This window comes from Pinus tabuliformis, chromosome 4_2 (genome assembly GCF_031772625.1).
Source record: "Pinus tabuliformis cultivar Carrire ecotype Pingquan chromosome 4_2, CPIR1, whole genome shotgun sequence".
In the NCBI taxonomy this organism is placed as follows: domain Eukaryota; kingdom Viridiplantae; phylum Streptophyta; class Pinopsida; order Pinales; family Pinaceae; genus Pinus; species Pinus tabuliformis.
In genome coordinates this window covers 1158553926-1158626014 of record NC_142304.1, presented here as the reverse complement: position 1 = coordinate 1158626014, position 72089 = coordinate 1158553926, and positions in this window count along the sequence as shown.

Sequence of the window (72089 nt, the reverse complement as noted above, 5' to 3'; positions counted from 1 at the left end):
GTGGCTTTAGCTTCAAGGAGGAGATTCATTTCAGTAGAAATCAAGGAGGGGACCACGTCCATCATATCTGAATTTTGATCTAGATTTATATCTTCACTATACAGGCTTTTAAAATGAAGGGAGGCTACTTTTTTGATGTTTGCATTATCCTTGTGAATGATAGAACCATCTTTGATTTCGGAAATGGAATTGATACATTTCCTGGCCTGAGCTTGTTTGTGAAAGAAAGAAGAACTCCTATCCCCTACTCTAAGCCAAAGACTACGAGACTTAAGTCTCCAGTATTCTTCCTCAGCTAAACAAGCCTTGTGATAGTTTTGCTGAAACAGGGCTTCTTTATCTAGAATCTCTTTTGTTATATCAGCTGTTTCAGCTTGTAGATGGTGAATTTCCAGAGTGCGTTGAATATTTTTTCTTTCAATGGCTGGATTGGGCAGAGATTTGGCCCAACTTTTCAACGCCCTTTTCACTCCTTTGAGCTTCTCTTCCCAGATGAAAAGGGGGAGCCTTTGACTGGCTGTAGCCAAATGCCCTTAAATAATTGCATGAAGTTCGGTTCCTTAGTCCAGAGCGGGCTAAATCTGAAGGGAATAGGTCCAAGATCAAGCTGAAACATGAGTTCCAGCTTGATGGGTTTATGATCGGAAGTACTGCAAGGGAGAATATGGACTCTAGCCTCTAATCCAAGAAGAAGAAAATAACTTTGAAGAAAGAATTTGTCCAACCTGGTAGTTATGTGGCCAGGACCAATTCTTTTATTAGTCCAAGTGAACTTGCCTGAGGTTGGCTTGATGTCTAGCAGGTCCCAATCCTGCATAAGGTCCTCTACCCATTCCCTAGCCGGATCACGAACAATGCTGCCTCCTCTCTTGTCTGCTGACAGGAGAGTGAGGTTGAGGTCTCCGACAATGATGATATTCTCGAGATTAATTAGATCTGCTTGGTTTCTTAAGGAGTCCCAACAGGCCTTTTTTCCTCGGCGTTCACAGGAACGTACACGTTGAAGAGACTAAAAATCTGATTTGTATCTACATGCTGCAATTTTAAGAATAACTAATGAGAGTTGAGGGTCTCAGAAATGACTGAGAATTTGTTAGTGTTCCAAAGGGTTCCCACCCCACCGGAAGCCCCTTAGGCTGAGATTGCTTTCGCCTCACATTTATTCCAGAGTTTCTCACTTACCTGAAGGAAGGTGGATTCCTCCAGTTTGGCCTCCTGGATGAGAAGTAGGTCTGGAGCTTCTGTCCTGATTAAACTTCTGATAGCTTTTTCTTTGATTCTGCTCCCCATACCTCTACAGTTCTAGGAGACAATCTTCATCATTTGTATTTCTGGTTGGCTCCCTTGGAGCCTTGGGGCTGATTTCTCGCCATCTTAGGTTTTGTCGCTAATAGCTTCTCAAGAGTTGGCTAGCTGCCTTGGAGATTGTCTTTGAAAGTTTCCAGCTCTCTTTTTTCCCGATCTGTTTTGCGGCCTCTTGTGGATCTCCTTGTCGAGGCTCAGGATTCTCCTATTTCGCCTTCTTCCTCCAAGCCTTCAGATTCTTTCTCAACTTCCTTGACTTCTATAGTGTTTCCTTTAGAACTCTCAGCAAGGCTTGCCCCCTTGGGAGAAGAGGGGGCACCTTTTGTGAGGGGGTTTGATTTTTGGATATCTGCTTCCTGTGTTTCCTCTATTTGTGGGCTTAGAGGGGTGAATTTATTTTCTTGCTCCATTCTGGCAGGGGGTTGCTGAGAAGGGGCTTGCTGAGGACCTCTTTCGGTTGTACCAACATGTTTTTGGGTTTTCTTGGCCCGCTTGACCTGATTCCAGCCTTCTTCTTTACCCTTATCTGGATCAACATTGGTTGGGCATCCTCTGGCGAAGTGGCCGTAAACATGGCATTTTCGGCACTTGAAGGGCAACTATTCATAGTCAAGCTTCTGTAAATGAGTCCAACTTCCTACTTTGATTTTGATGGCTTCCGGAAGTCCCACCTCTAGATCTACTTCTACGCAGATTCGAGCACAATCATATTGATCTTTGTTGTTTGCCCGGTCTATGAATTTCCCAAGGGGGTTGTCGATGTGCTTGAACAAGTCCCAGTTCCAGCAATGCACTGGGAGATTTGGAAGCCTAACCCACACCGGAACAGCTGTAGGAACGTCAACTGTAGGGTCGAAATCCGACGTCCATTTGTTGAGATAGAGGCCCTAGGGGCCCATGAAATAGGGGCCATTCTGGAAGATCAGATCCTTGTCTTCCTTAGAGGTGAATTCGAAGAGAAAAAACCCTCATCCTAAGAAATAAGATGTGACGTTATTCTTGATCAAAGGAGCCCAGTTCTTGTTGACCCAGTTCTCAGTGGACTTAGGAGAAGGCCATAGTCTGGTGAACTGACCGACAAGTGCTCGCTCAGCCAAGGACAGGGCGACTTGGATCGGAGTCTCTGGCGACAAGGAGATTTCAGGAATATCTTCAAGCCTCTTGACAAATTTGGCAGCTTCATTCTTTTTCTTTTGCGGAAAACCGGCCAAGAGCCGGGAGAAGGCTTTGGCAGAAGAAGAAGGCAGAGGAGGGGGGAGGGGGGCTGCCTGGGGCGAGCCCAGGACCTCCATGAATGTGAACTCCTCCCAACGGAAAACGAGCCACACAGGAGGCTCTCAATTGAAGAGCGCAGGAAAGCAAGCCTAGGGCCTCGGGGCCGCAGGGCAGGGGGACCTAGGGCATAGGCGCCGAAGCGCAGGCAACGAACTAGGGTTTCGCTACCAGGTCGCTTCACGTCCAAAAATCATTGACCTTCAATATTTTTTGTGAGTTATAATAAGTGTTATAACAATTATCTTATTGCAAGGCAAATAAGAAAAATCAAGGGAACGATTTTTTATCATGAGAATATGAGAGGAGGCATAAGGCAAAACTGATAGAAGGAGTCAAAAATTGATTGGAGTCAAATTGACGAAAACATACTTCTCATCAATGATGTACCACAGATATTGAACTTGGGTCATACCAAAAGTAAATTTCTCCAAATTAGCACACAACTTGCATTGTCGCGGGGTTTGGAAATCTTGCCGAATATGGTGTAGCCGCTCTTCCTAACTCTCGCTAAAGATCAAGATGTCGTTCAAATACACTAACACGAATGAGTTGGTGAAGTGCTACAAGATGTTGTCCATCAACCTCATGAAGGTTGCGGGGACATTCGTCAACCTGAAAGGCATGACTAACCATTCAAAAAGGCCCTCCTTGGATTTGAAGGCGGTCTTCCACACATCGGGGGGTTCGATTCGCACCTGGTGATAACGGACTTCAAATTAATCTTGCTGAAATATTTGGCCCCTTGAGCTAGTCCACATGTTATGAGGATTAATTGCAAGTGTGAACACAAGAAATCTCCCTAGGTTTTCAACAAAACCTAGTAACAAGCAAACAATCAAGCTAATTCCTTCCCTAAATCTATATTTTCTTGAATCATAAATTAACAAGGTGAGAAAAGGAAATTCATATATTATTACGACTTGCTTGATGAAGGTCCCCCTTTGTGCTTCAGTGCAGCTCCTCCGTGCTTGAATCCAGACATCCACAGATGGAAACAACAAAGGATGAAAGGCATATGCAACATAAATGATTCAATAATTCAAACTAGTGATCAAGGAGACTAGTAACAAACATCATTCCAATGGACAAATAGAAATAACATAAACCATCCATGAAATTCATCAATTAATCCATTAAACAATGCAGTGAGAAGAAACACTTGTTTGTATTAATTTCAGAAACATAAAAGAGTTACAAAACCTGTGCCTTGATGTTGTGAAGCTCCTCCCATTGATCTCAATCCTCTCCAAGAATGATAAACTCTCCAACCTAATTTCTCGAGCATAAATTTATTCTCAGCAACCTCCCTCAACTCCCCCACCTATGGCTTGATTAATAGGCTAAAAGTAAGTAGTTTGAGATCCTTAGTCCAAGGATGATATCCACTAAAAGAGGGATGAGGGCAACTTGAAGAATGGGGATTAGCTCTGTCGAAAATAAGGTTAGGCTTGAATGAACATGATTTCGAGGCTTTCTGTTGGGAATGATTCAACCAACAATGATTCTAGATCTCACTTTTTATTTTTACTTTTTATTGAGTCATGTGCGCACTTTTTAGTGGCAGACAGAGCACACATCTCCGTGGGGATCAATGTTAATAACCACATATGCGCAAAAACTGACTAGGAAACTGCATAGGAGACTGAAAGTGGGTTTATGAACCATGTTTCCCAGAATTTATAGTTTATTCAAGGTATATAAGTTATTGACTTGCAAGGGAGTGCTTCATGACACTTGGATGAATGGCGAGAGCTCTAATTTGATGATCATTTGTCATGGTGACAAAATGAAGTGTAACATATTGTCCCCTAAAGTGAAAAGTCAGAAAAGTTTGAGGACTAAAGTACTTTATCATATCAAGGATTGGACCAAAGATCATGGTTGGAAACCTGCAACAATCAATCAAGGATTACAATGCAATATAATAATCATCATTGAGGTAGGAATTCCCATACTCATATTAAAGATAACTTGATGAATCAGTAGGGAAATGCATCATGTCAAAGTAGATATAGGATGGATGCAACCAACACAAAACTCTTTGTATAATCACAAATTAAAAAGTCCTCACAACCTGGATAGATGAAACTAGATCCAGGGCCTTGATCTCCATCTCTTGATCCATTGTATGAATCTAACAATGTGAGTAGATGTATTGAAGTCGAACATGGAAAAAACCACTTGATTACCAGCCAATGATGTGAACCATTAACAAGTGTGAGAGAAACCACCATGAATGACAATGGTACTCAAGGTACTATGAGTACAATCTATAGAGTGTGAAAAGATTATCTGAAGTCTAACGCTCATAGAATCATTCGATTGAAAGTTAATGATGAGAACTGTTATCACTCCAGGAAACTCTCTAAGGTTGTAAATCAGAGATGCCTGGTAACATATAATCTTCAATATTGTTCTCTGAACTATTGGAATGAAAGATGGTTTGGATGAAGTCGGATAACCATTCCAGCTCTATTCACACTTAAGACATGCATGAACACCCCCAACAACACAAGGCTTTAGACTGCTAATGCTCAATAGTTTGTAGATTAATGGATAGATGGAGAACACTGACTATGCCGGCAGATAGCATACATGGACCTATATGAATGGCTAGCTACAGGCAGTAAAAGAACTCACTGACTATATTGGCAGATGCACATATAATCACACATATAAATGGCTATCCATAGGCAGCAAAGAAGCTTGCAAATCTAGTATATCAAAGCAAAGATAAGATGAAAGTTATCTGGCCTTAAACACACAGAAAACCTGAACAAACTGTTCAAGTGCAAGCATAGAATAGAAGAGAAATGGACATTAAACATGTAGCAGTAAAAGAAGCTTGTATTACTAAAGACTACAGATGAGAAGCTTGAGAAAACAGGGGAGGAATAATCTCCAAAAGTTGAACCCTTGTTACATTTAGTTTTCTGCCCTTTATAGGCCCTTTACAATGCTCCTGAGCTCTCTAGAAGGCTCGGAGTCTTGGACTTGTTTGATTTGTCCCATAACCGTTTGATTCCCTCAATAGGCAGGTATGGCTCGGAGGTTTTTCCTTTTCTAACAGAGGAATAACCATACTCAGATGTTTTGGGTGGCTTCCTGTGATGCATGAGAGCTCCCTCGTGCCAAAGATACCCCATTATGTTTGTTAGGATGACCGCTGCACTGGCAGGGCCGTTAACACTCCATGATTTCGTTCGGTTTCGGTTGAGGTGTGTAGTGGCCCTTCTCCTTCCCTTTCCGGGCGCTGTTTGCCAGCCACCGCTTCTCCGCCAAATCCTTCTTCTGGTGTGTATCATGACTACAAGACTCAGCTACGGATGGCTTGGCGCCTGAACCTGCAATGGAGTGGCTGTCGTTCTTATGAAATCCCTGCACCGGTCCCTTTCAGACAATAGCTGTGAATGTTTCTTTTCTGTTATTGTGTCTATTTGGGTCATAAACGGCGAAAATGCTGCAACACTACTAAATCCCGCCCATTTCCGCTTCATTTGGACTTTAAAAGTCCTCAAGCCTGGTTCAATCATCTATCGGGTCCGGGATTCAGCGCAATCGGCACTTGCCCAGGCTTCCTTCGTATTTTCTTTATACAAAGAGAATACATAAAAACAATGAAAATGCGACGGGCGCGGATTTGAAATATTATAGGATGGAGCATTGTATGGTTTTCGGGTCTGGCCCATCGCCGATCACTCATCGGCGAAGTATTGTGCCCCAGTCACTGCGGACCCGATATTTTATGCAAAGGAATTAACACCACCGTCGGGTCCGGCCCATCGGCAATTGCTCGTTGGCGAATAATAAAGCCCCTTCGGTAAGTCGTCCATTGCGATACGCCGATAGCGATATCGGCGATCGCTCATCGGTGAAGTATCATGTCGCTGCCACTGCCTCCCCGATTTGTGATATGCCTACGCGATTTGGACCGTTGATCGGCCAGATCCAGCGGCTGAGATTAATTCGGTCCTTTATGCCTGCAACTTTGATTTTTACATGGTTTTTGGGGTATTTTCGCCTCTCGATAGTGTATTTTCGCCTTCCCAAGGGCTTTCCTCTTGTGATGGTTTTGATCGGTGGAAGGCCTTTAACCCAAACTTGGAGATTTCAACAGCATGCATGGATCCTTTTTTATCCCCTCGTACAACAGTGCTAACATTGGCTCCTTATGGGGATGAGATCCTCCCTCTGAGGTCTCAAGAACTTTCAGAGCAATGCCTTTCCTGTAGAAAACAAATTAGCCAAAATTTCCTAGTGTTCCATTGGGCATGGAGTCTACTTTGCTTATACTAAAACTGATAAAATAAAATATTTGCAGTTTTAAGACCTAAAGACCTTAAATCACATAGATTTTCAGAAAACGCCCATTGACTGGGCCATCAAAAACTGCTTCCCCTTCCATGCTCTTCAGCATGAAGGTATTGTTCCCTTGGACCTGAGAAATGATAAAAAGCCCTGTCCAGAAAGCATCAAACTTCCCATGGTTTCCTTTCTTCTCTTTTAGTGCATCCCATTTAAGGACCATGTCTCCAACTTGAAAATTATCTGTTTTTGTCCCTTTATCAAAGGCTTCCTTGATCTTTTTCTGATGTGCTACAACTTTTTCAACCAACTGTTCTCTAATCTGATACAACTTTGTTAAATCAGTGATTCTACTTTCCATATCATCTTCTTCATCCTGCTATGTTTGGAGAAACTTTGCCACAGGGAGGGTGAGTTGGATAAGAAAAACAGCCTCAGTACCATACACCAGCTTGAATGGAGAACTTCCTGTAGATCTCTTTATGGTCACTCTGTCTGCCCAAAGTCCATACTTGAGCTTGGCATCCCAATTCTTTTTGTTATCCTCTAATAGCTTCTTAATTATCCTGACCAGACTTTTATTAGAGGATTCCGCTAGACCATTCCCTTGAGGGTAATAAGAGGTGGAATGAACAAGCTTAATGCCCATTGAATCACACATTTCCACCAATTCTTTAGCCCTAAATGCTGCTGCATTATCTGTTATAAGCTTATGTGGGCAACCAAATCTGCTGAAAATGTTTTGCAATAAAAATTTCATTACCACATTATGATCAACCTTCCTTTTTGGGATTGCTTCAATCCATTTTGTAAAATAATCAGTGGCAACTAATATCCACCTGTGCTGGCCACTGGAGTGTGGGTTGATTTCACCAATGAAATCCAAGCCCCACTGCTGAAAAGGTCCTTTTGCAATTATTTGCTTTAGGGGCATGGATTTTAACTATTGCTTACTTTCAAATCTTTGGCACCTGTCACAAGATTTAACAAAAGCAAATGCATCAGAAAATAAAGAGGGCCAATAGTACCCAGCTCTGAGAATCTTTTGGGCTGTAGTACTCCAATAATGATGTCCTCCACACATGTTGTTATGGAACTGCTGCATAACTTCTATTGACTGTTCTTTGTCCAGACATCTTAAAAGCACTCCAGATGGGTCCCTCCAATAAAGCAAGCTATCATTGATGCAATATTTCATTGCCTTGAGCTTTAACGTTCTTGCTTGACTTTGAGAAAATTCTGAAGGAACTTCTAGCTTTAAAAGGAAATTAATTATTGCAGCATACCAGCTACATGAAGCTAGGTTCTCGGCCACTGACTGTCCTCTCTGCGATTCAGCTGTTTCATGCTCTTCCATTAGACCATTTTCTTCTACATTGAACAAGAAATCGACGTCCAAAGACTTGCAATTTTCTTCAGCCAACAGTTTAGCAAGCCCCTGACCTCTTACCAGCTTGGTGGGCTTCAGCTCTATGTTGAATTCTATCATTTTTGCAATCCATTTCGCTCTTTTTCCATCAGCATCAGGCTGCGTTAAGACATCCTTTATTGCAGCAGAAGGCACATATGCAACTATTTTGGAATGCAAGATGTATACTCTGAAAGCTTTCAAAGATTTGATAAGAGCGTATGCTTGTTTCTCAATAATATCATACCTCAGCTCAGAATCCCTTAAAGTTTTACTAAAAAATGCCACCGGATGCTCTGAGCCTTCTTCATCTGCTTGCAATAAGACTGCTGCAAGGGTGTCGTCAGAGGCAAAAGTAAATATGCGTAACTCCTTGCTATAATCTGGACTGATTAAAGTGGGAGCCTACATAATTGCCCTTTTAATGGACTCAAATGACTTTCTCGCTACACCATTCCACTTGATCTCTGACCCCTTCTTCAACATAGAGGTAATATGCTTCACAAGTTCTGCAAAATGTGGGATAAACCTCCTTACAAAATTAATCTTGCCTACAAAAGACTGGATGTCCTTCTTCGATCTCAGGACAGACAAGGTCTGTATCGCTTTTACTCTTTCTGGGTCAATTCGGACACCTGCAGCAGAAACAATATGTCCCAACAACTTGCCTTCTTCTAACGCAAACTGTGACTTCTTAGGATTTACTGAAATCCCAAACCTTCTGCACTTCAAAAACACTTTCTTCAAATGTTGCACATGGTCTTGCTGGCTGCTGGAGTATACTGTTATATCATCCGGGTAGATAAGGAAAAATTTATCCTTTTCTCCCACAAATGCTATATCCATAGCTCTCTGAAAGGTGGCTCCAACATTCATCAACCCAAAAGGCATCTTGGAATACATAAAGGTGCCCCAAGGAGTGGTGAATGTAGTCTTCTCCTGATCATCCGGATGCACATCAACCTGATTATACCCTGAAATCCATCCAAGAAAGACATCACTTTGGCCTCTGAGACCTTCTGCAGCAAGTGCTCCATCTTGGGTAGAGGATAATTTTCTTTCTTGGAGCATTTATTTAAATTTCTGAAATCAACGCAAAGTCTGATTTCTCCATTTTTATTTCTCACCACTACTAGGTTGGCTACCCACTTGGAATATCTGAGAGGGACTATGATTTTGGCAGCCAACAACTTTTTTATTTCTTTTTCGATCAGAGGGATAAGCATAGGATTTATTGGCCTCAGCTTCTGTTTGAAAGGTGTGGTGCCCTTCTCTAACGGGATTTTATGCTGGATGATATTCTTATCATAGGTTTTCAGGTCACTATATTCCCAGGCGAAGACATCAACAAATTGCTTCATTAATTTGCAGTATTCAGAACTTTGGTCAGCAGATAGATGAGAAGACAACTTTATATATCTAGGCTGACCTGGGCTCCCTATATCATGCTGACAGACTGTAGATGGATCTTCTTTTTGGGTAGCCTTGTAGGGTACATTGTTTTGGTCAAACAGTCTTTCTAGAGGAATTAGACCCTTGGGAATATGATTGCTGGGAAGCTGAACAATGCTATCTTTGCCAATTTTTTTTTTAAGCTGGGATTGGGGGGTCTCTTGCAAGGCTTCGTTTTCTTGGTCAATTTTCATTTCGGAAAATTCATTAATGACTTGCAGAAACCTATTTATCTCATCATCATCATCAAAAACTTTCCAATGCTGGACATTATCAGGCAAGGATGGCCTAAATTTCATTTGGACTTCGTAGACTAGCCTGGGCAGCATGGGAGGGATAAATAGACTAGCAGACACAGCAAGGGAATCAACAAGCTGATTCTGGACTCTAGGAATATATGAAATACAGAAATAATCAAAAGAGTCTCTGATCCTCCATACCTCATCTCTGTATGCTTTGCTTGAAACATTTTATTTACTTGCTGAATGATCAAATCAACATCTCCAAATACTTTCAGATTCTGGATTCCTCTGTCTTTTGCTGCATTAAGGCCCAGTATCAGAGCCTCATATTCTGCTATATTATTGGTGACTTGGAAGGTCAACTTAAAAGACAGTTGTGTGCTTTCTTGTTTTGGAGATATCAGCACCACCCCTGCTCCTGCAGTCTCCTTGGAACATGCTCCATCGAAGAACATCTCCCAAACTTGATTTGCTTGCTTCCCCTCAGCCTGAACAATTGGTTTCTTGAGCTGCAACGAGGCCTTCTAAGATTCTTCAATTTGGAGGATACATGCTCTGAAATCAATGTCCACCGCATAAATGGGATGATTAGAAGGATTCTTTTCGTCACTGATGATGTACGCCAACTGTGCTTCTCTATACAATCTCATGCTTTCTCCTCCAAAAACTGGGACAGTGGCATAAGATAGGTCATTCTGCAATGTCCCACCTAATCTCTTAATCCACCCTCTGGACAACAACATGCCAAACTTAGGAGGGACATCTGCCACCACAATATCCATCATTATGCTCTTCATGGGCAGCTGGGTTAGGGAAATGGCTAAATCTTTAATCAATCCCATACATTTCACCTTCCTTGAATCAAATGAGAATAGGTCATGATATGGTCTGGTGATGTCAAGGCCTAACTCTTCCATGACAGTTTTAGGCATCAGATTGTGACTGGCACCCGTATCTAGGAGGCAGTTGTGGAGAATTTTGTCATGAATGGTTAAGGAGACATAAAAAGATGGGGAATTATCATTGACAGGTTCATTCATTGGGCTTAGCACAACTGCAGGCCTATCGTCTTGCAAATTGACAAGGTCAGTGGAGGTTCGTGTGGTCTTCAGCTCGAGAGCCTCAAGGATAGGCTTTCTAAACATTTCACTCTTTACCAGTTCTGTCAGAGGCACAATTATTTTTAACTTATGAACTTCTGAATTGAAGCTGAAAGAGGGAGGTAGCTTGTCAGAACCTTTTACCTCTTGAATTGGTGCTTTGAGGGTGACTAGATCAGCTACTGGTCTTCCCTGTCTGCTATTCTGGGTCTCTGTTTGGACGACAACTTTTTGGGCAGGATTCTCCTTGATATTATTTGCATTTGACCTTAGATTATATCTTTGCTACTCCCCAGTTTGTAGAATAGCCTCTCTGTCCCACCTTTGACTGTCTTGCTCCTGCAGCAAAGACTCTTCGTATGCAGCCAATGTCAAAAAGGCATCACTGCCTTTATCTTCCATACAGAGAATTTCATCCTCATCTTCAATCTGTTCCTCCTCCATGACCACATTTTGGAAAGGAGCCTTAACTTTTTGATCTTCGTTAGTTTCTTTACCCCTCTGAATGTTTTGCAATTGTTCGTTGGTTCTTCTAACTGGATTCAGATTTCTTGGTGCAAAGGTGCCTGGGAGCCTTGTCTTCCCAGAGTTCTGCTCAAACTCCAGCTTAGAAATTTTAGCAGACAGTGACTCGATCATTCTAGTCATTTTATCAAGTTTGGTATCTGAGGATGGAGCAGAGGAAGAAGAAGCCTCGCCTCTCTGCCTCCTCCTATCAGTGTGGCTTTTGAGCTTTTCTGCAGCCATAATGTTAGATTCGACCTCTAGTGCCGCATCCTGCATTTCAGCTAGGGTAGCACATCTTCTTTCTCTTAACAACAAACATAAATTAGAGTCAAAGGCATTGGCGTAGGCAAGTTTGGTGGAGGTGGGGGTAGGCTTTACCTCAGCTGGTATCTTACTATACATACGGTTGAATCTCTTATTAAAATCCGACAAGGATTCCCCATTTTCACTCTTCAGGTTTCCAAACTCCGTATGATAGTATAGCAGGTCCTTTTTATCTCCCCAATGTTTTAGGAATGCATCATCTAGAGCTTAGATATCTGCTATAGATCTTGGGGCTTGTTCTCTAAACCATTTCCTAGCCTCCCCATCTAGACTTTGGACAAAGACTCTCATCTACACATCATCCTCACTAGTATCCAGATTATCAGCATAGCTATAAAATGACTCAAGGTTTTCTTCAATAGTGACACCTCCAGTCCCAGTGAACTTAGGCATATACTTCTGATATTCTCCATTGGGCATAGCATTCAAAGGAGTGGGCAGTATTAGAGGTCCATACCTAGCGGCTATGATTCTTTCCATTTTGGTGGGTGCTTGCGATCCTACCATGTTTGGAATTTGTGGAAGAACACTAGCAGATGGGGCAGTAGGAAATAATGTAATGGATGGCAGAGATATTGGGATGTTTTGGACAATATGGGAAGCTTTCTTTGGATTTAGATTCAAAGGGGAACTAAATGGACAAGGAGCTTTATGAATCTCTGCAGGTATTTATTCCTTAGCAATATTGGGCTTTAAATCTTCAAACTGTGTATCCTCAAATAAAAACTTCTCATGCAGAGACAAATAAGATTTCCTGGGCTTACCTGATCCTGATGCTCCTTTCTGTGATGTTTTCTTCGGGTTAACAATCTTCTCAGGGTCAGGCACAGGGACAACTGGAGACTTTTGTGGATTTCTTCTAGTATGCCTCACAAACTGAGCTGGAACTTCAATGTGGAGTCGCCGAAGGATGGCCTTCCTCCAGTGGAGTCGCCAGACAGATGATTACAACCAAAATATGTGTTCAAACCTTGTCTGTCATCAAAGGTTGAAGCTGTGTCGTCTCCCAGGGAAGCTGAGCTTCGATTCTCCTCTCCCCGGCAATGGCGCCAATTATGTTATCACTCCAGGAAACTCTCCGAGGTTGTAAATCAAAGATGCCTGGTAACATATAATCTTCAATATTGTTCTCTGAACTATTGAAATGAAAGATGGTTTGGATCAAGTCGGATAACCATTCCAGCTCTATTCACACTCAAGACATGCATGAACACCCCCAACAACACAAGGCTTTAGACTGCTAATGCTCAATAGTTTGTAGATTAATGGATAGATGGAGAACACTGACTATGCCGGCAGATAGCATACATGGACCTATATGAATGGCTAGCTACAGGCAGTAAAAGAACTCACTGACTATACTGGCAGATGCACATATAATCACACATATAAATGGCTAGCCATAGGCAACAAAGAAGCTTGCAAATCTAGTATATCAAAGCAGAGATAAGATGACAGTTATCTGGCCTTAAACACACAGAAAACCTGAACAAACTGTTCAAGTGCAAGCATAGAATAGAAGAGAAATGGACATTAAACATGTAGCAACAAAAGAAGCTTGTATTACTAAAGACTGCAGATGAGAAGCTTGAGAAAACAGGGGAGGAATAATCTCCAAAAGTTGAACCCTTGTTACATTTAGTTTTCTGCCCTTTATAGGCCCTTTACAATGCTCCTGAGCTCTCTAGAAGGCTCGGAGTCTTAGACTTGTTTGATCTGTCCCATAACCGTTTGATTCCCTCAATAGGCAGGTATGGCTCGGAGGTTTTTCCTTTTCTAACAGAGGAATAACCATACTCAGATGTTTTGGGCGGCCTGCTGTGATGCATGAGAGCTCCCTCGTGCCAAAGATGCCCCATTATGTTTGTTAGGATGACCGCTACACTGGCAGGGCCGTTAACGCTCCATGATTTCGTTCGGTTTCGGTTGAGGTGTGTAGTGGCCCTTCTCCTTCCCTTTCCGGGCGCTGTTTGCCGACCGCCGCTTCTCCGCTGAATCCTTCTTCTGGTGTGTATCATGACTGCAAGACTCAGCTACGGATGGCTTGGCGCCTGAACCTGCAATGGAGTGGCTGTCATTCTTATGAAATCCCTGCACCGGTCCCTTTCAGATAATAGCTGTGAATGTTTCTTTTCTGTTATTGTGTCTGTTTGGGTCATAAACGGCAAAAATGCTGCAACACTGCTAAATCCCACCCATTTCCGCTTCATTTGGACTTTAAAATTCCTCAAGCCTGGTTCAATCATCTATTGGGTCCAGGATTCAGCGCAATCGGCACTTGCCCAGGCTTCCTTCGTATTTTCTTTATACAAAGAGAATACATAAAAAAAATGAAAATGCGACGGGCGCGGATTTGAAATATTATAGGATGGAGCATTGTATGGTTGTCGGGTATGGCCCATCGGCGATCGCTCATCGACGAAGTCTTGTGCCCCAGTCACTCCGGACCCGATATTTTATGCAAAGGAATTAACACCACCGTCGGGTCCGGCCCATCGGCGATCGCTCGTCGGCGAATAATAAGGCCCCTTTGGTAAGTCCTCCATTGCGATACGCTGATAGCAATATCGGCGATCGCTCATCGATGAAGTATCATGTCGTTGCCACTGCCTCCCCGACTTGCGATATGCCTATGCGATCTGGACCGTTGATCGGCCAAATCCACTGGCTAAGATTAATTCAGTCCTTTATGCCTGCAACTCTGATTTTTACATGGTTTTTGGGGTATTTCCGCCTCCCGATAGTGTATTTCCGCCTTCCCAAGGGCTTTCCTCTTGTGATGGTTTTGATCGGTGGAAGGCCTTTAACCCAAACTTGGAGATTTCAACAGCATGCATGGATCCTTTTTTATCCCCTCTTATAGCAGTGCTAACAAGAACCTGTCATCAAAGGTGGGAAACCTACCATTAAGGCATGCAGGCTCCAAGGTACTAAAGGTTTCTAGATCAACTTTCTAGATAGCAGGCTGAAGTCAATAGGAGGCGATCTGTCGCAGGAGGGCCTACGACATGAAACTCATGTCAAGTTTTGAATAACAACAGTTTAGATTAATTCAGGGCTGACTCAGGGATGGTCGATGCAACTGAAGGCGACTAGGGGTAAATTAATTTGAATGAGGTTAAACTTCTCTTGAACATATCAAAGACACGACATGATGATTTAGAAGATTTTGACTCAAAAATAAGATCCAAACCAATTGAAGACTTTCAAAGAGGTATGGTTAACTGATAGGAAAATGGATTTCCCAACTCGGACACAAAAGTGACGGAGTGTCATGTTCAAGAGCGACATACTGCCTTTTACTAAACAAAAACAAAGATTCTCGATCACTTTTGCCCCACCATTACTAGCAAGTACCTCTTTATTTTTTTTAAGCTTGAGGAGGATAACATATGCTTGTCCTATAAGCTCATCCTTCAAATGAGTCCTTTGAAGTATTTTTAACAAACCCTAAGAAGGAGTGGTTTGGTCTCGTCATGATTAACGAGTCCAGTACTTTTAGATTTTACAAGTCCAATAAAGGGGTAACTCGACATCTTTTTCATGTTTAGAGAGTTTGAAAAAGAGGTGAAAATGAAAACTCTAGATATCCTTTTTCGTAGGCCGTCTCTTGAGCCTGAAAAGGTAGAAAATGATACTTAAGAGAATCTCTTAGCCATGGTTGACTAAGGTATTCCTTTTTCGTATTTATTCTAGTTCAGTTCATAAAAGGGTTAAAATTATATTGAATAAATGACTGTTCATTTACTTTTACGAATTACAATAGTCAAGTACTCAACGATATTTTTCATGTTTAGGGAATCTGAAAAGGGAATAAAGAGAACTCCTTGTTTCGCTTTTTTTGTAAGTTTTAACGAGTTTGAAAAAAGTGATAAAAATATACTCATGTCATCGACTTTCAATTTAATTAACAAGCAGGAAAAGACAAAAATAACTCGGCATTTTCATGTGTGTTTTACAAGCATGAAAAGAGAGCGAAACAAGCTCGAGATTTTCATGAGTTTTACGAGTCTTGAAAATAATAACCGAAATGGACTCAAGGTAGGTTTCATTTTTATACAAGCTTGAAACAAAGAAAAATTATGCTTGAAAGTGGTTTCATTTTTACACAAGCTTGAAACAAAGAGGAAACTGTGCTTGAAAGTGGTTTCATTTTTACACAAGCTTGAAACAAAGAGGAAATTGTGCTTGAGAGTGGTTTAATTTTTACACAAGATTGAAACAAAAGGGAAATTGTGCTTGAGAGTGGTTTCATTTTTACACAATCTTGAAACAAAGTGAAAATTGTGCTTGAGATTAGTTTTCATGCCCCCAGCATACTGACATAGGCAGATGCCCCCCAAACTTCGTTCATTCACCTGAGTAGACTATTGGTTACTAATAGGCAGATGAAATGAAGGTTCATTTACGAGATTAGATGAAAAACTTGACTTAATTATGAGATTTGTTTCATTTTTAATGAGCTTGACACATGAAAAGAATTATGCTCATGGGTACTGTTTCATTTTTTAACGAGGTTGACACAGTGAAAGAACTATCCTCAGGGACTTGTTTCATTTTTTAACGAGATTGACACGGTAAAAGAACCATCCTCATAGGTTATGTTTCATGGCTTTCAAATGGAAGAAACACATGTCAAGGGACACCCCTTGATCATGCCTTTGAAAAGGTCTTCATCAGATGGGAGAATAGTTCTCTGGAATGAACACATGTCAAGGGGACCAATAGGGATAAGAAAATTGTATTCAAATGCCCCCATTGAAGTTTTTACCATGTTAGTTACCGAATATAAGTCAAAAGAGTTCGAGTAGACAATGAGAAGTTCGCTTGCATCAGTAACTGAAAACATGGGACAGGTTGCCACATAATTAACCCGTGGCGGGGTAGGTACCACTTCCATATAAGGAAAATTCAGGGGTGTCAGATGACTAGTAGTCGAAGCAAGATCAATGTATGAAAGTTGATCAACCATAACAATGTTTCCATTGTGAGAGAAGGACATCACATGAATACGACAACTTTTATGGCATAGACATAGTCTCGCCCAAGGAGAAAATTGAAATCCAAGGGGCCTTGGAATACCATAAGATCAATGCAAATAGTCTTACCTTCCAAGTAACTTAGAAAGGTTCCCTAAAGGTTCACTATTGGTTATGTTAAAAGCTAATAGATTTTGTGTAATAGGCACAAGCTGAGGGGAACCCAAAGGTTGCCAAGCGATCGAGGATAAAATACTGACAGAAGAACCTTCATCTACATTTGTGTGTCACACATTCTTACCATAAGCCTTCACATTAATTTGGAAAGGGGTGGAAGAAGGAAGAAGAGGTTTTTCCAATCTACTCCAATCAAAAGAAATAGCCTCATTACTTGGATAGGGTTCAAAAGAAACAATTGAAATTCCCCCATGCATAGAAGAATATGAGGTAACATTAAGAACCTGAGAGGTATGAAGTTCACTCTCTAAAGGGAGAGTGGGATCGACCAAATATAGAATCGATTTGACCACTTGATCAACAAATGGTCCATCAACACGAGTGATACATGTTTCACTCTCTAATGGAAGAGTGGGATTGACTGTAATTAGATCTAGATCAATCACTTCGTCAACTAACAAAAGGTGGGGAGAAAGTTTGCAGTAATTAGTTGGAAGTTGTTGTTGTGAAACAATAAGTTTTTCCAACAATTTTGAGGCTTCATTCATGTGAGGTAAAAGGTGACTATGATGAGTCCCTTCGCATAACCTATAAGGAAACCTAACTTAAACCCTTTTCCCTGGAACCTGAAAATCACTAGTTGATGGATCAACAGTAAGTTGATGATAATTTTTTTACCATTCTTCCAAGACCTTAGGAATACTAGGACAATTGATAAGGAAGTGCTCACCCTTGCAAAGCTTGCAAGGGTATCTAGGTTTGTGATGTATTTTAGAAGTTTCCTCAACATTACGAATATTTACAACCATGGTTGGTTGGTTGACTAGTTTCTTATTTTGCTTCTTCTTCTTCCTCCCTTTCTTCTTAGTCACTTGGATACTAGAATCAAGGCTTTTACCAAGCGAAGAGGAAGAAATGGAAGAGGACATCTTGGATGAAGAAGGTAAAGGGTCAATAGTAGGTTGGTGATGATGAGATGGTGAAATTGGTTGAGGTGAAAAACTCAGTTGAGCTATTATAATTGGAGTATTTGGAATTAAATAAGTTGAGAACAACCATACACGTAAACCTATTGTGAATCCAGGAAGTGACAATGTGGCTATATAAGGAGGACCGACATTTCCAAGATTGGGAAAAAGACTAGGATTCTTGTTAATGGGGATTCCTTGGTCCGTAACTTCTGGAATGGTAGCTATTATATTCAATCCAAATAATTTTTTATTATTAAAATTAAATAATATTCACAATCCACATCTAATGTCTTGTAAAAAAAAAAAAAAACAAACATATAACACACGCTAGTAAATCTAAAGATTCAAACCATGCAAACAAAATTTTCACAGTGAAATCACTAGTTGGTAATGAAATCCAACATTGCATAGATCAAGGTGAAAAGTGAATAATGATATATCAGATGGAACCAGTTACATTGACAACCTGCTTAATGAAACAATATGGTGCAAGTAACTTCACTTATGCCATCTCGAGTGAAGATTACCTCCAAAAAGTCCAAGTGAGTCTAGTCAACATTTGTTCGAGGTACAACCGGACCTTCCCTCTGTCATCACCTCGGGTAATAGACCTAAGATTATGATCTGTAAGGTTACCAACTACAACAATTCAAACTGGGGGAATAAGTGCAGATCAGACATACATGTAAGGGCATAGTAGCAGTGCTTAATCCCCTTGAAAGCTCCTCAACATGGTTAATTGGAGGTTTACTTTCAAGTGACCCCAAGTACATTTTGACACCATTTGTAATACGTGTAAATCAATGTACCATTACCAATGAAGTGGGTACGATCACTTCACCAAGTCTAATATGATCTTGTACTTGACTCCTTTGTAAGGCGAGCTTCCCAAAGAAAAAATGTAATAACTGGATTTATCTCCCTATCAAAAGATTCTAATGTTTGTCTATAGATTTGTAAAGTTTACTCACTTCCCTATTCCAAATCCCTAAAACCTAATCTAATGTAGGTGGAAAGAGCCCTAAAAATAATAAAAATTCTAGATGAATTTTATTAACGCTGTGTTATTAAGCTGTTATTTACTCAAAGGGTAAATGACGTGAAACTGATGGTATTACGGCTTGACTCAAAACTATAATGCATCAAATATGAAATTTGTAATCTCTACATTTCGATGAATTCTAGCTAGAGTCAGTAAAGAGGTTCTTCTTTAAAATATTAACTCTAGAATTTACCACTTCTAATTTTTCAATGCAATTCAAAGCTCCAAATTGCAAACCATGAAATGTAATCTGTGCACAATTTGCTTTGAAAACTATGCAAATGTAATCTATGCATAATTTCCATGAACACTATGCAAATGTAATCTATGCACAATTTTTGTTCATGAAAAGAGAATTATAATCATACAAATGTAATCTATGCAAGATAATTCTTAAAAACAAACACAAGATGATTCCAAATCAGCGAAAGAACACCAAGACTATTTATCTTCACTAATACAAATAAAGAACCAATCAAGTGTAAGTAAATGAAATCGGGTGAAAATTCCAAAGATAAAAAATAATGAAACTCAAAGGTGATTAACATTCAAACACAATTTTCAACAATGACCAAACGAAATCAAATTCAAAACACCCAATGAAATCCTTAAAATGAAAATGCTTGAATGAATGTTATGAAATCAACACTTAAAGTGTAATTCTGATTAAACTTCAGTACTGGAATAAAAATAACTTTTGTTTTCAATGCAGCACAAGAAGCACATCTCATCAAAACACTAATTCTTGAGAAACCCTACCTTTAAATCCTTGAAAACGAAAAAATCTCAAGAAATCTCCTTCACAACACCCGATCAAACACACAGAGACTGATTGGAGGCATAGAAGCTCGAGATTTTCATGATTTTAACAAGTATTTAAAATAATAACCGAAATGGACTCGAGGTAGGTTTCATTTTTATACAAGCTTTAAATAAATAAAAACTATGCTTGAAAGTGTTTCATTTTTACACAAGCTTGAAACAAAGAGGAAACTATGCTTGAAAGTTGTTTCATTTTTACACAAGCTTGAAACAAAGAGGAAATTGTGCTTGAGAGTGGTTTCATTTTTACACAAGATTGAAACAAAAAGGGAATTGTGCTTGAGAGTAGTTTCATTTTTACACAAGCTTGAAACAAAGTGTAATGAAACCTTAAAAAACAAAAATTCAGACTTTAATGAGAGGAAAAGCTATTTTTTCAAAAATCCCCAGAGTATGCGCACGCAGACAGTATAGTACAGTGCGTATACGCACTGGTGCTAAAGGTAACCTACGCAAATCTGCACTCTGTTTCTGAACAGAAACCGCACAAATCGAGAAACTTAAAGAAAAAATAAAAAAAATTATCCAAACAAATCACAAAATCTAAAAGGTCATTAACTTGTCAAGACTCAGATAAAGCTATCAAAAAGGTTTGAGAATCAAAAACAAGGAGATGGAAGAGAATAGGAAATTCCCCAGTATGGTCGCCAATTTGTGAGGACTAATCACAAGTGTGGACACAAGAAATCTCCCTAGGTTTTCAACAAAACATAGTTACAAGCAAAGAATCAAGCTAATTCCTTCCCTAAATCTATCTTTTCTTGAACCATAAACTAAGAAGGTGAGAAAAGGAAGTCCATACCTTATTACGACATGCTTGATGAATATCCCCCTTTGTGCTTTAGTGCAGCTCCTCCATGCTTGAACCGGACCTGCACATATGGAATCAACAAAGGATCAAAGGCATATGCAGCATAAATGATTCAATAATTCAAACTAGTGATGAAGGAGACTAGTAACAAACATAATTCCAATGGACAAATAGAAACAACATAAACCATCCAGGAAATTCATCAATTAATCCATTAAACAATGTAGTGAGAAGAAACGCTTGTTTGTATTAATTTTAGAAACATAAAAGAGCTACAAAACCTATGCCTTGATGTTGTGAAGCTCCTCCCATTGATTTCAATCCTCTCCAAGAATGATAAACTCTCCAACCTAATTTCTTTAGCAAAAACCTATTCTCAACAACATCCCTCAACTCCTCCGCCTATGGCTTGATTAATAGGCCAAAAGGAAGTAGTTTGAGATCCTTAGTCCAAGGATGAGTTCCACTAAAACATGGACGAGGGCTCCTTGAAGAATGGGGATTAGCTTTGTTGTACCTTAAGAAACCAATTTCCTGGCTATGGAGAAATTGTGCTTAAGACATTAATGATTATTATTTACTGTCACTTGTTTTTCACTTAGATATATGTTGTTTTCTCAAAGGAAGGACCTAGAGACTTGGTTTTTTACTCTTAATACATGTATGACCAGAACATCTCAAAATGCCATTTGTTGCTAGATACAAATGATGAATAAAGAAATCTTGAAGGGGAAGTTAAAGATAATATGCTGGTCTTTCACAGAAACTACTATCTGTAGCTTAGAAGAATTATGAAAATGCGAACTGAATCATAGACAATATGCTGCTCAACACAAAAACTACTATCAATGACCCTTGGAGAAGTTAAAGATAATATGCTGGTCTTGCACAGAAACTATTATCTATAACTTAGAAAGGAAGGTGATAGGAGTGCTCTTTAAGGAATTTTAAATTTATCTACATAAGCAAATAAAGACCTGCAACTTCATTACTATACTTGAAACAAGAAAACATAAGATGGCACATAATAGAGAGGGTTACAAAATTATACCCGACTATTCATGGAAACTTCTGATTCTTTCATTAATCAACAATTATATCAGGAATACAGTGGCCTAGTCTCTGGGTTCTCCAAAGTTCAAACAACCCTTTCTCTGTAAATTTTCCTCCTTTTATACATTTGTGAAATAGTTGTTGATATCTGAAATTGTCAAACTACTAACATGTTTCCCTAACTATCTGAATTAAAAACTATTACAGAATTTATAGAGGTTAAAAGACACCTCAAAGAACATGAAATAACAGGAAAATAACTGAAGTTCGAAGATGACATTAACTGTTGGCTTGCTCTGTTAATCAGCCGCTGGGTTCTTCTGTATATGCTTAAATAATGATTAATCCATTTTAGTCGTGATAAACTGTGTTAGCCATGCTTAAATCTGGACTTATGTATGTATTAGGCATTTTGATTGGCCAAAACACCAAGAAATTTGACCAACTGCCTTTTTCTTCAAATTTGGCTTTAACACTATTTTTTTCGTTTACACAACAAAATCAACGCAAAACACGCAAAGCGGAACTGAAAGGAATTAACCCAATTTAATAAATCTATCGGATCCACCTATTTAGCGCTCCGTTGACTTCCCATTATAAATCACAATCGACGCTATCAAACGTTGTATTGACCCAATCCTTAACAAAACCGCGATATAACGGACGCGCCGGAGTTATAAAACATAATGTATAGACTATCGGGTCTGGAAAATTTATCGCAAATCGCAATCGGCGATTGAAATAACACCCATTGATCCGCGGACCCATCAGGCTTTTAAATATAATATATATATTTTGGGTCTGGCCCGCAATTGCAAATCGCGATCGGCATAGCCATATACATATATATTAAGTGTTATGCGATGATCGCAGACCCGCCAGGGTTTATAAATCATAATATGTATACGTTTCAAGTCCGGCTTTTCTATTATAATCCTTTATAATAGAAATACATATAAAACTGCGTAAACAAGATATATATGAAGGGCTTTTGATATAGCGGACCCGCCAGAGCTATTAAACACATTATATATCAACTATCGGGTCCGGACTTTATCATGGATCGCAATAGGCGCTTGTCAGCGGAACCAATCATCCATAATCATTGCGGATCCGTCCAACTTTTAAACACAACATATATATTTCGGGTCCGTTGTTAACACTTTAACACTTGTTTCCTTTGTAAATCCGATATATTTCTTTATTTCTTTCTTATTTCGATATGCACTATATATATATATATATATATATCCAGTCTAGCTCCATATAATGACTTGTTTTGTTTGTATAGCAACTTTGGCTACTTTGGGGCCGATTCTTTTACAATTCTTTTAGCGATTCCGCTATGTCACTTCTTCATCTTGCTTTTATTATCTTTTTAAAAATATTTTCAAGTGATTTTTGAATGAAACATGAATATTAAAGGCAACAAAAAATACATGTTACAACATCTGGCTCCACCTGGGGATAGTGCTTTTGCCACAGAAGCACTAAGAACCGTAGATTAGTGCCTTATCCATTGGGCATGGAGTCATATATTGCTTCGCCAAACTTCGCTGTGTGAAAATTTTGTACAGTGAACCCACGTTGATTTTTGTAGTGATAGGATGCTTGCGCTTTGATAGCAAAATATTGAGAATCGTAGATCAATAGCCTTATTTGGGCATGGAGTCCAAAACTGTGAAAACCCTGAAATTTGACAACTGAAACCTGACAATCTTGAAGTATGACACCTCTGCAAACTAGTATCCAATTGGGAAAGTCACCCTTATTCATCAACTAATGATTAAACCGAAGAACTACAACTGGAAACCAAATGCTCAACACCTGAGCTTATTTATGTACAAGTTCATACATATGTACATGACTGACCTTAATCATGTGAAGTCAATCTTCCAATGGTACCAGGTTAGCATCTGAGTGCCTGATCTAGAACCATTCTGCCAGTGAATCTTGAAAATGAAATTCATCCTGAACAAAAAATAAATTATGCATAAAAGCAGCTCACAACAAAGATTAGGAGTATATCCACAAAATGATGTGTGTAGATTGCTAATAAATTCTTCCATGTAATTTGCCACAGGATCTTCAAAAGTATAAGAAAAAATATGGTCCTGATCAGCTCCAAAAAAGAAATTCTCTATATATGAAGGTTCTTGCCCAAATAGACCTTATGTTGGGATAATATGCTTAACAGAACAATCAACAACATCTTTAAGAAAATGATCTATGTCATTTTCATGTCTCCACTTTTCATCTCTGAGCTGTTAGTGTCGGTATCTTCATCCCTCCATCAGTGATCAAAATTATCTTGTTGCATTGCATTTTAGGTGTCTCATCCAATCATGTACATTCCATTAGGTCATGGATCATCTGATGGCAGTGGCATATTATTAATTTTCCCTCATGGTATTTACCTGTTGGCCTATTTTTATGAATTCAGGTCATTTACAGTCATTTTCTGTCTTTACACTTGCAAAAGCCATTTTTAGGGTTTTAGGTCTCATTAGGTCTAGGGTTTGTCATCAAAGTCTTCCAAAAGCTCAATAATGGTCAGCAGGCACATGAGGAGGTCAAATAAAGTCTCAGCAACAAAAATTTCAATAATCACATGCTCAGTGATTGATTTTTCCTCAAAACCCCGTTTTGAGGAAAAACAGAGTTTTTATTTTTTATGTATAAATTTTCATGTAATTTTATTTTTCCATATGTAATAAGTCCGGAAATGCAGCCCTGGTCACCTTGCCAAGCTCCTGCACTCTAGCTCCTGCACAAGAGTAAAAAATTCAAAGCATTAATCCATCAATTTTCAAAAAAGCAAGTCCAACTGCAAAACAGAGTTTTAAATGATAAAGTGAAAGGCAAAACATTAGAAAAGTGGGTTTTTTGTAAATGAAAAATCAAAGTCACTTGTATATAAAGTTTCCCTTGTGTTATAAACTTCATTTGTGTGCCAAAGAGAGAGTGAACAAGCCAAGTCGCGTTTTTGATGCGAAGAGGGAAAATCGCAACAAAACCTAGCAGTTACACTGGGTGCGGCGCACCTGGATTGAGGCATGGCACACCTGGTCGGAACGGTGCACAGAGCGCAGAAAACACATTAAAGTTGAACGGGTGCGACGCACCTGTGTCTGGGCGTGGTGCACCTGCCCTCAAAGCCCAAATTCACTCAATCGACCTCATCAACCTCCAAAATCTTGCAAGCTTCATTCAACAAGTAAGTTAAGCATCCCAAAGTGCCTTTGCAAGATATTTTCATCCTCTTTGATGGTGTTTCAATAGGTGAAATACAAACCCTAGTTTGCTGCACAGTTTCACTACAAAAACTGCCGAGGGTTTGCAAAATCGTAATTTTTTCTGTTTTACCCCCTGTAATCATTTTCACATTCCTCATACTACATTTCACTCATCTCATTTCCCCTTCCCTCTTTCATTTTCACTCATCCAACCCCTTAACCCTAAAAACCTAATACAAACTCCCACTATTTCTAAACCCTAACACTTCCCTAAAACCCTACAGTTAGCACAAAATTCCTCATTCACAGTCCCCACTCATCAAATCCCTTTCATTTAACAGCAAACAATTATTCTTGATATAAAATCTCTTCATACTCATCATTGAAAACCAAATAGTGGCAAATATGGAAATAGATTCACCTTATGAAAGGGATGAGGAAACAGTGAGTGATTCCTCCCAAGAAATTCATGCACCAAGAAAACCACACAAGGGAGGAAAACACATCCGGGAGGAGCCCACTACACTTACAGAGCTATTGGCTTGTCCTCTTGCAGTAGCATGTTTCAAACATCAGTCTTGCTACCAGTTTTGTGAGATGGTGGAAAGAGTGAAATACCATCATGAGCTTGCTAGATTGTTTTTTCTCCATCTTCACAATGGCCAGGTCAATTTGGTAGGTGTTACATTCACTTTGACACCTGAAACTATAGCTGAAGCAATAGGTATTCCGAATGTGGGTGAACAGTGGAACAAAGGACAGCTGGTGGACAAAGAGCATTATGAGCCTTATATCAAGGCTGGCTATTAGAAGAAAATCAATAGGGTCTTCCCTTTCAGATACCTACAGGACACATATGCTCCACTCATGAAGCTCATAATCAAATACTTCAGCTGTGAAGGCAGATTTTCTCGCTTATACACTTATCATGTCAGACTATTGATGCATTTCACTAGAGTGAGGATGATGAACATCCCATATTTCATATGCCGGAATATTGAGAAAATGACCACATTAGTGTAAAGGAAACCTCCTCATCAACAGTACAACAACATCTATCACTTTGCATTGATCAAGATTGTGGTTTTGCATCAGTTGAGCTTGCTGAATGTTTCATGGGATGATTTCATTTCACATGAGGTTTTCACAAGTCCTCAAGTGACCCCATCAGTTTTTCATGAGGCAGGAGGGCCTTCACATCAGTAAGAGGTGCATGAGACTCAAACCACCAGTGTGCCAGTATTTGTCACTTACCAAAAGGGCACAAGGAGATTATTTGCAGCAGCCAAACGAGTACTATCTCCACCTGGGGTGGAAGGGGTCTCGTTTTTGTCATCAGACCATAGGCAAATGCTAACTTCACCCAGGTGAAAGGGGCTTTGCCTTCTTCTTCAGCAAATCAGGACAAAGGTAAACAACCAGTGCATGATGAGGGACCTTCTGAAGGTCAAGAGAGAGATTTCATTCTCATTCAGGATGATGACACTGATTTGGGCTCCCAAAGCTCAAAACTCAAGGAGATCATCAAGGAACAAGACGATGACATTCATGATTTAGCTCTTAACCTTGAAAGAGCTAAGTGGATCATAAACTATCTGGAGCAAAGGAACAAGCAGTTGGAGGATCAGCAGACAATCATGGAGCTGCAAAACATAAGAGAAAACCGGCAAGCAACCAAGAGGAGGAAAGTCAAGTTGACACCGCTAGAGCAAGAGATTGAAGCTGATCGGGAATCTTGGCTAGAGAGGGAAAACATGCACTTGGAGAAGTTGCTGGAGAAGGCAAAAAAAGAGAAAAAGATGTTGATGCACATGGCCTGTCACTATTTGGCAAGAAACAAGATTTGCAAAGCGAGGATAAGGACCTTAAAGGCCAAGTTGAGGAAAACTTTGAGGAGGAATAAAGAGCAAGATAAGCTCAAGATCTTGGCTAAGGCTTCCTTCGCCCAAAATAGTACTTGATGTAGGTCACTCAGCCCAAATTTCAAGAAATTTGGCACACTTTTTGACAATTTTGAATTTTTGAAGGAAAAAACAGGTTTTTCTGCCTGGTGCGTAGCGCCACCCGGCGCTCGCTTTTGCTAGGGACCTCCTCTGGAGGAAAACTCTACATTTTTGGATTCCTCATGAAAAATTATGAATACCCAGAAATTACTAGAAAGTTTTGTCAAGTTTTGGGCCTCCAAAAGGGTCAAAAACACCTCAAAAATGCCCTCTCTGCCCCTTTTTGGCCACACAGGAAGCAGTGTTGGGAGAACTCACTTTTGGAGGGGAAAATGGACACCAAATTCAGAAATTCCACCTGTTCTGGAAAGTAGACAGACATAAATTTCCAACAAGCCCACTTGGAGCAAATTTGGTGCACGAGAAGGCCTCCAAAATCAGCTGCAAAAAGGCGCTACGCACAGGGACAGTGGTGCAACGCACAGGATGGAAAATTGTCATTTTTGCCAAAAAACTCTGTTTTTTGCCTAGTTTTTTCTCAGTTTGAATTTTCTCTCTCTCATGGTCAAACTCTTGATGTAAATTGATGTAACTTGATGGAATTTGATGTAAAAATGTTAAAAATTCACTCATGGAGGTAGATACATCATGAAAAGGTAGTTTTGAATTGAATGAATAAGTTTCCTAGGTTTTAGAGGCAAGCTGTTCCACTACCTAATTTTCAGTTCTTAGTTTAGATCTTGTTGAAACAGCTCCTAAAATCATGAATTCGACCCCTAAAGCCTAGCATGAGTTGTTTTTTTCCTATATCTAGTACTTTTTCAGTCATTTGTAAAGGTTGGACTCTTGTGAATGCTTTGAGCATTATTGTACATTCATCTCTACAGTTTGGCAAAGGAATAGACCAGGGTTTGCAGCATTTTGTGGGATTCTTGTGGCAACTTGATTTGGTATTGTTTTTCCTTCTGTAATTCAAGTTTACATGTGTTTATGTATGCCATTATCTCTCTCTTTTCAGTTGAGCTAAATGAATCAAGAATAAAGGTAGAAATCATTGATGTTGCAGTGCTCTACCTAGGGTTTGTTTAGTTTTTCATGTTTTCAACTGTTTGAAGAGGATTCCTGAGACTCTCATGCCCTCTCCAACTCCTCACCAGTCTTAAAACTCTCCATCTCACTTATTTCAAAGTACTAAACCATTTGCCTACCTCGCCCCACAGAAATCTCTGTAAGACTGAGTCCATTCCGGGGACCCAAATCTGCCTTTCATATTTGATCTAGCAAACCAACATTAAATTCAATCAAACTCTTCTGAGCACATACCTAGCCTAAAATTAGTCTTTATATCAGTCATCTCAAGCCTTATTGACCATATTTTCCTGAGATTGACAAGGAGAGAGCCCTCTCCCGACCTGGTAGGGCTAGCTACCAGTTAAGTGTGGTTTGATGTTACCCTAGATCCTGCCTTTCTCAGCCTGAGGTAGATTTAGGCCCTAACATGAGCTTTGATTGAAAATAATTTGTAATTCTAACTTCAGGAAGAGAGAGAAATTTTTTCGCATTACTATATGACATATGATCAACTTCAAATTGATTATTTACCTCTGATCCATGGGCATCCTTATGTTCTTCAATGCAATGATATACAATCTCTTTATCATCTTTCTTTTCACATAAGATAGCCTCTTTTGCTATGATAGATGGCTCAATATATTGTTGTTCAACACATCCCACTTGCTGGTTTCTTCCTGTATGTTCAACACCCAACTAATGAACTTGAAGAACTTCATCCTGTTCCCCATTTAAACCATTTTCATTATGGATAGGAGGATCATCAAATTTAACAAAATAGGAACTCTAGGGATTTATTTGTAACTTAATTATTTCTTCCTCTTCTCCACTGTTGAGCAGAAATTCTTGATGCATGTTTGAACTTTCTTCCATCTGAATACTCCCTTGATCTGCTTTATTCACTTGTTTTGCAGGCTGAGATTCTTGTGGAGTCACCTTTGGCGAGGAAGTTGAAACTTGTTGCTCACTTTTATTTTCTTGACTTCTTGATCTTTTCCTCAATCTCAAGTCACATTTCTTATGTAGTTCAGTCTGCATAAAATCAGAGAATTGCTTCCAATATTCATCAATCTTATTTTCATCATGAATGGCATCTATTTCATCATATCCATACTCTTCTCCTTCGATACCAAGTTCATCTTCATCTACTGCATATAACGTAGGTCTCTAAGAATTCTTATTTTATAACTCTAATTTGTTCAACCTATCTGACAAAGTTTTAATTACACTACACATATCCTCGAATGCTTGACCTTGAGAGGGTTCCATCTTTTCCTTTCCCTTGTCTTGGATAGGCCGTGTCTCAGATTCTTTTCCTGCAACCACCAGATTTTCTTGGAACAGAGTCAACCAATTCTCTGCTTGGGATATTATTGGAGAGAAATGTTTTATGAACTTCTCCACATCAATTTGAGAAAATGATAGTTCCTCGCTTTCAGAGACTTGCTCATAGTTAATCTGGCTATAATCTCTCTGAATGCTTAATATATTATCAATAAGATCATCAGTTTCTTCAATAGGATTATCTTGAGATTTTAAAGTTTCTTTCGAATCATAATATTCACAACAACCTTCAAAAAGAAACTTGTGAGGATAATAAGTTCTACAATAAGAATTGAATACTGAATGAAAACCTTTTAGAGATGAAATGCTTGAATGAGGCAGAGACCTGAACCAAACCCTAGCCTCCTGGTCCAAAGAAAACAAAAACAACTTCATCTTCACATCTTCATGAATGATGCCCTGCTGCTCCATGCATTCATGAAACTCTTGGAGATGCTGAGCTGGATCTTCATATTCCATTCTACTGAATTTTGGAAGATACTCATTCCAGGGATAAAATCTAGGCATATCATGAGGATATCCAGTGATCCTAGTAAAATCAAATGGATCAAATTTATGGACTAAGAATGCAGGGAGATCCATTAAAACCTAGAAAAGAAAACTTCAAAGTACAGTGGAGTCGCCAATCAATGTTGTAAGTGAAAATCACAAGTATGAATGTACAATCAACTGCTGAAACTTGTCATTCTCAAGAATCAGCTTCAAACTTAATAAACTCAAGGAAAAGTGCTCTTATTCAATTGATTTTATACAAAACAACCAAATATTTCCTCTTCACTGAACAACCAGAGGAAAGTATTGAAAAATCCAGGGAAAAGTGCTTTTGTCTTCTCTCCCTAGCAACGACGCCAATTAATGTTGTACCTTAAGAAACCAATTTCCTGGCTGTGGAGAAATTGTGCTTAAGACATTAATGATTATTATTTACTGTCACTTGTTTGTCACTTATATATATTTTGTGTTCTCAAATGAAAGACCTGGAGACTTGGTTTTTTACTCTTAATACATGTATGACCAGAACATCTCAGAATTTCATTTGTTGCTAGATACAAATGATGAATGAAGAAAGCTTGAAGGGGAAGTTAAAGATAACATGCTAGTCTTTCACAGAAACTAATATTTGTAACTTAGAAGAATTATGAAAATGAGAACTGAATCATAGACAATATGCTGCTCAACACAGAAACTACTATCTGTGACCCTTGGAGAAGTTAAAGATAATATGTTGGTCTTTCACAAAAACTATTATCTATAACTTAGAAAGGAAGGTGAAAATTTCAAGTATAGGAGCGCTCTTTCAAGGAATTTTAACTTTATCTACATAAGCAAATAAAGACTTGCAACTTCATTACTATACTTGAAAGAAGAAAACATAAGATGACACATAATAGAGAGGGTTACAAAATTATACCCGACAATTCATGGAAACTTCTGATTCTTTCATTAATCAACAATTATATCAGGAATATAGTGGCCTAGTCTCTGGGTTCTCCAAAGTTCGAACAACCCTTTCTCTGTAAATTTTCCTCCTTTTATACATTTGTGAAACAGTTGCTGATCTCTGAAACTGTCAAACTACTAAACTGTTTCCCTAACTATCTGAATTAAAAACTATTACAGAATTTACAGAGGTTAAAAGACACCTCAAAGAACATGAAATAACAGGAAAATAACTGAACTTCGAAGATGACATTAACTGTTGGCTTGCTCTGTTAATCGGCCGCTGGGTTCTTCTGTATATGCTTAAATAATGATTAATCCATTTTAGTCGTGATAAACTGTGTTAGCCGTGCTTAAATATGGACTTATGTATGTATTAGGCATTTTGATTGGCCAAAACACCAAGAAATTCGACCAACTGCCTTTTTCTTCAAATTTGGCTTTAACACTGATTTTTTTGTTTACACAGCAAAATCGACGCAAAACACACAAAGTGGAACTGAAAGGAATTAACCCAATTTAATAAATCTATTGGATCCGCCTGTTCAACGCTCTATTGACTTCCCATTATAAATCGCAATCGGCGCTATCAAACGTTGTATTGACCCAACCCTTAACAAAACCGTGATATAACAGACGCGCCAGAGTTATAAAACATAATGTATAGACTATCGGGTCTGGAAAATTTATCGCAAATCGCAATTGGTGATTGAACTAACACCCATTACTCCGCAAACCCTTCGGGATTTTAAATATAATATATATATTTCCGGTCCGGCCCGCAATCGCAAATCGCAATTGGCATAGCCATATACATATATATTAAGTGTTATGCGATGATCGTGGAACCGCCGGGGTTTATAAATCATAATATGTATATGCTTCGGGTCCGGCTTTTCTATTATAATAATTTATAATAGAAATACATATAAAACTGCGTAAACAAAATATATATGAAGGGCTTTTGATATAGCGGACCCGCGGAGCTATTAAACACATTAAATATCAACTATCGAGTCCGACCCTTATCGCGGATCGCAATCGATGCTTGTCAGCGGAACCAATCATCCATAATCATTGTGGACCCGCCAAACTTTTAAACGCAACATATATATTTCGGGTCCGGTGTTAACACTTTAACACTTGTTTCCTTTGTAAATCCGATATATTTCTTTATTTCTTTCTCGTTTCGATATACACTATATATATATATATATATATATATATATATATATATATATATATATATATATATATATATATATATATATATATATATATATATATATATATATATATATATATATATATATATATATCGGGTCTAGCTCCATATAACCATTTATATAATGACTTGTTTTGTTTGTATAGCAACTTTGGCTACTCCGGGGCCGATTCTTTTACAATTCTTTTAGCGATTCCACTATGTCACTTCTTCATCTTGCTTTTATCTCTTTTTAAAGATATTTTCAAGTGATTTTTGAATGAAACATGAATATTAAAGGCAACAAAAAATACATGTTACAACAAGCTCCTTCAATAATGAGGTTAGGCTCGAATAACATGATTTTGAGGCTTTCTGTTGGGAATGATTCGCCCAATAATGATTCTAGATCTCACTTTTTTTTTTTTGAGTCATGTGTGCACTTTTTAGTGGCAGACAAAGCACACATATGTGTAGGGATCAATTTCAATAACTCTGTATGCATAGAAACTGACTAGGAAGCCGTACAAGAGACTAAAAGTGGGTTTATGGACCACGTTTCCTAGAATTTATACTTTATTCAAGGTATATAAGTTGTTTACTTGCAAGGGAGTGCTTTATGACACCTGGATGGATGGTGAGAGATCCATTTTGATGATCATTTGTCATGGTGACAAAATGAATTGTAACACCAGAAGGTCATAACTCTGTGGGATTGATACCTATTTGGACAGTGACCTTATTCAACGCTCGATAGTCAATACAAACTTTATAGGTGTCGTATTTCTTATGTACCAACACGATAACGCTCGTGTAGGGTGATGAACTTGGCCCAATGTGCCCTTTCTGTAAGAGTTCTCGAATCTGCCTCTTAATTTTAGTGTTCTCCATAATAGAGCGTCAGTAGATCGGTTTGTTGGGTAGCAATTCACCTAGGGTAATATCTATGGAGTGCTTGACCTGTCAATGCAAAGGTACCTCTGTGGGTGAGGTGAAAATGTCCCTGTACTCCTCCACAACCTTGTCCGTCTGTTGTTGTTGTGAAAAGGAGCCCTATCTGGAGGGTGCGGATGTGACCACAATATTCTTCTTGCCTTAAGGGTGAATCATAAGGAAGATGAATTTCTTGGTCTGGGAAATGATCTTAGTGCATTGATTCATAGAGATCAAAGAGATGGCGATAGCCGGTGCTACCTCTGGTATCTTATATAAATTATTTCCCAAAGAAATAATAATAGTGTGAGGCATAAACTCATACATAGCATGACGCTTCCACAAGTATGGTTGGACTAATAATACATCACAAACTTCAAGAGGATCAACAACACACATTACTTCATCTGTGAAGGGCTTGATGTTGTAGGTAATGCGACACTATTGGTTGATGCAGATATCTCGCTCTTAGTGAAGCCACATGATGGTGTACAATTGTGGGTGTGGTGTGGTTGGTAGGCCCAACCACTCCACTGTCCATAATGAACTATAGTGGAGAACCCTTCACCCAAATCTGTGAGTGGAAGAGTCGCTCCCCCTCCTTTGGGTCTTCGAGCTCAATCTACTAAATCTTGGTGGTGGAAAAAATGACACTGGGCTTCGCATCAATAATATGCTTCCCTTTGTCATTCCCATTGTCGGGTTCTAAATCAGAGTCAGAACATGCATCTGATTCAGAAGCCTTTAGGTCAGCCACCAGTGATTGCTTGGCTCGACACTCACTTGTGTTGTGAGAGGGGCTCTTATGGAGCTCACACATTTTCCCTATGTCCTTCTTTGTCTTTGTGGTGGTTTTTTTTCTTCCGGGTTCTCCTGGGTCACCCCACCTTGGCATTGTCCTTTGTACTATGGTTTGGGGGTATCTTTCCCTTGATTCAGATTCACAAATCCAAAGTCTCGCTTTTCTGTTTAAATTTTTTCTCGATCTTGATAGGGCGTCGCAGGCGGCGCCAAGCGAGGAGATGTCCAAGAACTCCATCTCGTCCTGGATGTACTTGTGTAGACAAATTCATTACTTGAGTGCCAAATGCCACTTAGAATCCTTGATACCCAACTCCGTGCGAAGGGTATGAAAAATATTTGTGAACTCCGGCAAGTCTTGGTCTCTTCCCTGCCGCAATGTGGTCCACTTTATGTATTTGTCTTCATATCTCCTGAACTGGTAATATTGTTCCTTGATGGAACCTTGGAAATAATTACTAGTGGGTGCAGCCTAAAATAGTGAGGGTTTCCTCTCGTCCTTCTATTCACAGTAGGTTTCCCACTAGTCCTTGACATGGGGGCGGCTTTGGGGAGTGCAAAAGTAATCTTTAACCGATTGGAAAAGTCAAGAACCGTAAAATATTCTTCCAACAGAGTTAACCATCTATCTACGACGTCTGCATCTATATGGCCTTCAAATATGGGAATGTCAAAGTTGACTTGTACCTTAAAGGGAGTGGCACCTCCAGAGTGGCTGCTGGATGAAGATGCATCGCTTGTGGGTAGTCACCAAAGGATCTAGGTAAAGTTATCCATCATCGCTTTCCTATGTCACTTGAGGGCTTCCTCGAGAAATATTTTAGAAGGCTCTCCTCCTCCCTCATCTTTCTTTTCTTCCACCATGGGCCGTTGAGAGGCCATCGGGATTTGCGAGGCTGGTCTTGCAAAGGTTCAACCAATTAGAGCCCTAAATCCTTATACCCTGACCTTGTTGGGGACATGAAAAGAAAAATAGAGAAAGAGAACACTACTATGATGCCACTGATCCGAACTTATGTAGGAACACAACATAATACAGATAGAAACACAGAGATGTAGCATAAATAAATCTTTGTTTCATTAATATCAAAGAACTGAAAGATGCTTACAAGAAGAATGGAAATAAACTAGCTCAGGCGATCATAACTTATCTCTAAGAAGAGATATGGTGGCTACATGCCTTTGAAATGTGTTACAATGAGGCTCAAGGTCCTTTTTATTATCAAAAAACAAAGGGAAACTCTAAACAACCAAAACCCTAACCCCAAGAGATGGAACAACAAGAGTTTATGCGCTCTGTTGGGGTTAGTTGAGCAGCCAACTTCACGAGGTTGTAACTTAGTCATATGATCTTATTTTGGCATGTATGATACCATATTGGAAATATCTCTCTGAGTACTACATGATTTGAAATAATCCCCTACATATGGCTACAGGCCTACTGTGAATCTAAAAAAAATTCCATTTAGGGGATCAAATCAGCTTCAGAAGTTTAGGACCTGAAAAAATTCCTAAAATAGTAAATGCTGCTATAATCAAGGAAACTGATGAAACTAACTAGAGGTCTAGGTGGAATAGGTGGGTAGCCACCAATATCCACTTGGATCAGTCCTCCACCCTTAGGAAGTAATGGTCTCCATTGCGTGCAGAGCCGCCATGAGGAGAGAATTTTTTTTTGAATTTTGTCTTTGGTGAACCACTTACCCTGGTGAAGGAGTTGGCCTGCTTTGACAACTCAATATAGTTGTATCCTCTATTCGAGAGTGTTGTTGATATATTGTCTATGATCCTATTAGTTGTGTCTTTTTTGATGCAACTTGGATTGAGCTTGTTGGTGTTAGTTTCTTAGCAACGTCAGATGTGTCCAACAATGGGGGAAAGTATGGTCGCAGTCGGTCCACATTAAATACTGGTGCATGCCAAGGAACGGTGGAATGTTGAGCAAGAAGGAATTTCCCATAAAGCCTTGGTGATGTTGTATGGCCCATATTAGAGTGCATGAAGCTTGCGATGGGGCTCAGTGAGATGCTCCTTTCTCAAATGTAACCAAACTTTGTCGCCCACCTAGAACTTGTGTGGCACTCGATGTTGATCATGATGTTGCTTATACTTAGCATTGGCTCTATACAATATGTCATAGAACTTGTTGGAAAATGTGTTGAATGCATTCAATGAAGTTGTTAGCCCTGTCAGCTTTAGACTAGACATGAGTTGAATCTGCTTGGGTAGCTGCAAATGGTATGACCACATCAATGGGACATAGTGGTTGGAATCTTAATCCCACGTGAAAGGGGTTGTGTCCGGTTGAGCTATGGAGATATTTATTGTAGTTGTGCTAGACATAGGGGAAGGTTTCATCCCATGTGCGTGGATGCTTCGATTTGTACATGCACAGAATGTGCATGATCATCTTGTTGTCGACCTCTGTTTGGCATCAGTTTAGGGGTGGAAGGTCATGGATTTAGTGAGCTTGGTATCCAACATTGCCTAGAGGCTTGACTAAAATGTACTCAGGAACCTGTTGTCCCGATATGAGATAACGGATTATGGGATACTAAAGTGTATCGTCACCCATTCAAAGAAGAGATTAGTAGTGGCTTTTGTTGTGATACTCTTCATGTAGGGCGCTAGAATGGCCATCTTAGAAAATTTATCAATGACCACGAAAATGCAGTCGTTTCCATGCTTATGAGAAGGAAGACCTGACATGTAATCCATGGAGATGGATTCCCAAGGATGACTAGGAGTAGGAAGAGGAATATATAAGCCTTATTTCTTGATTTTCAGTTTGGTAATGGCGCAGGAAGTGTAAGATCTTAGGTACTTTCCAACATCTTGTTGAATATTTGGGCAATATGTAACACTGCCAATATTTTCTCTACTCCAAAATGTCTAGCGACCTGAACGTAGTGCACCTCAAAAATCATCTTGGTGAGCTCACTTGAAGGAACACAAAGGTGTCCCGGGTGGCATAATAGTGTGCCCTAGAGGTGAAAATCTAGAACTTTCTTTCCTTCCAAGGGCATCTGGTATGTGTTTTCGAATTTTGAATTGATCTTGTAAAGATGCAGCCACCCCGAAGTACGATTCCACAAGAGTCGAGCATAGTGGTCAATGCCATAACCGATGGTCGGCTGAGACATAATGCAACATTATTGGTGCTTTCATTCTTGAACTTGATGTTCGAATGGAATTGTTGCAGATATGTGGACCAATTCTGATGGCGATTGTTCTGCAAATTTCCTTGTGTCTGTATGAACTATAGGGGTTGGCGGTCTGTGTGGATGATAATTTCCTTCTCCAAAATGTAATGCTTCCATTTTCAGCAGACATGCACAACATAATACATATATTTGTCATAGGTGGGATACTTTCGGATTGTGTCTAAAAGTTTCTCACTATGGTATGTGATCAGATGCCCCTACTGAGTAAGAATCGCGCTGATGGCATAGTCAGAGGCATCTATCTCAATCTCAAATGGTTTTTGTAGGCCTGGTAATGTGAGCACTGGTGTAGAGTAGAGGCGATGCTTCAACTCAGAAAATGCGTTATGTTTGTTGGGTTGTGTTATATTCTTTCCACGACTAGCCCTAGTAGTTAAACTGGGGGGTCAGAGGGGCGGCGAAGCCCCCCCTTTGTTGCGTCGATGTGCAGTGGGGGGGTCATAGGGGGTTTAAGGGGGGAGGTTAGCCCCCCTCTACAGGGTCCATAGTAGTTCCCTGGGTTTTTTTTTTTTTGGACCCATGGTTTTGTGCATGGTTTTCGCACATGGTTTTGGGCGCGATGGCTTTTGGTTCATGGTATTGGATGCTTCGGCATGTATATATATGTAATTTAACATTGAAAGGAACATAATGAAAATTCAATCTGGTAGTCCCAGTTTTGGGATATAGGGGAAAATATTTGTGTATATTTATTCTATGTGTTATTGTTATCACCCCAAGAAACTCACCTAGGTTGTAAATCAGTGATGCTCAGGAACATTAAAAATTCAACAATTATGTTGGATAAGATGATGGATAAATGAAGATACGCTGCACATTTAAGCCAGATAACCACTCCTACTATGACTATCCCCAGACATGGGTGAATACCCCCAAACTACAAGGCTTTCAACTGCCAACTACTCACAGTTTAAGGTAAAGGTGATGATGGAGAAAACTAATTGCACCAGCAGATGCACATGACCCTGTGATGGCCAGCTACAACCAGTCTGAAGATCTGTAGAGCTATCGTTTAATATAAAAACAAGATGACAACTCCATGATATTAAACAACAGCGATCTGCAAGCAATTTCAATGAGCCACTAAATTATAATACAAAGGTGGGATGACAGCCCCTCTGATATCAAACATTCACAGCACATCAAATAAATGCAAGCAGGCACAGCCTAGAACAAGAAAAAGAAGTGGAAAGTGAGCAGGTGACAACAAAAGAAGCTTGTATTAGTTGAAAATCAAGACCAGAAGCTGCAGGCCTCATAGTATTTACAGTCTCCAGAAGTTAAAGGCAACAACAAAGCTTTCATTCATCAAACACTCATCCCTCCCTCTCACTACATCTGTTTTTTCAGTATATATGGTGTCTCATTACACAATCTCTCTATTAGCTATGCGTGGAGGAGCCCATAAATGGCCACCAACCACATTTACATTAAGGAATGGGCCACTGATACAAATCTGGCTGTGCTGTAAATGGATTTGACCTTTCTGTTGCTCTGCGGTCCTCCTTGGAGCAGGTGGCGTGAAATACCAAAGGAACCATAGCCATTGAATGCTCTGCATTGATAAATGACGTCCTGCTTCCTCCTCGGCCATACTTTTGATTAATGGCAGCTTCTGAATCATTAAAACGGCTCAATCATGACTGTTTGGCTTTAAAATAGTGAAACGCTGCTACACTGTTCATTCCTGCCCATCACTGTTTCAACTTTGGCTTTAAAAGGTGTCCGTCAACTGTTGATCTGCCCTCAAGAAATCGAACGACTGAGGTGAATATCGGAAGCCCTTTCCTGACTGTCCTTTACGTCCTGATAGCAAGGCTGTTTTGGAAACGTACAGAGGATGCGTCGCAGAGTTCTATTGCATTGGGCTCGCTTGTACAAAAACCACTTGCTGAGCAAAAGCGGTCCGATAAGGTTGGCGGGTTTCTTGAGTAGCTTCCTTATATTTGAAAATACATTGAAAAATTGGAAAAACATGAAATATGCCTCCGCTGGACCTGATCATATATATATTTTATTTCACAGACCCTTTTCGGTCCGGACTTCATCACAATAGGCACCCGCCAAGGCTTCCTTCGTATTTCTTCATATTTTGTTATATAACGAAAATGCCCCCAAATCATTAAAAACAGCCCTAGCGCGGATTTGAAATTTTAACAGAAATCATTCATCAAGCCATCGTGTCCGACCCATCGGATCGGAGGCATGTCATATGTAAAGGCCCCGTCCCTTTGGCAACCCTAATAGCGAAATGCCAACGTGATCTCGGCCGTTGATCTGGATACGCGATCGACGGTCCACACAAAATCGCCGATCACCATCTCCATTGCCTCCTTTTAAAAGTGCCGATACGATACGCTGATACGATATCGGCGATCGCTCATCGACAAGGTCTCCTTTGTCGCTGCCACTGCCTCCCCCGACTTGCGATATGCCGACGCGATCTGGACCGTTGATCGGCTAGATCTAATGGCTGAGATTAATGCGGATCCTTAAGCCTGTAATTTGATTTTCATATGGTTTTTTTGGGGTATTTTCGCCTCTCGATAGTGTATTTCTGCCCTCCAAAGGGCTTTCCTCTTGCAAATTTTTTGATCGGTGGAAGACTTACAGCCAAAATATGAGGATTTCAACAGCATCAATGGTTCCTTTGGCATGATTATAAGCATATTTGCAGCCTTTGAGAGCATTTTTGAATCTATTTTTGATCCTTTTGCATAACAAAGCTAACAGTTATGACCTCGCTATTGTTTATTTTCTGTTTTTTAGAATTTGTATCCAGGTAATTTTTGTACAGGGTTAAAACCTACATTTGGTATCAAAGCTATTTTTGATTCAAGGGGATGCCTTTGTTGCTAAGGGGTTTCGCTCAGGCCTGTGGTAGACCCTATTCAGTGGGAGATCTGCGAGATCGATTCTTTTGGTGAAATAAGATGGCAACTAGTGGAAAGATAGAGATCGATAAATTTAATGGTCATAGTTTTGAGTTATGGAAACTAAAGATGGAGGATTTGTTGGTGGACAAAGATCAGTGGGTCACGGTAGATACAGGTACTAAACCAACGAGAGTTTCCGATGAAGAATGGAAGAATTTGGATCGGAAGGCAAAGAGCACAATACGATTGTGTGTCTCAGATTCAATGTTGCTGAATGTATCAAGGAAGCTACGCCGAAGGCTTTGTGGGACAAGTTAGGCACTTTGTAACAATCTAAGTCTTTGGTGAATAAACTATTTCTACGGAAAAAGTTGTGTAACCCAAGGATGAAAGATGGAGACTCAGTGATAGAGCATATGAATGCATTTAATACTGTGGTAAGTCAGTTATTATTTATTGATATTAAAATTTCAGATGAAGATAAGTGCATCATTTTTTTTGTTCTCTACCATATTCGTGGGATAGCCTAGTTATTGCAATAGGTAGCAATGCCACTGCCTTGTAGTTTGATGAAATAGTCTCATCCTTACTGACGGAGGAGATGATATGGAAAAATATGGAGAGCCAGAATAGTGATGCCTTGTATGTACGAGGATGGTCCCAGAACAGAAACAAAAATAAGTCATCGAGTGGGAGATCTAAATCTAGATGGAGATCTAAATCTCCAGGAAAACCTGTAAAGGTGTGCTGGAAATGCGGAAAGGAAGGGCACTACAAAAGGGACTGTAAATATAAAGCTCCTGAAAAATGAAAGGGATCTGATGATGCTCCTTCTGCAGAGGTGAAAACCACCTTAGATGAAGGTGGCGATGTGTACTTGGATTCTTAAAGTACACATGTAGATCATGAGGCATCGTTGATTGACTCAAGTGCATCCTTTCACTTCACTCCCCATAGAGAGTGGTTCTGTGAGTATGAGAAATATGATGGTGGTGATGTCTTCTTGGGGGATGATAGGAAGGCTAGAATCGTTGGTCACAGAAAATTCAAGTTGAAGTTGCAAGGCGAAAGGATTAGAATACTTCTGGGTGTTCTGCATATTCCTGAATTAGTCAGAAATCCAATTTCTGTAAGCAAGTTGGATGATGCAGGTGTAAAAACAATGTTCGAGAAAGATACCTGCAAGATGGTTTGGGGAGCACTGGTATTGATGAGGGGAGTTTGGATTGGAACTCTGTAAAAGCTTCAAGGTAGCACTGTTATTGATGGGTGAAACAATTATGTGGTTCTTGAAAGTGGAGCAGAAAATCTAGTGGTCTCTGGAGAAAAGACCATGCTATGGCATCAAAGGCTTGGACATATTGGAGAGAAGGGCATTCAAATACTTCATGGTAAAGGTATGATAGAAGGTATGACTGATAACTCTCTGGATTTTGATTTATGTGAAAATTGTGTATATGCGAAGCAGAATCAGGTGAGTTTCCCTTCTAGTGGTAAGAGGGCGAAACAAATATTAGAGCTTGTGCATAGTGATATGTTTGGACCTATGAAGGTTCCATCACTGGGTAAGTCTGTGTATTATGTATCATTTATGGATGACTTCTCAAGGAATACATGGATATATTTCCTCAAGAAGAAATCTGAAGTATTTGACAGGTTTAAAGAATTTAAGGCTCTGGTGGAAAACCAGACAGAGAAGAAGATAAAGGTGTTGAGGACAGATAACAGTGGAGAGCTTTGCAAGAAGAAATTTGAAGAATTTTGTAAGAAGTGTGGTATAGCACGACAGAATACTACTCCATACACACCTGAGAAAAATGGAGTTACTGAAAGAATGAACAAGACTTTGATGGAAAGGGAAAGAAGCATGCTCAGTGGTGCCGGGTTAGGATGAGAATTCTAGGTAGAGGCGGTGGAGACAACATGTTACCTGGTCAACAGATCACCTCCATCGGTGTTGGAGGATAAGACTCCACAAGAATTATGGACTGGTAAGAAACGCTCTCTTTCACATCTGAGGGTATTTGGATGTGATGCATATGTACATGTTCCAGAGGAGAAAATAACAAATTTGGATAGTAAATCTGAAAAGTGCATCTTTATTGGGTATAAGGATGGTTTAAAGGGTTATAAGCTTTGGAACCCAGTAACAAGGAAGGTTATGTACAACCAATATGGTGTTTAGAGAGGTGAAAGATTTTATTAAACATGAAGTCCCATCAAGGGAACCTGAAAAGATAGAGTTTGAGCTAAAGGAGGAAGAATCAAACTCTACAGCAGAAGAGGAATCAAAAGATGAAGAGCCAAAAACTTCGGGTGTGAGAAGATCATTTCGAGAAACAAAGCAGCCAGAAAGGTATAGTCCATATGCTTTCTATTCAAATTTTTCTTTATCTATCACTGATGATGATCCTAGAACTATGAAGGAAGCAATAGATTCAAGGATGGAAAACTCTAGAAAGAGGCCATGGTTGATGAAATGGCATCTTTGCACAAAAATGAGGCTTGGGATCTGGTGGAGTTGCCAGCTGGAAGGAAACCCATTGGCAGCAAATGGGTGTTCAAGAAGAAGACGAATGTAGAAGGAAAGGTGGATAAATACAAACCTCGGTTGGTAGCAAAAGGTTATTCCCATGTGTCGGGAATTGATTTTGGTGATATTTTTTCTCCTATTGCCAAGGTAGCTTCTATTAGATTACTGTTATTTGTTGTTGTTGCTTTTTATTTTGAGGTAGAACAGATGGATGTGAAGACAACATTTCTTCACGGGGATCTGGAAGAAGAGATCTACATGAAGCAACTTGAAGGCTTTGCAGTGAAGGGTAAGAAAGAACTGGTATGCAAGTTAAAAAAGTCTCTGTATGCGTTAAAACAGTCACCAAGGATGTGGTATAAGAAATTTGATACATTTATATGGGGACTTGGCTTCACCAAAATCAAAGCAGATCACTATGTGTATTTTAAATTAATTGGTGACGTGTTATTTATCTGGTCTTATATGTGGATGATATGTTGCTGGTTGGAAATGACAAAGAAATTATCCAGGATTTGAAGACCCAATTGTCCTCCAAATTTGACATGAAATATATTGGTGCTGCAAATTATATTTTGGGCATGGAAATTAAAAGAGATCGGGCAAAGAGGAAGCTCTGGTTAAACCAGAGGAAGTATGTCGAGACAATATTGCAGAGGTTTAATATGCAGGATAGTAAATCGGTGAAGGTTCCTATTCATGTAGGTGTAAAGTTATCTGTTGAATAGTGTCCCAAGACACAAGAAGAGGAAGAGGAAATGTCCCATGTTCCATATGCAAGTGTAGTCAGTAGCCTGATGTATGCGATAGACTATACTAGACCAGACAATGCACATGTAGTGGGAGTATTGAGTAGGTTTATGTAAAAACGAGGGAAGGAGCATTGGACAACAATGAAGTGGGTTTTCAGGTATTTGCGTGGCACTAGTGATTATGGTTTGCGCTACTAAGGAAGAGGAGGATGGACATAGTTTTGGATATCCATGGATTTGTTGATGCAGAATGGGCTGGAGATCTGGATCAGAGAAGATCTACAGGGGGTATGTGTTTAACCTATTTGGAGGTGCAGTCAGTTGGATGAGTAAGAAACAATTTATAGTGGCACTATAAACTACAGAGGCAGAATATATGGCAACCACTCATACAAGCAAGGAAGTAGTTTGGTTGGAGAGATTGTGTTCAAGTATGGGGTTAGTAAAGGGAGCTATAAGGATAGACTGTGACAGCCAAAGTGCAATTTTCTTGGCAAAGAACCCTGCTTGTAATTCAAAGACAAAGCACATTGATGTTCAGTATCACTTTGTGAGGGATATGATAGAATACAAAAAGGTGTTGTTGGTAAAGGTGGACACTTTGAAGAATATTGCAGATGCATTGACAAAATCTGTGAGCTCTAAGAAGTTCTCTTGGTGTAGAAAAACAATGGGCGTTGCAGGGTTGGATAAATGACTAAGCTCTCTTGTGGGCCCCTGTGGAAAGAAAACAACAAGTGGGAGAATATTGCGTTGTGTTATATTCTTTCCATGACTAGCCCCATGGTTTTGTGCATGGTTTTGGACGCGATGGTTTTGAGTCCATGGTATTGGATGCTTCGACATGTATATATATATATATATATATATCTATATATATGTATGTATTGTAACATTGAAAGGAACATAATGAAAAATCAATCTGGTAGTCCCGGTTTTGGGACCCAGGGGAAAATCTTTGTGTATATTTGTTTTATGTGTTATGATCTCGCTATTGTTTATTTTATGTTTTTTAGAATTTGTATGCAAGTAATTTCTGTACGGGGTTAAAACCTACAATGTTGGGATTTGGACGAGAAAAACTTTGCTTTCGCTCCGCCCTTGGTGACTTGACTTAAAGGCTAAGTGATATGATAGAAACCCAACATGAACCTGTAGTAGAAATTGGTAAGACCCATAAAGTTGTGTAGCTCTATTAGTGTATTTTGGGCTGGCCAATCTCGAATAACGTGTATCTTGGTTGGGTCCCAATGCACACCCCGCTCATCAATGATGTACCCCAGATATTGAACCTAGGTCATAACAAAAGTTCATTTCTCCAAACTGGCACACAACTTGTGTTGTCGCAAGGTTTGGAGGACCTGTCAAATATGGTGTAGGTGCTCTTCCCAACTCTTGCAAAAGGCGAGGATGTTGTCCAAATACACTACCACGAATGAGTTGGTGAAGGGCTGCAAGATGTCATCGTTCAACCTCATGAGGGTTGTAGGGGCATTCATCAACTCGAAAAGCATGACCAGCCATTCGAAAAGGTCCTCCTTGGATTTTAAGGAAGTCTTCCACACATCAGAGGGTTTGATTGGCACCTAGTGATAACTGAACTTCAAATCAATCTTGCTAAAATATTTGGCCCCTTTGAGCTGGCCGAGAAAGTCATCAATATGTGGGATTAGATACCTATTCCGGACAATGATCTTGTTCAACGCTTGATAGCCAAGACAAAGTCTCCAGGTGTGGCCTTTCTTCTGTACCAACATGATTAGGAGCCCAAAGGGTGGTGAACTTGGATTGATGTGCCCTTTCTGCAATAACTCGTGAATCTGCGACTTAATTTCATCATTCTCTAGAATAGAGTGTTAGTTGATCGGTTCATTGGGTAGCGGCATGCCCGGGGTCAGATCGATTGAGTGCTTGACTTGAGAGTGCAGGGGTACCGTTGTGGATGAGGTGAAGATGTCTGTATACTCCTCCATGACCTTGTCCATCTACTGCTTCCGTGCAGAGGAGCCTTATCTAGAGGCTATGGATGTGGCCATAGTCTTCTTCTTTCCCTGAGGGCGAATCATAAGGAAGACAAATTTCCTGGTCTGGGAAATGATCTTACTGCATTTCTTTGTAGAGATGAAAGAGATGGCATTAGGTGGTGCAACCTCCAGTATCCTGTATAACTTATTGCCAAAATAAGTAATAATGGTGTGAGGCCTAGACTCATACATAGCTTGACACTTCCACAAGTATGGTTAGCCTAATAATACATCACAAACTTCAAGAGATTGATGTTGTAGGGAAGGCGAGATTGTTGGCTGACGTGGAGATCTCACCTTTGGTGAAGCCACTCGATGGTGTATGGTTGTAGATGTGGTGTGGTTAATAGGCCCAACCGCTTCACGACCTCTGCTAAAATAAGGTTATTTTGGCTTCCATTTTTTACAATGAACTATAGCGGAGAACCCTTCAACCACATCTGTGAGTGGAAGAGACGATCCCCCTCCTCCGAATCTTCTTGCACAATCTTCTGGATCTTGGTGGTGGCAATGGTGGCTCTGAGATCTGCATCAATTATATACTTCCCTTTGTAATTCCCCTTGTCGGTTTCTAACTCAGAGTCGGAACATGCATCTGATTAAAAATCCTTCAGCTCGACCATCATTGACTGCTTGGCTTGACACTCACTTGTGTTGTGAGCGGGGATCTTATGGAATTCACACCATTTCCTTGTGTCCTTCTTTGTCTTCTTGGTGTTGTTCTTTTCTTGCAGCTTCGACGGGTTTTCCTGGGTCACCCCGCCTTAGCTTTTTCCTTCGTTCTGTGGTTTGGGGGTACCTTTTCCTTGCTTTGGATTCGCACATCCAAAGTCTCGCTTCTTTTGTTTAAATTTATGCTCGATCTTGATAATGTGTCGATAGGCAGCACCAAGTGAGTAGATCTTTAAGAACTCCATCTCATTATGGATGTACTTATGTAGACAAATGCGGTACTTCAGTACCAAATGTTGCTCAAAATCCTTGATACCCAACTTCGTGTGAAGGTTATGATAAATATTTGTGAACTTCGAAACGTCTTGGAACCTTCCCTGTCGCAATTTGGCCTACTTTATGTATTTATATTCATAACTCCCGACATGGTAATATTGTTCCTATGGCATCCTGGAAATAATTCAAAGTTGGTGCGGATGAAAACAATGAGGGTTCCTTCTCGTCCTTTTGTTCACAGTAGGTTTCCCACTAATCATTGACATGGGGGGAGGATTTGAGGAGTGAAAAAGTAATATTTTCCCAAATGGAAAAGTCATGAACCGAAAAATATCATTCCAACATATTTAACCATCTATCTACGACATCTGCATCTATCTGGCCTTCAAATATGGGAATGTCAAAGTTGAATTGTACCTTAAAGGGAGTGGCACCTTTAGAGTGGTTGTTGGATGAAGATGCGCCACTTGTGGGTAGTCGTCGAAGGATCTAGGCAAAGCTGTCTATCATCGCGTTACTATGTCACTCGAGGGCTTTCTTGAGAAATATTTTGAAAGGATATCCTGCTCCGTCGTCTTTCTTTTCTTTCGCCATGGGAGGTCGTCGGGATTTGTGAGGCTGGTCTTGCAAAGGTTCAACCAGTTTGAGCCCTAACTCTTTATACCCCGACCTCATTAGGGACATGCAAAGAAAAACAAAGAAAGAGAAAACCGGTCTGATACCACTGATCTAGACTTATGCAGGAACTCAAAAGAATACAAACATAAGCATAAACACAGAGATGTAGCAGAAATAAATCTTCATTTCATTAATATCAAAGAACTGAAAGATGATTACAAGCAGAATGGAAATAAACTAGCTCGGACAATGGTAGCTTATCTCTAAGTTGAGATGTGGCGGCTACATGCCTCTGAACTGTGTTACAATGAGGCTTAAAGGCTTTTTAACAAATGGAAACCCTTAACAACCAAAACCCTAACCCTAGGAGATGGAATGGCAAGAAAGTGTGGGCCCCGTTAGGGTTAGTTGGGCAGCCAATTTCCCGGGGTTGTAACTTGGTCATATGATATCCATTTGGCACATACGATACCTCGTTGGAATTATCTATCCAAGTATTACAGGATTTGTGATAGACACCTATCTAAGGATATGGGTCTATTGCTGACCTAAAAAAACGTAGTTTAGGGGGTTAAAACAACTCTGGAAGTTCAGGACCTGAAAAAATTCTAAAAGTAGTAAATGATACTATAATCAAGGAAATTGATTAAAACAAATGGAGGTCTACATGGAATAGGTGGGTGTCCACCAATATCCACCCATACCAGTCCTCCCCCCTTAGGAAGAAATGGCCCCATTGTATGTAGAGCCTCCATAGGTGAGGAATTTTTTGTTGAACATTGTCCCTAGTGAACCACTTTCCCTGGTGAAGGAGTTGGCCTGCTTTTACAACTAGATATAGTTGGATTCTCCGTTGGTGAGTGTTTGTGATCTGTGTGTCCATGATCCTTTCATTTGTGGCCTATTCAATGCATCTTGGGTTGAGCTTTGTTGGTGTTATGTGCTCAACAACGTCAGATGTGTCTAACAATGGGGGAAAGTATGGTCCTAATCGGTCCACATTATATACTAGGTGCATGCCAAGGAATGATGAATGTTGATCTCGAAGGAATTATCCCCTACAACCTTAGTGATTGTGTACAACCCATATTGGAGCAGGCAAATCTTGCGATGGGGCTTAGTGACCCGCTCCTTCTGCAAATGTAACCAAACTTTGTTGCCCACCTAGAACTTTTCTGGCACCTAATGTTGATCCTGACGTTGCTTGTACTTAGCATTAGATCTATCCAATATTTCATGGAACTACGGGTGGATGTTTTGAATGCACTCAATGAACCTGTTAGCCATGTCAGCTTCGGACTGGACATGAGTCAAATCTGCCTGAGTAGCTGCAAATTGTATGGCCACATCAATGGCACATAGTGGCATGAATCCTAATCCAACCTGAAAGGGGTTGTGGCTAGTTGAGCTATGGAGAGCTCTGTTGTAGTTGTGCTAGATATAGGGGAGGCTTTCATCCCATGTGCATAGACGCTTTGAGTTGTGCATGTATAGAATGTGCACGATCATCTTGTTGATGACCTCTATTTGGCCATCATTTTGGGGTTGGAAGGTCATGGACTTAGTGAGCTTGGTATCCAGCATCGACTAGAGGCTTGACCAAAATGTACATAGGAAGTTGTTGTCCCGATCTGATATAATGGACTGTGGGATACCAAAGTGTACCCACACTTGTTCAAATAAGAGCTTAGCAGTGGCTTCTGTTGTGATACTCTTCTTTTAGGTCGCTAAAATGGCCATCTTAGAAAATCTGTTGAAGACCACAAAAACGAAGTCGTTTCCATGCTTAGTAGAAGAAAGGTTTGACATGTAATCCATGGAGATGGATTCCCAAGGTCAACTAGGAGTATGCAAAGGAGTATATAGGCCCTGCGTCTTGATTGTCAGTTTTGTAATGGCACAGGAAGTGTAGGATATAATGTACTTCCCAACATATTTTTGAAGGTTTAGCCAATAAAAATACTTTTGCAACACTGCCAATGTTTTCTTTACTCTGAAATGTCCAGCGACCCGACTGTAGTGTTCCTCCCAAATCATCTTGATATGCTTGCTTGAAGGAACACAAAGGTGTCCCATGTGGCATAATAGTGTGCCCTGTAGGTGAAATTATGGAACTTGCCTGCCTTCAAGGAGCATCTGATATGTGTTGTCAAATTTTGGATCACTCTTGTAAAGATGCGGCCACCCTGAAGTCACATGTCCATAAGAGTCGAGCACAGTGGTCAGTGCTATAACTGGTGTTCGACTGAGAAATTTTACAACATTATTGGTGTTCCATTCTTGTACTTGATGTTAAAATGTAAATGTTGTAGATAAGTGGACCACTTCTAATGGCGATCATTTTGTAACTTTCCTTGTGTCTGTATGAACTGTAGGGGTCGATGGTCTGTGTGGATGATCGTTTCCTTCCCCATAATGTAATTCTTCCATTGTTGACAAACCTGCACAATGGAATACATCTCTTTATCATAGGTGGGATATTTTCAGACTGTGTCTGAAAGCGTCTCATTGTGATATGCCACCGGATGCCCCTGCTAAGTAAGAACTGCCCTTATGGCAAGTCAGAGGCATCTATCTCAATCTCAAGTGGTTGTTGCAGGTCTGGTAATGTGAGCATTGGTGTAGAGCAAAGGTGATGCTTCAACTTAGAAAATTCATTTTCTTGGGATTCAGATTAGAAGAAACTTTCCTTCGCTCCTCCCTTGGTGACTTGACTTAAAGGTAAAGTGATATGAGAGAAACCCAACATGAACTTGTAGTAGAATTAGGCAAGACCCAGAAATTTGCGTAGCTCTGTTAGAGTATTTTGGGTTGGCTAATCTCGAATAACTTGTATCTTGGTTGGGTCGACATGCACACCCCGCTCATCAATGACGTAACCCATATATTAAACTTGGGTCATACCAAAAGTGCATTTCTCCAAATTGGCACACAACTTGGGTTGTCACAGGGTTTGGAGGACCCGACAGATATGGTGTAGGTGCTCTTCCTAACTCTAGCTGAAGATCAGGATGTCGTCCAAATACACTACCACGAATGAGTTGGTGAAGGGTTGTAAGATGTCGTCCATCAACCTCATGAAGGTTGTGGGGGAATTCGTCAACCCGAAAGGCATGACCAACCATTCGAAAAGGCCCTCCTTAGATTTGAAGGCAGTCTTCCACACATTGGAGGGTTCGATTGGCACCTGGTGATAACCAGACTTCAAATCAATCTTGCTGAAATATTTGTCCCCCTTGAGCTAGTCCAAAAGGTCATCAATCCGTGGGATTTGATACCTATTCTGGACAGTGATCTTACTCAGCGATCGATAGTCAATGCAAACTCTCCAGGTGTCGTCTTTCTTCTATACTAACACGATCGGGATCCCACATGGTAATGAACTTGGCCTAATTTTCCCCTTCTGCAATAGCTCTTGAATTTGCCTCTTAATTTCATAGTTCTCCAAAACAGAGAATCGATAGATTAGTTTTTTGGGTAGCGGCGCACCCGGGGTCAGATCGATGGAGTGTTTGACCTGACAGTGCAGGGGTACCCCTGTGGGTGAGGTGAATATGTCCCTATACTAATCCATGAACTTTTCCATCTATTGTGCCATGCAGAGGAACCATGTCTGGAGGCTGCAGATGTGGCCACAATCTTCTTCTTTCCCTGAGGGTGAATCATAAGGAAGACAAATATCTCGGTTTGGGAAATGATCTTACTGCGTTTCTTTGTAGAGATCAAATATATGACAGTAGGCGGTGATACCTCTGGTGTCATGTATAACTTATTGGCAAAAGAAATAATAATAGTGTGAGGTCAAGACTCATACACAACATGATGCTTCCACAACTATGTTTAGCCTAATAATACATCACAAACTTCAAGAGGAGCAACATCACACAGTACCTCATCCGTGAAGGGTCTGATGTTGTAGGGAAGATGACATTGTTGGCTAACACAGAGATCTCACCCTTGGTAAAGCCACCTGATGGTGTATAACTATAAGTGTGGTGTGGTTGGTAGGCCTAACCGCTTCACGACCTCTACTGAAATGAGTTTATTTTGGATTTCACCATCAAAAATGAAATGTAGTGGAGAGCCCTTCACCCACATTTGTGAGTGGAAGATTTTCTCCCACTCCTCTGCATCTTTAGGCTCAACCTTCTGGATCTTGGTGGTGGAAACAATGGCACTGGATCTGCATCAATAATAGGGTTCCCTTTGTCATCCACCTTGTCGGGTTCTGACTTAGAGTGGGAACATGCATCTGATTCGGAATACTTCAGCTCATACACCAGTGACAGCTTTTCTCGAAACTCACTTGTGTTGTGAGAGGGGATCTTTTGGAACTCACACCATTTCCCTATACCCCTCTTTGTCTTCGTGGTGTTGTTTTTTGCTTGCGGTTTCAACGGGTTGTCCTGGTTTGCCTCACCTTGGCTTTATCCTTTTTTTCTACAGTTTGGGGGCCCCTTCACCTTGCTTCGGATTCACAGGTCTAAAGGCTCACTTTTTCTGTTTATATTTCTACTCGATCTTGACATCGTATCAATAAGAGGCAGCAAGCAAGGAGATGTTCAGGAACTCCATCTCATCCTTGATGTACTTGTGTAGAAAATTGTGAATGCCACTCATAATACTTGATACCCAACTTCCTGCGAAGGGTATGGAAAATATTTGTGAACTCTGACATGTATTGGTCCCTCCCCTACCATAGCATGGTACACTTTATGTATTTATCTTCATAGCTCCTGACAGGGTAATATTGTTCCTTGATGGCGTCTCGGAAAGAATTCCAAGTGGGTGTGGTTGAAAATAGTGAGGGTTCACTCTTGTCCTTTTGTTCATAGTAGGTTTCCCACCAATCCTTGACATGGGGGGTGACTTTGAGGAGTTCAAAAGTAATATATTCCTGATTAGAAAATTCATGAACCGAAAAAATCCTTCCAACAGATTTAACCATCTATGTACGACATCTGCATCTATTAGCCTTCAAATATGGGAATGTGAAAGTTAACTTGTACCTTAAAGGTAGTGGTGCCTCCAGAGTGGCTACTAGATGAAGATGTGTTGCATGTGGGTAGCCACCAAAGGATCTGGGAAGTTATCCATCATCGCGTTCCTCTATCGCTCGAGGGATTCCTCGAGCAATATTTTGAAAGGATCTCCTACTCCCTCATGTTTATTTTCTTCTTCCATGGGAGGTCATTTGGATTTGCGAGGTTGGTCTTGAAAATCTTCAACCAGTTCGAGCCCTAATTTCTTATACCCTAATGCAGGAGCATCCGACACTCTTCATTAAAGAAGGAATCCAAAGCGGAGCAAGGAAGAGGACATGGACCATCGAAGTAAACAGGGGAAATTTCTGTTTAAATAGACCTAATTTGATTGAACGGATAAGTCTCTAGAAGACTTAATTAATGTAATTGTCTGCCATATGTACATGAATAGAGAGATTTAGGGGTTGTTGAGAAAATCGTCGAGAGGATCTGATTGGATCATTTCAGTGATCCGATCCAATGTTTTCTTATAAATTATAATGAACCTGCATGTTCAGAGGGACAGAGAGTAGTAGATAGATTCAATGTAGTCGAGAGGGGAACTTGTCTCTAAGGCTAGAATGCCTTAGTCTGTATTCAATACTATGTTTAATGAATAGATGCGTGTTGTGTGGATTCTGCGTGTGTTTATGTAATAATGCCTTTTGAGTTATCTATGTATATATGCGTTAATGGCTTGAATTCCAGTGTTATTAGATTGTTGATCGACCATTGATCACTTAAAGGATCGATGGCGATCCAATAATAAACCCAAGATGTCGTGTTTAAACCAGAGTATGGGAAAAACAATTTTAAAATGTAGAAATCCATCAAATCAAAGCAAAATCAAGTCCAAGAGGAAATGAAGAATCGATGCACAGGAACTGTTAGATTTGTAAGACCAACGGCCCGGATCGAATCGCAGAGGAGCAGAGATCTGTTATAATCGCATTGGTGGATTGTTATAAGAAGGTGGACCGCAGACCTTAAGGTATGGCGATAAGCAATTGCGCGACCAAACGTCAACCATTGGATCGAGTCTAGATTGACGGTCAAGATTTGATCGGTGATCGCATTTCGGCAAGGTCAAATGGTAGCGGCAATGGAATAGGCGATTGCGATATGCCGCTAGCGATATCGCTGATAGACCGAGGGCGATGAAGAGATATCGCCGATATGCAATGATCGGCAATCGGAGGTATCGGCGTTTTAGAGATCGGAGTTCGGAGGAGTAGCACCGCGGAGGTGGTTTGATGGGCTGGACCCGATGGAGTTATAGGTGCAGGTGGATAATATTTGAGATCCAACTTATGGTTCAACAATGGTTTTTCCCGTTGTTTCCTGTGTATTTGCGTTAAAGTGGTGCGGTCTCGGTTATAAAGAAAAATCCCGATAGTTAAATGGCCCGGGGTTTTAAAGGCTTAAACGTAATAAAATGCTTCCGATATCGTAGTGGCCATAACCCACAGGCCCAGGATCACGAAATTTATAAAGAAATGGGAAATGGATTATACCCCTATTTCTCCTTTCATCATTTGGTAGGATCCGATCAAATCCTCTCCACTATTTTCTCAACAACCCCTAAATCTCTTTATTCGTGTACATATTGCAGACAATTACATTAATTAAGTCTTCTAGAGACTTATTTGTTCCATCAAATTAGGTCTCTTTAAACAGAAATGTACCCTGTTTACTCTGATGGTCCACGTCCTCTTCCTTACTTCGCTTTGGATTCCTTCTTTAATGAAGAGTGTCGGATGCTCCTGGATCATACCCTGACCTCATTTGGGACATTCAAAGAAAAACAAAGAAAGAGCATGCCGCTCTCATACCACTAATCCGAACTTATGCAGGAATGCAAAAGAATACAAACATAAACATAAACACAGAGATGAGGCAAAAATAAATCTTCATTTCATTAATATCAAAGAACTGAAAGATGGTTACAAGTAGAATGGAAATAAACTAGGTTAGGCGATGGTAGCTTATCTCTGAGAAGAGATGTGGTGGCTACATTCCTATGAAATGTGTTATAATGAGGCTCAAGGGACTTTTTATTATTGAATAACAAAGGGAAACCTTAAACAACCAAAAACCTAACCCCTGGAGATAGAACGCCAAGAGTTTGTGGGCCCCATTGGGGTTAGTTGGGCAACCAACTTCCCAGGTTTGTAACTTGGTCAAATGACCTTCGTTTTTTGTGTATGATACCTCAATCAAAATAGCTCTTTGATTACTACAGGATTCGAAGCAAGCCCTTAGTTATGAAAATTAGCCTACTGCGGACCTCAAAAAACGTCGTTCAGGGGGTCAAAACAACTCCAGAAGTTCAGGACGTGAAAAAATGTTAAAAATAGTAAATGTTGATATAATCAAGGAAACTAATGAAACTGACTGGAGGTCTAGGTGGAATAGGAGGGTGGCCACCAATATCCACATGGATTAGTCCTCCCCCCTTAGGAAGCAATGGTCCCCATTGCATGCAAAATCTCCATGAGGTGAGGAAATTTCTGTTGAATGTGGTACCTAGTGAACCACATGCCCTGGTGAAGGAGTTGGCCTGCTTTGAAAAATCGATATAGTCAGATCCTCTATCGGTGAGTGTTCTTGATTTGTGTGTCCATGATCCTGTCAGTTGTGGCCTTTTCGATGTAACTTGGGTTGAGTTCTATTGGTGTTAGCTGCTCAACAACGTCGGATGTTTCCAACAATTGGGGGAAGTATGGTTGCAGTCAGTCCACATTAAATAATGGGTGCATGCCAAGGAATGATGGAATGTTGAGCTCTAAGGCATTGTCCCCTATAGTCTTGGTGATGGTGTACGTGCCATATCAGAATGAGACAAGCTTGTGGTGGGGCCTAGTGAAGCATTCCTTCTACAAATGTAACCAAACTTTGTCGCCCACTTGAAACTTGTGCGGCACCCAATATTGATCATGGCATTACTTGTACTTAGCATTGGCTTTATCGAATATGTCATGGACCTATTAGTGGATGTGTTGAGTTTGCACAATGAAGTTATTAGCCCTCTTAGCTTTGGACTAGACATGAGCCTAATTTGCCTGAGTAGCTACAAATGGTATGGCTACATCAACGGGATAGAGTGGTTGGAATCCTAATCCCACCTGAAAGGGGTTGTGGCTAGTTGAGCTATGGACATATTTGTTGTAGTTGTGTTAAACATAGGGGAGGATTTCATCCCATGTGTGTGGATGCTTCGAGTTGTACATGTGCAAAATGTTCATGATCATCCTGTTGACGACCTCTCTTTGGCCATAAGTTTGGGGGTGGATGGTCATGGACTTAGTGAGCTTGGTATCCAACATCGACTAGAGGCTTGAGAAAAATGTACTTAGGAACCTGATGTCCCGATCTGAGATAATGGATTGTGGGATCCCAAAGTGTACCCACACTCGTTTAAAGAAGAGCTTAGCAATTCCTTTTGCTGTGATACTCTTCTTGCAGGCTGCCAAAATGGCCATCTTAGAAAATTTGTCGACGACCACGAAAACACAGTCGTTTCCATGCTTAGTAGAAGGAAGGTCTGACATGTAATTCATGGATATGGATTCCAAGGGCCGACTATGAGTAAGAAAAGGAGTATATAGGACTTGCTTCTTTATTGTTGGTTTGGCAATGGAGTAAGCAATTCAGGATCTAATGTACTTCCGAACATCCTGTCGAAGGTTCAACCAATAAAAATACTTCTACAACATTGCCATTGTTTTCTCTTCTTTGAAATGTCCATCGAATTGACTGTAGTGTGCCTCCCAAATCATCTTGGCACGATCGCTTGAAGGAACACATAGGTGTCCTAGGTGGCATAATAGGGTGCCCTAGAGGTGAAAATATGGATCATTCTTGCCTTCCAGGAGCATATGGTATGTGTTTCCAAATTATGGATTTCTCTTGTAAAGATGTGGCCACACCGAAGTCTCATGTCCACAAGAGACGAGCACAATGGTCAGCGTCATAACTGGTGGTTGGTTAAGATAGTCTGCAACATTATTGGTGTTTCCCTTCTCGTACTCAATGTTCAAATGGAATTGTTGCAGATACGTGACCACTTTTGATGGCGATTGTTATGCAACTTTCCTTGTGTCTGTATGAACTATAGGGGTTGATTGTTTGTGTGGATGATTGTTTCCTTCCCCATAATGTAATGCTTCCAATGTCGGTAGGCCTACACAATGGAATATATATATCTTTGTAATAGGTGGGATACTTTCAGACTATATCTAAAATATTCTCAGTTATATGCCACCGAATGCCTCTTCTCAGTAAGAACTACCCTGTTGGGATAGTCAGAGGCATCTGTATCAATCTCATATTGTTGTTGCGCGTCTATTAATGTGAGCCCTAGTGTAGAGAAGAGGTGATGCTTCAAGTCAGGCAATTCTCACTATTGGGATTCAGACCAGAAGAACTTTATTTTTTGACTTTGCCCTTAGTGACTTGACTTAAAGGCCAAGTGATATGACAGAAACCCAACACGAACTTGCGGTGCAAATTTGAAAGATCCAAAAAGATGTGTAGCTCTATTAGAGTGGTTGGGGTTAGCAATTCTCGAATAACTTGTATCTTGGTTGGGTCCACATGCACACCCCACTCATCAATGATGTTCCCCAGATATTGAACCTGGGTCATACCAAAAGTGTATTTCTCCAAATTGGTAAACAACTTGTGTTGTTGTAGGGTTTAGAGGACCTACCGAATATCATGTAGGTGCTCCTCCTAATTTTAGCTAAATATCAGGATGTCATCCAAATACACTACCACAAATGATTTGGTGAAGGGTTGCAAGATGTCTTCCGTCAATCTCATGATGGAAGATCCAAAGTCTCGCTTCTTCTCTTTAAATTTATGCTCGATCTTGAAAGTGTATCGATAGGCGGTGCCAAGTGAGGAGATGTCTAGGAAATCCATCTCATCCTATATGTACTTGTGTAGACAACTACGATAATGAGTACCGAATGCCGCTCAAAATACTTGATACCCAACTTCATGCGAAGGGTATGAAAAATATTTGTGAACTCCAACATGTCTTGGTCCCTTCCTTACCTTAGTGTGGTCCACTTTATGTATTTATCTTCATAGCTCCCAACACGGTAATATTGTTCCTTGATGGCATCTCAGAAAGAATTCCAAGTGAGTTCATCTAAAAATAGTGAGGGTTCCCTCTTGTCCTTTTGTTCATAGTAGGTTTCCCACCAATGCTTGACATGAGGGGCGACTTTGAGGAGTGCAAAAGTAATATTTTCCTGATTGGAAAAGTCATGAACTAAAAAATATCCTTCCAATAGATTTAACCATATATCTATGGTGTTTGCATCTATTTGGCCTTCAAATATGGGAATGTCAAAGTTGACTTGTACCTTAAAGGGAGTTTCACTTCTAGAGTGGTTGTTAGATGAAGATGCATCACATGTGGGTAGTCACTGAAGGACCTAGGCAAAGTTATCCACCATCGCGTTCCTCTATCGCTTAAGGGATTCCTCAAGCAATATTTTGAAAGGATATCTTGCTCCCTCATATTTCTTTTCTCCCGCCATGGGAGTTTATCAGGATTTGCGAGGCTGGTCTTGCAAAGGTTCAACCAGTTTGATCCCTAACTCCTTATACCCTTACCTCATTGGGGACATGTAAAGAAAAACAAAGAAAGAGTAGACCACTATGATACCACCGATCCAGACTTACAAAGGAACACAACCGAATACAGACATAAACATAAACACAAAGATGTAGCAAAAATAAATCTTCATTTCATTAATATCAAATAACTAAAAGATTCTTACAAGCAGAATGGAAATAAACTAGCTCGGGTGATGGTAGCCTATCTCTAAGAAGAGATGTGGTGACTACATGCCTTGGAATTGTATTACAATGAGGCTCAAGCGCCCATTTATTATTGAACAACAAAGGGAAACCCTAGACAACCAAAACCCTAACCTCAGGAGATGGAACGCCAAGAGTTTGTGGGCCCTTTTGTGGGTAGTTGGGCAGCCAACTTCCCGGGGTCGTAACTTGGTCATACATCTTCATTTTGGCATGTACGGTACCTTGTTGGAAATATCTCTCGAAGTATTACAAGATTTGCGGCAAGCCTACATATGTTGGATTGTTGCGCACCTCAAAAAAACGTCGTTTAATAGGTCAAAACAACTTCAGAAGTTCAAGACCCGAAAAAATGCTAAAAATAGTAAATGTTGTTATAATCAAGGAAACTGATGAAGATGAATGGAGGTCTAGGTGGATAAGCAGGTGACCACCAATATCCACCTGTATTAGTCCTCCCCCCTTAGGAAGTAATGGTCCCCATTGTGTGCAGTGCCTCCATGAGGTGAGGAATTTTTTGTTGAACCTGGTCCCTAGTGAACTACTTACCCTGGTGAAGGAGTTGGCCTGCTTTGACAACTCGATATTGTTGGATCCTTTGTTGGAGAGTGTTCTTGATCTATGTGTCCATGATCCTATTAGTCATGGCATGTTTGATGCAGCTTGGGTTGAGCTTTGTTGGTGTCAGTTACTCAACAACGTTAGATGTTTCCAATAATGGGGGAAAGTATGGTCACAGTCAGTCCACATTAAATACTGGATGCGGGCAAAGGAATGGTTGAATGTTGAGCTCGAAGGCATTATCCTGTATGGCCTTGCTGATGGTGTACGACCCATATCGGAGCGGGTGAAGCTTGCGGTGGGGCCCAACAAGGCGCTCCTCCTGCAAATGTAACCAAACTTTGTTGCCCACCTGGAACTTGTGTGGCACCCAATGTTGATCATGAGGTTGTTGGTACTTAGCATTGGCTTTGTCCATGCTGGAGGATGTGTTGCATGCACCCAATGAAGTTGTTAGCCCTGTCAGCTTCAGATTGGAAATGAGCCCAATCTTCTTGAGTAGCAGCAAATGGTATGGCTATATCAATGGGACATAGTGGCTGGAATCCTAATCCTACCTTAAAGGGGTTGTGGCTAGTTGAGCTGTGGAGAGATATATTGTAGATTTGTTGAACATAGGGGAGGATTTCATCCCATGTGCATTGATGATTCAATTTTTACATGTGCAAAATGTGCACGATCATCTTGTTGACGACCTCTATTTGGCCATCAGTTTGGGGGTGGAAGTTTTTGGACTTAGTGAGCTTCGTATCCAACATCGACTAGAGGCTTGAAGAAAATGTACTTAGGAACATGTTGTCCCGATCTGAGATAATGGTCTATGGGATACCAAATTGTATCCACACTCATTCAAAGAAGAGCTTAGCAGTGGCTTCTACTATGATACTCTTCTTGTAAGTTGCTATAATGGCCATCTTAGAAAATTTGTCGACGACGATGAAAATTTAGTTTTTTCCATGCATAGGAGAAGGAAGGCCCGACATGTAATCCATGGAGATGGATTCCCAAAGCCAACTAGGAGTAGGCAATGTAGTATATAGGCCTTGCTTATTGATTGTCGGCTTGGCAATGGCGTAGGAAATGCAAGATCTGATGTACTTCCCAACATCATGTCGAAGTTTCGACCAATAAAAATACTTCTACAACACTGCCACTATTTTCTCTACCCTGAAATCATTAGTGACCTGACTGTAGTGTGCCTCCCAAATAATCTTGGAACGCTCGCTTGAAGGAACACATAGGTGTCCGAGATGGCATAACAATGTGCCCTAAAGGTGAAAGTCTAGAACTTGCTTGCCTTCCAGGAGAATCTGGCATGTGTAATTGAATTTTGGATTGCTCCTGTAAAGATGCGGCCACCTTGAAGTATCATGTCCATAAGAGTCGAGCACAGTGGTTAGCGCCATAAATAGTGGTCGACTGAGACAATTTGCAACATTATTGGTGTTTCCCTTCTTGTACTTTATGCTCAAATGGAACCGTTGCAGATATGTGGACCACTTTTGATGCCGATTATTCTGCATCTTTCTTTGTTTCTATATGAACTACAGGGGTCGGTGGTCTGTGTGGATGATCGTTTCCTTACCCAGAATGTAATGTTTCCACTGACGACATACCTGTACAATGGAATACAATTGTTTGTCATAGGTGGGTTGCTTCAAGACTGTGTCTGATAGTGTATCACTATGATATGCCATCGGATGCCCCTTATGAGTAAGAACTGCCTTGATGGCATAGTTAGAGGCATTTGCCTCAATCTCAAATGGTTGTTGCAGTTCTATTAATGTGATATATAGTGTAGAGAAGAGGCGATGCTTCAACTTGACAAATGCCCTTTTTTGGATTTAGACCAAAATTTTTTGCTTTTGCTTCACCCTTGGTGACTTGAATTAAAGGCCAAGTGATATGACAGAAACCCAACACGAACCTGTGGTAGAAATTGGCAAGACCCAGAAAGTTGTGTAGCTCTATTAGAGTGGTTGGGGCTGGCCAATCTCAAATAACTTGTATCTTGGTTGGGTCCACATGCACACCCCACTCATCAATGATGTACTCAAGATATTGAACCTGGGTCATACCAAAAGTGCATTTCTCCAAATTGGCACACAACTTGTATTGTCGTAGGGTTTGGATGACCTGCCAAATATGGTGTAGCTGTTCTTCCCAAATCTGGTTGAAGATCGAGATGTCTTCCAAATACACTACCATGAATGAGCTGGTGAAGGGCCACAATATGTCATCCATCAACCTCATGAAGGTTGTGGAGGGAATTCATCAAACCGAAAGGCATGAATAGTCATTAGAAAAGGCCCTCCTTGGATTTGAAGGAATTCTTCCACACATTGGAGGGTTCGATTGGCACCTAGTTATAATTCGAATTCAAATCAATCTTGTTGAAATATTTAGCCTCGTTGAGCTAGTCCAGAAGGTCATCAATCTTTGGGATTATATACCTATTCCAGACAGCGATCTTATTCAACACTCGATATTCAATACAAAGTCTCTAGGTGTCGTCCTTTTTTTGTACCAACACGATCGGGCTCACACAATGTGATGAACTTGGCCTATGTGCCATTTTTGCAACAACTCCTATATTTTCCTCTTAATTTCATTGTTCTCCAGAACAGAGCATTGATAGATCATTCCATTGGGTAGCGACACACCTGGGGTCATATCGATGGAGTGCATGACCTGACAATGTAGGGGTACCCCTGTGGGTGAGGCGAAGATGTCCCTGTACTCCTCCACAACCTTGTCCATCTATTGTTCTTGTGAGAAGGAGCCCTGTCTGGAGGCTACGGATGTGGCCACAATATTCTTATTCCCCTTACGCTGAATCACAAGGAAGACAAATTTACCGGTCTTGGAAATGATCTTACTTCATTGCTTCACAAAGATCAAAGAGATGGTGGTAGGCGGTTCTACCTCCGGTATCCTATTTAACTTATTTCCTAAAGAAATAATAATAGTGTGTGGCTTAGACTCATACTCATCATGACGCTTCCACAAGTATGGTTGGCCTAATAATACATCAAAAACTTCAAGAGGAGAAACATCACACATTACCTCATCTTTGAAGGGCTTAATGTTCTAGGGAAGGCGACACTGCTTACTGACATGGAGTTCTCACCCTTGGTGAAGCCACCCGATGGTGTACGGTTGCAGGTGTGGTGTGGTTGGTAGGTCCAACCGCTTCATGGCCTTTGCTGAAATGAGGTTCTTTTGGCTTCCATTGTTGACAATGAGCTACAACAAAGAACTCTTCACCCACATATGTGAGTGGAAGTGTCACTCCCCCTTCTCTAGATCTTTGGGCCCAGTCTTCTGTATCTTGGTGATGGAAATGGTGGCACTGGGCTCTGCATCAATAATTTGCTTCCATTTTTAATTCCACTTGTTAGGTTCTAAATCAAAGTCAGAACATGGATCTGATTTAGAAGCCTTTAGCTCAACCACCAATGATTACTTAGCTCGACACTCACTTGTGTTGTGAGTGGGGCTCTTATGGAGCTCACATCATTTCCCCGTGTCATTCTTTGTCTTCGTGGTGTTGTTCTTTTCTTGTGGCTTCGAGGGGTTGTTCTAGGTCGCCTCACCTTGGTTTTTTCCTTTGTTCTGCAGTTTAGGGGCATCGTTCCCTTGCTTTGGATTCACAGATCCAAAGTCTCGCTTTTTCTATTTAAATTTATACTTGACCTTGACAAATTATCGATAGGCGGCGCCAAGCGAGTAGATGTCCAAGAACTCCATCACGTCTTGGATGTACTTGTGTAGACAATCGTGGTACTTGAGTACCAAATACTGCTCAGAATCCTTGATACCAAACTTCGTGCGAAGGGTATGAAAAATATTTGTGAACTCTGGTACGTCTTGGTCCCTTCCCTGCCATAGTGTGGTCCACTTTATGTCTTTTTCTTTATAGCTCCCGATAGGGTACTATTGTTCCTTGATGGCATCTCAAAAAGAATTCCAAGTGGGTGCAACTGAAAACAGTGAGGGTTCCCTCTCGTCCTTTTGTTTACAGTAAGTTTCCCACCAGTCCTTGACATGGGGGGTGGCTTTGAAGAGTGAAAAAGTAATCTTCTCTCGATTGGAAAAGTAATAAATTGAAAAATATCCTTCCAATAGGTTTAACCAACTATCTATGGTGTTTGCATCTATATGGCCTTCAAATATGGGAATGTCAAAGTTGACTTGTACCTTAAAAGGAGTGGCACTTGCAGAGTGGTTGTTGGATGAAGATGCATCCCCTGTGGGTAGTTGTCAAAGGATCCGGGAAAAGTTATCCATCATCGCGTTCCTTTGTCTCTCGAGGGCTTCCTCGAGAAATATTTTGAAAGGATTTCATGCTCCCTCATTTTTCTTTTCTTCTGCCATGGGAGGTCTTTTGGGATTTGCGAGGCTGGTCTTGCAAACATTCAACCAATTCAATCCTTAACTCCTTATACCCTGATTCCATTGGGGACATGCAAAGGAAAATAGAGAAAGAACAGACTGCTCTGATACCATAGATCTAGACTTATGCAAGAACACAACAGAATACAGACATAAACATAAACACAGAGATGCAACATAAATAAATCTTCATTTCACTTAGATCAAAGAAGTGAAAGATGCTTACAAGCATAGTGGAAATAAACTAGCTTGGGTGATGGTAGCTTATCTCTAAGAAGAGATGTGGTTGATACATGCCTATGAACTGTGTTACAATGAGGCTCAAGGGCCTTTTTATTATTGAACAACAAAATGAAACCTTAAACAACCAAAACCCTAACCCCAAGAGATGGAACACCAATATTTTGTGCGCCTTGTTGGGGTTACTTGGGCAGCCAACTTCTCAGGGTCATAACTTGGTCATATGATCTTCTTTTCGTGTGTACGATACCTCGTTGGAAAGGTCTCTATGGTCAAATATATGGTCAAAAAACTTCCTACCAAAATAGGATTCCAAAGATAAAATTCCATGTTGTTTTTCTTCTCAAATTCGAGCACTCTAGCATATGAATTCTAGGTAATAATTCTATGTTTCTTCTACATCCTTTTGTGGTAGAATATATCTTCTTTTTTAATAAAAGTCATGAAAGCAATTTTTTTAAAGGTGTTGAAAACTTCGATCAGTGGGACCTCGCATTGCCACATGTTTTTATGTTTATTCAGAAGTGTTAAAAAATGTTTATATTAAGGCAACACCAAATTTTCACATGGAAAGAGATCTTGTGGAATATTATTTGTCCTACAATCTTGTTACAATGAAGTGGACAGATTTTCAGCAAACACATAATATTGAAGACATTTTCAAGGTTTACTTTAGTGTAAGGTTTTCATCGAATAAAAAGTAGTGAAGCCAATCCCTTCGATAAGAATTTTGAATTGTCCACAATAAGATATGTGTGACCAACCAATTGTTCTTCTTGCCCACCATTTTTAGAAAAAGAATATGCGTTTGGTAAGAGACAATATTAGTGCACATTGTTGAACATTCATATTCGAAACTTTTTTTTAGATTCAATACTTGAGAGGTGAAAGTTTGACCATGCGTATATATCCATCCATCGTAATTTATTCACATCAAGGTGCGATTTGAATTAAGCCATAACACACAAACATATTAATGCAAATAGATACCATCATATATTAATCACGTTGAAGTGCGAAAAGAACTGACAAGAATTCGATCATGACGCAATGTCATCTAATGCTTCTCTCACATTGCAGAAGGGGATATTATAATTTGGTGGAGAAAAATCAAATGAACCAAATGGTTATTTCTATAAAATGCTTCCTTTAAACATTCATTAGAATGATAGTGTACATGAAATTCTAAAAAAACACAAACGATGCCATAGGTTGACACCACACTTCGCAAAAATAAGGTTAGTTAAAACCAAAAATGCCCGTAATCAATATTCAACCTTTCTGCATATGGAATACCATTCAAAAATTAAGATGGCACAAGCAATAGAAGATATGGCCTCAGTAGCGAGGTTCAAGTTCTCTATAACACATAAAACACTCATATATAACATACACATAAAATCCAGGGTCTTCGTTAAATTCCCCAACACGGTTTGGCATGCATATATTAATGTTTAATGTGATATAAACAACACCATTAACCTGACCAGGCCAGCATTGAATCCCCGACGCTAATTGATATATCGCTAACATATAAATAAACTACCCAATATGATTGGCATGTATTTTATGATATTGTCATATAAATATCACACTGATCAACTATCCAAGCTTGGGCCAAATTCCCAACACAATGACATATGTATTGCATGGGATTCACGTATAAATGACATAATATTAGTCTCTTAATATACAATTGTGGAGGTTGTTGACTTACATAGTTGAACAAATATCACATATAAATCACACAACCTCTATTCGACAGATATACAATTATCGATACAGTTGATTTATATAGTTGAAAAAATAACACGACGTTGATATACATATACATATATATGATACAGTTGATGCACACAACACTTGGTCCATACCATTTTATATAAAATTTCTTCATAGCTTTACTATAATTGAACATTCCGATTTCATACAAGGATGGAATACTTATCTGGTAAATAAGTTCTTATTAGAGTTTGGAGAAGAGGTGCCACTTATCCTCCCAACCACAGAAAAATCACGAGACTCTGTTCAGAATTTTCCACCCCATGATGGATCTAGAATTTAAGAATTTCTATTCTTTGAGAAAAAAAGTGCCTGGTTAGAAGCAACTTTATTACATGAAGGTTCTTTTATAATAACATTTTCTCCCACTCGAGATTAGTGATATCCCAGTGAGGAAACTCGATAGAAGGAATCAACAATCCTCCCTTCCAGATCTAACTCTATGGTTGTTCCATGTGCTGGTAATCGTCTCTAGAATCCTATCTAACTTACTGAAAATTTTCTACCACCCTCTAGTCAACTCAAGTTTTCATTTTTAAGGTGATTCAGTGTTATCACCAAAAAATGATCACCTAGCCATTGATTAATTTTACCATAGTAAAATCACTTTCACCATGGGAAATAATTTAGTAAACCATTTTTATTAAATTATTTCTGATTAAAATTAAAAAACCCCATGAGAATAATTGAATAAATCATTATTTATTTAATTTTCTCTAGGAATAATTATTAAATCATTATTTGATAATTATTCCTTGTCACATTTGACTAAATCACCTAGGAATAATTAAATAAATCATTATTTATTTATTATTCCTTAATTCTATTATTAGAATAATTGTTAAATCACTATTTAATAATTATTTCAATTTCACACTATTCTTAATCATCGCGAAATAAGTAATAAATCATTTTATTTCTCAATAATTTATAGATAAAGATATTTGACCATTTTGAATATATTTTCCCTCTCCAAAAAATATAATAAAGTATTCCTAACAGTTAGATCTTGATTTGGTTAATATTATTTTATTATTCTCCATTTTCAAAATCAACCCAATACTTTGTTATAAATAAGAGGGTTTTACATTCATTCTTCACCATGATCATTATCATAGTCACCACTATCGTCTTCTTGCATTTGAGCTCCCAATTTGAGTTCTACACATTATTTTGGGTATTTCACATATTGAGAGAGAGAATCGATTACTGAAGCATCCGGGACATCAAAGGACCCATCCCATGGAGGGGGATTAACAGACCCATTTGTAGATCTCCTTCACCAGGTGTTATCAATAAAGATTATTATTCATTTAAAAGTCTTTCCATATTCGCTTATTACATTGGATTTATATTGTTGTTTGCTATTTTGGATCGCATATATATTTTTATTGCAGGTTTTTCTCGTTTTATTATTGCAGATCTGAATTCTAAACAACTACAAATTGTTGTTAGGGTCACTTGTCACCAGTGACCTACGTGAAGTGTTCTTGGTACATCTTCCAAGAAATTTCATACTAACAAATGACGACTCCACTGGGTCTTTAGCTACATTTTTCGTCAACAAATGGAAACTCCACTGATGTAGTAATTTAGTTCCTGGGTGACTGAAGCTTCAATATATTTCAGGGTTTTTTGTAGGTATTATAGCCTCCCAATTTATATTTATAAGTTTCTTTCATTTTGTTCAAATTTTCAGATTCTGGTGGTTTTCATGTTCTTTCCGTAGGTCACAGGTACCAACCGAGCAGGAGACAAAAAAATATGTGTGAGATTTGCTGACCAAGAGTCCCAGGAGAAAAATGCACATTTCAGCCCCAAATCTGCATTCCATAGTGCACTTTTTGGCTAGATATCTATGTTTTCCAATGTTTCTAGGTTAGTACATGCATTTCGGATTTTTCTGAGAATTTTTCAGAATTTTTTTAGACATGCTGAGAGTGTTGCTTGTGGACTAGGAAGGGTTTCTTATCTCTATTTCAGTCTCCCCTATGCTTAGATTCTCTTAGTTTTTCTCTTTGATGAAGGAAAAGTCCCACTGGGGTTTAGAGTATACCTCCAAATTTTTAGGAAGATATTGGCTAGGTGGGGAGTCTAAGGTTTCAGCTTTTTCAGCCACTACTTTTCAGAGTCTGATCCATTACTTTACAACACTTTTGGATAGGTTTATTTCACCAATCTCTCTTTAGAGTTTGGGTTTTTCCTTTCCCCCTTAGGATCCCCTTGAGCATCCTAGGTTTTGGAGCTTCATACCTATCCTTTACAACATTTTTCACCTCTGATTTTTGTTGTGTGTTTGCACCATTTACAGTAGATTAGTGCCTCTAGATCTTAGTCCCTTTGACATTAGATCTTTTAGGACTTTTATGTGTCTTTGAGTAGCTTGTTTTCCTTCTCTTGCTTAGCTGCTTGATAGCATTTTTTGGGTGGGGTTTTGTGTGATTGATTTGCTATTTATTTTTCTGTCCTTTTCAACATTATTTACAGTATTTCAACACTTTTTTTTCAACAGCGTATGGCATCATAAAACATTCTCAATTAACTCATCCACTTGACACATCATTTTCACACACTCACACCCTAAGAGAACGTGAGCTTGGTTAACACCGCCAAACCAAGACTTGAAACACTACACCTTAATAATTCAACACACATAGATTAAGCCCACTTGGGCACCAGGGCCAAAAAATCTGTGTATTTTAGGTGTAGGATCAGTGGGATAGGCTTCCAATAACACCCATCAATCACTTACATTGAGACATAGAAGTTGACATATTAGGGAGCTTAAAATCCTTCACCATCCCATGGTCCAAAGCCAGAGTGTATTAGAAACCCGATTCAGAAGGGGTTAGGCTAGGTCATCGTGCGAGCGGTTCTCCTCAGGGCTACCCAACTCGTGGCAGGGAATCCCGTGCGATGGTTGATCACCAAGAATCTCAAGACTTGACCACCCCTGTGGGATGAAGGTAACCATAGTGACCAATCTTAGGAAAACACCCTATAGGACTGGTTGTGGGAAGTAGTTGGTTCTCTACCCTACCTTTCTTTGGACAACTCTGCTTGTGGGGATGAGATTATGTAAAGTAAAAAGTTCTTTGGAAGGTCATCTAAAACATTATATTTAGGATTGTTTGAGGATTTATACCACCTATAGGCTAGAGGTATTTTTCTTTGATAGGACATGCTTGCTTGTATTAGAGTAGCATCATTAATATAGTTAGTTTACACTTAGCACCACTGCACTAGGTGTTTCCTTTTTGTTTGTTTATGTTTTTCTCCTATCATTGCCCTTTAGTCCTTAGAGTCATCATTATGCCCCCTAGGCATTTATCGCGGAGAATTCGAGGCCTCCGCCCTCAGTTTCCATTAGGACATATTACTCCTCCCCATCAAGTTATAGTTCATCCTCCCAGTCCTTCATTGAGTCCTCATTATGACTTTGGTTCTACCGATTCTTCCAGTTATTCCTTTGATTTTGCGTCTTCTCAAACCTGTACTATCACCATGTCAGGCACCAACGTGGGTGCGGGAAACAAAGGTGGTAACCCAGGTACTAACTAGGCTAACTCCACGAGTGGAACCTCCACCGGTATGGTCACTCCCACTCCATTGATTCCCTTTATGCCTGGTTTGAGTCTCTATGATTTTAGTTAGATCATCAATGACCCTCTTCTCCATGACTCCAATTGGTTAGTTATTCCTACCAAGATTACTTGCGACATACCCAAGTTCGAAGGTAATCCTGGAGAAGATCCCACAAATCATGTTCGCTCATTCCATATGTGGTGTTCATCTAATTCTATCACTAAAGACTCCATTCATCTTCACATTTTCCAGTGCACTCTTACTGGATCTACTGCTAAGTGATATGTAGATCAACCTAGAGCCACTCACTACACTTTCACGACTCTTGCCAAAGAATTTCTAGCTTATTTACAATTACCTCTTTGTTTTGACACTGGTACCGAACTATTGACTTATTTCCATCAAACTTCTGCCACTCACCTATCTGACCATGTTCAGGAATTCGAAGACCATGTCTATATGGATTGGTTCCTTAGATATATTTTGGCTCCCATTGCCAAAGATTTCGCTTCTCACTTCCCAATTAGCGGAAGAGCGCTCCAAGTAGCCTTGAAATTTGACCCGATCTACGCCCAGTCATGTTATGTTTATACTGTCATTTCTAATATGCCTCAACCTGGCGTTGCTAATGCACCGAGAGCATCTCATGCCGCTGATGGTATCATTGGACGCAATTCACACCCTCGACTTCAACCATATGCTCCACCTCTTATGAGTTATGGCCAACCACAGGGGGGGACCAATTCCTCTTACACCAACCACCCCCCCAATATTTCACACGAAAACTATTATCTAGGTCCCAGCTTGTCATATGCATATCCCCATCCGCATCAGAAGATGCCAGGGCCAGTTGTTGTTCCTCCTATATATCCTAATGTTGCCCCATCTCCTTACTATCTGTATGCATCGCCTAACACTCCAGCCTGGATGGCACCAACGCCCCAGCCCCTATGCCTCCTCCACCTCTGCCACAACAACAACCTCCCCCACAAGGTCAAGAGTATGCTAAACATAGTGCAACAAATCCCCCAAACCCCAAGAAAAGGAACAAGGGAAAGGTAACCAGAACCAACAATCTCAAGGTAATTAGGGTAACCAGGGTCCACCACCTAATGCACCTCAGGGAAAGCAGCCTAATCCAACAACCCAACAACTGGGCGAACAACCCAAACAAAACAAGGCTCTTCAGAAAATCACTTTCACCATGGGAAGTAATTCGGTAAACCATTTTTATTTAATTTCTGATTAAAAATAAACATAAAAACCATGAGAATAATTGAATAAATCATTATTTTTTTTTTTTTCTCTGGGAATAATTATTAAATCATTATTTGATAATTATTCCTTGTCACGTTTGACTAAATCACCTAGGAATAATTAAATAAATCAATATTTATTTAATATTCCTTAATTCTATTATTAGAATAATTGTTAAATCAATATTTAATAATTATTTCAATTTCACACCATTCTTAATCCTCGCGAAATAATTAATAAATAATTTTATTTGTTAATTATTTCTCAATAAAGATATTTTACCATCTTGAATATCTTTTCCCTCTCCAAAAAATATAATAAAGTATTCCTAACAGTTCGATCTTGATTTAATAAATATTATTTTATTATTCTTTATTTTCGAGATCAAATCAATACTTTGTTATAAATAACAAGGTTTTCCATTCATTCTTCACCATGATCATTATCATCGTCACCACTATCGTCTTCTTGCATTTGAGCTCCCACTTGAGTTCTACACATTGTTTTGGGTTTTTCACATATTGAGAGAGAGAATCAATTACTGAAGCATCAAGGACATCAAAGGACCCATCCAATGAAGGGGATTTGCATACCCTTTTATAGATCTCCTTCACTAGGTGTTATCAATAAAGATTATTATTCATTTAAAAGTCTTTCCATATTGGGTTATTACATTGGATTTCTATTGTTGTTTGCTATTTTGGATCGCATATATCTTTTTATTGCAGGTTTTTCTCATTTTATTATTGCAGATCTGAAGCATAAACAACCACAAATTGTTGTTAGGGTCACTTGTCACCAGTGACTTAAGTGAAGTGTTTTTGGTACACCTTCCAAGAAATTTCATACTAACATGTGGGTTGTCTCGTGGGTGACCGTGAGGGTCATGTTGCCCTGACCCTCCTCAGCATGTTATCTCTTCGGAGTGAAGTCAAACCACATTGCCAAAAATTTAAGGTTATCCTTCTTAGACACCTCCTCAACCCGTGTTCCTCTCCTCGGGTTCTTAATGGGCATTTTGAAGTTTTATTATGTAGCCTATATTATATAAAAACCAATTAATTAAATTAAGGTCCACCAAAGTGAATGCTATTTAAAATTAAACTTATTAAACAATAATTAAATTAATTAAATATTATGACTAAAAATTTTCATAATTATTTTAATGTACAATCCTCAAATTTGGTATTAAGACAAAATGGCTCCATTGTAACACCCTCCTCCCACATCTACCCAAGTAACCGGCTAATCAGGGTAAACATTCAATGAGAGGCTACTATGATCAAATTCAACCTCCTATGTGACCTTAAGGAAATGGAATCAACAGAAACACAATCATACAGGCCTTCCACAACATCTACAGGACCCTTGTGAACCATCCCAACGCTTTAGGTAACTAACCCCTGGGTGCTATTGAAGTTTTTTATCACTTGACCTTTGGACACTCTCATACTATAGGCCTGCCAGTGTCCAGGGGGCTTTGGATGCTCTCATGTTACAGGCATGCCAGTGTCCAGGGACTATTTTGTCCATTGTTGTGCCAACATCCCCAGGATTTGAGCCACTTTTTAAGGTCTAAAGTCCAAGTCATTGCCCAGAATTGAATGACACCTTCAGAACAGTAAAATAATAGGGAAAAAATGATGCAAAAGCAAATAGTTGAAGAATCCCTTAACCAAACCCCTATTAACCATGACAAGAATTTCCTCAAACATTTTGCAAATATGTAATCTACAGGTGTAAACAACATATTTAAGCATAGGGATCTCATACTTATCTGAGAATCGCTAAGAACCATTGTTCACTCATATCATTTGTTGCATTATCATCTATTAGGTCATATGTATATTCTCCATCCATTTACAAGTAAAAACATGATGAGAGCCATACATAGACACTATCATAAAACACATATATAACCAGCATAATAGCAGCAAAAATGCCAATGAAATCATAGCCATATGATCCACATATAAACCAGTAAATATTCATAGAAATACAAGGATAAATAACCTTTCATTAATGATGAAAATTCCAAACCCGAGATGGGACTACCACGTTTCACCTAACCATAGAATGGCTCAGCCAAATCTCTCTTCAACCATTCACCCCCGTGCCATATTCCAAGCATGAATGTGGGACTCAAAATTAAAGAAAAAACCAGGGTATACCAAGGCTAAACCACCTCACCCTCGTCAATAGAAACTAAGATTTACTGTAATCCATCTCGGATCACTAGGCCAACAAAATAAACATTTCATAATATGCTTTACTATGATCTCCACTCGATCACTAGGCCAAACAATCATGGATGCCACTGGATGCAAATCGATACTTTCAAAGAATCTTGTTGTAGTTGCTTGATCCTATCTTTCCCTGCTTGATCTTTGCTTCCTCTTGCCTTCTTTTCTTTACCATGATCTCCACTCGATCACTAGGCAAAACAAGCATGGATGCCACCGAATTTCTCCACCTACACCATGAGGAATTTTCTTGTCTCTTAGTCTCTCAGGATTTACCGCAATCTAAACCCAGATCATTAGGCCCTAAAACGAGACCCACTCTCCAAGCTTTACCACATATCCCAAACTCAGGATTACTAGGCCCAACAAAGATCAATCCACCTCTTGGCTTTACCATATATCCTGTCATTCACCAACAATGATACCTAGGCCCACCGAGGCAACACA